The sequence below is a fragment of the Drosophila subobscura genome, chromosome J (assembly GCF_008121235.1).
Source record: "Drosophila subobscura isolate 14011-0131.10 chromosome J, UCBerk_Dsub_1.0, whole genome shotgun sequence".
Classification (NCBI taxonomy): domain Eukaryota; kingdom Metazoa; phylum Arthropoda; class Insecta; order Diptera; family Drosophilidae; genus Drosophila; species Drosophila subobscura.
This window is the reverse complement of record NC_048532.1, coordinates 8157979-8224516: the sequence shown is the minus strand read 5'-3', so window position 1 is coordinate 8224516 and position 66538 is coordinate 8157979. Positions and strand designations below refer to the sequence as shown.

General features: G+C 47.8%; 6 protein-coding genes across 7 annotated transcripts; 5 read left to right on the top strand and 1 right to left on the bottom strand.

The window, feature by feature from the left end:
- Positions 1-11790: 11790 nt before the first annotated feature.
- LOC117894173 lies at positions 11791-15278 on the top strand. The gene is made up of 8 exons (XM_034801077.1): positions 11791-11947; positions 11997-12388; positions 12438-12523; positions 12578-12679; positions 12729-13242; positions 13296-14590; positions 14647-14818; positions 14883-15278. The coding sequence occupies exons 1-8, from the start codon at positions 11824-11826 to the stop codon at positions 15261-15263; spliced, it is 3066 nt and encodes a 1021-aa protein (XP_034656968.1). The 5' UTR covers positions 11791-11823; the 3' UTR covers positions 15264-15278.
- Positions 15279-15554: 276 nt separating this feature from the next.
- Positions 15555-19256, top strand: LOC117894172. The gene is made up of 8 exons (XM_034801076.1): positions 15555-15751; positions 15809-16286; positions 16343-16444; positions 16497-17025; positions 17080-18392; positions 18449-18620; positions 18676-19020; positions 19076-19256. Exons 1-8 carry the CDS (start codon positions 15631-15633, stop codon positions 19205-19207), a joined length of 3192 nt encoding a protein of 1063 aa, XP_034656967.1. The 5' UTR covers positions 15555-15630; the 3' UTR covers positions 19208-19256.
- A 76-nt stretch (positions 19257-19332) lies between these two features.
- LOC117894175 lies at positions 19333-23449 on the top strand. The gene is given in 12 exon segments (XM_034801080.1): positions 19333-19536; positions 19538-19595; positions 19651-20042; positions 20095-20180; positions 20244-20345; positions 20401-20688; positions 20744-20966; positions 21022-22215; positions 22217-22623; positions 22675-22846; positions 22906-23250; positions 23306-23449. Coding segments are annotated over 12 exon segments (3504 nt in total). The 5' UTR covers positions 19333-19431; the 3' UTR covers positions 23438-23449.
- A 163-nt stretch (positions 23450-23612) lies between these two features.
- LOC117894174 (seminase-like) lies at positions 23613-24591 on the top strand. The gene is made up of 2 exons (XM_034801078.1): positions 23613-24223; positions 24281-24591. The coding sequence occupies exons 1-2, from the start codon at positions 23628-23630 to the stop codon at positions 24282-24284; spliced, it is 600 nt and encodes a 199-aa protein (XP_034656969.1). The 5' UTR covers positions 23613-23627; the 3' UTR covers positions 24285-24591.
- A 5415-nt stretch (positions 24592-30006) lies between these two features.
- LOC117894170 (fringe glycosyltransferase) lies at positions 30007-54605 on the top strand. 2 transcript variants are annotated; one of them, XM_034801072.1, is made up of 7 exons: positions 30007-30376; positions 35349-35786; positions 43356-43404; positions 44826-44928; positions 52523-52661; positions 53623-53797; positions 53866-54605. In XM_034801072.1, the coding sequence occupies exons 1-7, from the start codon at positions 30245-30247 to the stop codon at positions 54099-54101; spliced, it is 1272 nt and encodes a 423-aa protein (XP_034656963.1). In that variant the 5' UTR covers positions 30007-30244; the 3' UTR covers positions 54102-54605. The 2 variants fall into 2 exon arrangements, with proteins under 2 accessions (XP_034656963.1, XP_034656964.1); XM_034801073.1 differs by having other exon boundaries at positions 30008-30376; positions 35358-35786; positions 53866-54603.
- On the bottom strand, positions 51160-52455 carry LOC117894171. The gene is given in 2 exon segments (XM_034801074.1): positions 51160-52322; positions 52324-52455. Coding segments are annotated over 2 exon segments (1140 nt in total). The 5' UTR covers positions 52441-52455; the 3' UTR covers positions 51160-51299.
- Positions 54606-66538: the final 11933 nt, after the last annotated feature.

The window sequence follows — 66538 nt, the reverse complement described above, 5'->3', positions numbered from 1 at the left end:
GCAGCCGTTAATTTATCGACTCTGCGCGACACCCAAAGGAAGCTGCTGCCGATATGCAAAGTGTCGCCAGAGTCTCTGTGTCCCTCGGAATGTTATCTCCGCCCCAGCAAAGTGTCGCTGCGACGACAAGCGGCGACGTGGCAGCGACGTCGGCAAAGGCGCGCTGATAAGGAGAAGGCGTAGAAGGCAGCCAAAGCGAAAGCGAAGGCGAAGGCGAAGGCGTCAATGGGTTTGGTTCGAAGTAGCAGCAGCAGTCTGCTCCTTGCCAGCAACACCCACTTCGGAGTCCTTATCGCTGGTACGTACCACGGACTCTGTGTTCTGTCCCGCCTTGGGTAGGGGCAAACACATCTTTGGTGTAGGCGCTGAGAAGGAAAGGGAGTGAGAAAAAGGAGTTTCTGTTGAAGTCTGTTCGGCGCTTCTAAACATTTGTTGGCACGGTTTTTGCATTGAATTTTTGAATTCTGAAAGCGAATTTTGAACACTTTTCTTGGTTTTTGAAGCAGTTTTCAGTCCCAGAGCTCTACACAGCCGCTAAAAATTGACTTTGGGCAAGTTTTCTATGCAGAAATTGATTATTTTCCTAATTTTCAAAGCAGTTTTTAATGATAGAGCTCTCACAGCTCAAAAATATTGTCTTGTGCGAAGTTTTCGCTGCAGAAATTTCTTTGCCTTGCAGAACTGCAAATATTTTCCAACATTTTAAAGCATCCAGAGGGAATCTTTCTTAATAAAATCCACCAGCAAATGCTTAGCTAAATAGAAAATACCTTCAGCACAGTATTTAATTTAATTTCTTAACATGAGGTACCCTCTCTTGTGTAAACAAGTTCACTCCCTGACTTGGCAGAGTATCTCTGATTCTCGTGGACTCTTCGATGCCTTTTCGCATTGCGTTTTATTCAAATTTGAACATGTTGCTACACGCAAAGACCAGCCAAGTGGGAGGATGAGCAGCAGCAGCAGCAGCAGCAGCTGGAGGAGTAGTATCCCGAGAACGAACAGCAGCAGCAGGTGGAGTGGGCGGGGCGGCAGCCAAATCACGTAATGTGCGATGCAAACATTGTTAAAACACTTGTGGCCCCCAAAGTGAGTGTCGGAGTCGCCGCCCCCCCGCTGCCGCTACTCTCCACTCTTCATTTGCCCACACTTGATTTTATTTTAAGCGCGAATTTGCATTTTCAATGCTCGTTGCGTTCCTTGGGGGTAAAGCAAGAGGCAGAAAGTTGCTGCAGGCCAGAGCCAGAGCCAAAGCCAAAAGACTTTGCGTTTATTTAAATTTATTTTCCTAGAATACCACAAGTCGCCATCTCAGTCGCATCGATGTGCAATTTGTTTGTCGCCTGGCAAAAAAGACTTCCCAAAGTGCATCCGTTCCCGGAGTGAGTGGAGTTCCAGTCGCAGTCCCAGTGGCTGCCACTGACGCTCCATGCCTGCCTGAGTGCCTCCCTGTCTGTCTGCCGTGTGCCCCTGCCTCTGCAGTTCCTCCTGTCTGTCCGGCAGTAGCCTTCCAGATCTGCCATCCAACTGCGTCTGCGTATGAAAATTAATTGTTGCCACTCGTGACGACGTCGACGACAGCAGCAGGAGCAACAGCAACAGCAACAGCAAAGTCAGCTTGTGGCAGTGGCAACATTGCAAAACCCAAGTGGGCGGCCAGCCAGCCGGCAATGAGATGAAATGGGCGGCATATCGCTTAGATTTATGGACCGCTCGCTCTCTGGCCAGAGTCCCAGAGCCAGTACCCAGTCGCCAGGCCGTGTGTCGCGTGATAAGTCTATAAAATGTACGTTAACATTTGTACGTGCAAATGGCAGTGGGACGATTTGCATATTTGCGAAAGTTTTCACCGTCGCGTAGGACTTTCATTATGTGCCAAGAAAATTCCCCTTAAAACCAGCCACTCGAGGGCTCTGGTGAAAGGCAGCAGCAGCCAGCAGCTCCACTGGACAACCTGGAGACACTTTCTGGTTGCTGATTTGGGGAGTGGGCTGTCAGCCATGTGGGCTGGACCCATCGCCACATTAACTGTGTTAATTGTATGTCATATATGGCAATTGTCTGCTGTGCTCGAGGTCTCGGTTTGGGTTTGGGTCTTGCGGTGAAAGGCAAGAAAGTTGCCTGGGTCTGGGCCTGCAGGGACTGGCTAGGTCTTGTGGCAGTGGTCTGTGGGGTTTTAGCACTTGTACACACTAAACAGTATTGATTGATTCTGCATTCAATGGTAATCTGCTGCAACGACGGAGATTGATGGAGCAATCAATTGAGAAAACAGTGGGGCAAAAGAACGAGGCAGAGAGAAGGCAATTTTTAAAGTAACTTTCAGCTAGATTTTGGCTTTAAAAAGGGAACAGGAAGAATATCTGACTGTTAGAGTTACGATAACGTTGCAAATTTTGTGTAAATGTTGCAGCAGTTGGGCAAAGTTTTGCATTCTTAAATGTGATCCACAAATATTAATCAATTACTCCTATTGTCAGCTCTGTCTTTGGCCATATTTATCTTTGAACCTTTCTCTCTTGAAGGCAAGTGCATCTTCCATCTAGGCACAAATCTATTCAACAGATTGAAGCTGTGTGCCATGTCCCGTGTGCCCCTTTCGCTTCATTGTTCTTTGTGCCTTTGGTGTTTTTTTTAAGCGCTGCGCTTTGTTCAATCAATTTTTGCTTGATTTACAATTTCAAGTTGATGACATTTCACCAGCAGCAGTCGGAACAGAACCAGGAGCAGCCGTAGGAGCAGCTCCAGTTGCTTTTTGTCACACTCCAGACCAGAGGGAATCTAAGTGAGAGCTGTCAGCCAGGAGGCGGCTGCGGAGCAACCGAACCCGAGTGCTCCTCGTGACACATTGCTCCATTAATTTGATGGATTGTAAAGTTTTCTGCTTCACTGACTTTGAGCATAAGCGACCCAAAAAAAAAGCATACGAAACCGAAGGGAAAACTGCAAGAAAGACGAAAATTAAAGCATCATTCGGCACAGCCCCACAGATCAGAGGGGGGAAATGTAAATTTATGCCTGTGCCCAAGTTGTCGCTTCACTGAGTTTGTGTGTTAAATTGTCAGCCACACGGCCTCGGGACAGGGCCAGAGGGTAGCAGCAGCCAGCAGCCCAACGACAATGATGAGGCTACTGATGGAAATGAGATGGTGATGGAAACAGCTTCAGACCCCCAACAGCAGCACTGTGCACAAGTGGCACAGTGTACGGTCTACGCTCTACTCTCTACGGTGTATCGCTGAAAGGACCTCATTTGCATTGTGGACACGGCCAGTGAATTCTTACCACGCCTCAGTTCATCTGAAGTTTTTAACCAAATTGGAACAAGGGGTCTCTACTTTCTCCCTTTTTTTCGTTGTTTTTTTGTTTGCTTAAAGATAAATAAAGGGACACGGCGGTAGCATGCGAAAAGAGTGGGCTAAAAGAGGGTTTTTAATAGGCCAAAAGAAGAGTTTTGTGTCAATAAACATCTAGGAAGAGGGATAGCCATCAGTCTGGGATCATTTATTGAAGAGAGTGGTTCTAAATAGAAGATATTTCCAGCCTAAAAAATAAATTGTTGCTCATAGATTTTTCCCATTTTCACTTCTCAAATTTCCATGGATAATATCACCCAAAGGTCCCTCTTCTCAACCGCTTTAAAAGACTATTCCAATGCATATTTGCCCCCATAGTTCTTTCAGAAAATGTAAATTGCTTGCCCTTTTACAGGTTAAAAATTCGTTTTGCCCGCACACCGTCTGTATTTTTTTCTAGCGTTTAAAAACGCTTTAAATGCGAACATGCTGGCAAAGCAAAGCGTTTCCCCTGCGATTTAGCGGCGATTTGCAAGCGTTTATGGCGAGTGCTTTGTTCTGCCAACTAAATATGACAAGCGCTGGCTGCACCCCTCCACCACACTCCACCTCGCCCTGTGTTGGTCGGGTCCGGGGTCCGGTCTGTTCTGCTGGTCAAGTTGTGGCTCTGCTCTGCTCTGCCCACCCCCACCCTCAATCTAGTTTCGAGCTAGATCTGGCTGATAGGCAATGTTTTGCATAAAATGCAAAGCGACGCGGCGGCCATCGTCATCGTTGGCGGAAATGCGTTTAGAGGAGAGTCCTTTGAGGCAGCCTCCACTAACAACAGGCTGCGGAGTTCCATTGCGTTTGGTGTGGCACGTACAGAATAAGAGTTTATTGTGTTTAGAGTGGAGAGACACGAATACGCGTATGTGGCAGGCAGTAGAGGGAACACTGAACTAGAAACTGTTCCAAAATGTTATATATTTAAGTCTGAAATATGTTAGAACTTTGATCTGATGTTGCACATCCCTTAGCTGCAGTTTCTACCTTATATTTTCCTGCTATTATGAAGGGATTTATGCCTGATTTATTAGCAATCTTTGAGCTTTGATTGGGCTAGTATTATTTATATATAACTAAGGGATATCTGCCTAACCGTAACACCCATTGTAACCTTCAGTTCTTACTCTTTTTTGCAGTTTTTAGACAGTGCCCATTGTCTGCCTGCTTCCAGCTTCCCGCTGCTCCTACGGGAAAGGGGCTTTGTTTAATTGCGAGCTGCAGTTTGCCTGCCCGGCTTCCTTTTACGACTCTTCCAGCCTCTCCCTTGCGCTTCCTCTCCCCTGTCAGCTGCATGAATTGTCCCTCGAGGCATATGCACCACGCTGCAATTGAGAATCGGAGCACGCTTCATGCTTGGGCTTCGACTGGGCTTTGGGCCGGGGCTTACAAATTCCTATGCCCATGCCCATGTGCTGGCCATGTCCATGGCCAGTTCCTGTTGCCGGGCCACGCACAATGCGCGCATAATAATGAAGCGGTGGCAGGAGCAGCAGAGGCAGCAGCAGCGGCAGGAGCAGGCGATGAAGCGGCAGTAAACCGGCTTGACCTGTCTAACACCCCTCTTGGTGGCTCCTGCGCCTTCCCTCTGCTGAAACAATGCGGGCGCTTTTTCGATCCATTTCTTTTTGCATTGCATTTTGTCATATCAATGGGATTAATGGCTGATTTGTTCGCCAGTCCTTTGCAGCCGTTAGAAGGAATGTTAAAGCAAGGAAAAGGAAAAGTTTTGCCCTCCCCCGATGAAGTTCACCCTAGTCCGCTCTTTGAACGCCTCTCCAAGCGGTTTTGGGGGGCGCAACTTCTGCTCCAAGGCGTTTCTTTTTTTTTTTTGTTGACTGACCAAAAACTTTGTCCCAGTTTGCTGCCTTTCTCCAGCTACCGCTTGCCGCTTACCGCTACCCGCAAGTGTTGGGTAAACTCTTTTAACCACAACAAAGGCAGAGCCGAGCACCGGTACCAAAAGCCCTGGCAGGAGAAGTTCTTTAGAAAATCGCGCACGAGTGAGCAGAGGTAAAGCTGTCCGCTCTTAGCTCTTCCCCCTGTTGTTGGAGAGCTTGCACATGCACCTATTCAACGGTGGATTTGTGCCAGGGTATAAACAATGCAAGGTGTGTGCAGAGAGAGCAAACTCTTAAAGTCTACCTGCGTGACAAAAAGAACGCACCAAGAGCGCATAAAGAACGCACAAAAGAGAGAGCTGAAAAAAGGAGACTGCAGTTCCCTACCCACCCTAAAAGCACCTTGTGTTAGCCGCAGGCTTTTGGCTCTCTTTTTCTCTGACCGACCGCGCTTTCTTCGCGCTCACCTCTACGCCTTGTCGTCCCTCTCGCAGCTTTCGTGCGCTGCATTTCTATTGTTCTTAGCAAAAGAAGCGAAGGAGAGCGAGCAGCAGCAGGAGAGAGCGGCAGCGGCAGCAAAACTGCCAACGGGATAAAGAAATTACAAAAAGCAACAACAATGGGTCGGCCGCTGAGGAAGAGAAGGAAGTGGATGTGGATGTGGGATGTGAAAGAGAGAACAAAGGCATTGGTGGTGCACGGCACTCCTCGAAATCGTAACGAAGTCGCCGCTGTCGTCGCTGCCGTCGTCGTCGACTCGTTGTTTCTGCCACAAAATGAGCGCTTTATACCTACTTAGATCGCTATAAATTTGGCTTAAGGCAAGAAAAGTGTTGCCCGAGTTACAGTGGGCTAAGATAGAAGTAAAAGGGATATAAAATAGGGATTAGCGGCGGTCAAATTGGTAGAATATGGGAGTAAAGATCTGTAATTTCACACTTTAATGAATTTCGAACTGTAGACGCATGTTTTAGGGATCGATTGCTAGAGATTTCCTGCTCTAAGTATACAAATTTTCAGGTTATTCTTTTCCTACCAAGCCCACTGTGCGTTACCCGTTCCAGAGATACGATACGATAGTCTTAGCCTTCGTTGCCGTTAGTGCAGTTTAGACGCCGCCGCAAGTCCGCATGATTTATGCGATTATTCTTTGCGCAGCGCAGCGCAGAGCAGAGCAGCGCCCAGCTTTATTGTTTTATGTTTTTGTGGCCAGCGACGGTTGCTCTGTCGGTCGGTCGGTCGGCTCTGTCTTTTGGCTGCTCTGTCGCTGTGTCTGTCTTTTGGTGGGGGTCTGGCATTCTGGTGCTGCAACTGCTGCTGCTGCTGCTGCTGCACTCTCGTACTGGTACTGGTACTCGTACTCGTATCTTGTGGAATCGCCGTTGGCTCTGATTCCAGCTTCCCGCCTTGCAGCAGCTCTCGCATGTGTGGTGTGGTGTGGCCCCGCTGGACTGTGGGGCCTGGCAATTATTGGACCATGCAGCATATGCACTCCTGGATGCAGTGCAGCTGTGTGAGGCGCGGCGAGGCATGCGCCGAATCATTCAACTGCAATCCACTCTGCCCCACTCCACTCTACTCCGTTCCGTGCCGGGTTAATGTCTTGTTGGTTATTGCCACGTCTGTTTTGCACTTTGCTGCCATGAGCCCATTTGTAATTTGGCACTAACGGGTCTGTTGATCCCATAAATTGCATTGCCACTGGCCGCCACATGCGCCGGCGATTGGCCGCCGCCACTGCCGCTTGGCTTATCAATATCTACCGGACCCAGAGAGAGAGAGAGAGCACAGATGTGGGGCATGGGTCCTAGACAAGTTCATTACGGGCTTGCACATCCACATCCCACTGCTAATGGGATGCAGGTTATAATAACTGTCAGATCAGTGCAGAAACGGAAACGCATAAACCTGTAATTTTGATGGGCCACCACTGGAAGTGGCACTGCCACTCCGTATCTCCCGGGGCCTGTAATTAGAGGCGTCAACGGTTTTTGGGGCGTGCAACCAACCTTGGGCATGCGAAAATATCGCAAAACGCATTTCGATTTCGATTCCGTTTTCAATTTTCCAACTCGGCCCCGCCTAGTGTCGTAAATGTTCCAACTTTTGCTCGTATTCTATATCCCATTTATGTATGAGTAACTGGCGGCCTCATAACCACAGCAATTATCCTCAGTTGCACCGCAAAACCAGCCACTCATAATGTTTTTCCAACGTTTTTTTTTGTTCGTAGTGCAAAAAGCAATTGAAGTCGGTGTTTGGGCTCAGTTTTTGGTCTGGTCTTGCCTCTGGTCTGGTCTATTTTTGGTAACTTGTCCAAACAAGCGGTGGCTGCAACCGCTATTGTTGCTATTGTCGCTATTGGGCGTGTACCCGAGACAACAACAGCAAAAAAAGTGCATAAAAAACTATCAAAATCCATAACTGAACATGTGGCCAGGGGATTGGTCAATCAATCGATATTCGCGGTACCGTGGAAACGTGCAAGGGAGATAAATATGGGTCTACTATTAGTAGAGTAAATAGATTCTAACTAACTTCTCTATTTCTGGGTAGCTATCGAATAATTCTCGAAGTAAACTGCTGGCAGGATCACTTTGCCTTGCTTAGCTGATGAAAATGAATGGGTAAACCTCATAGCTGAGGTATTTGCTGGAAATTTATTGAACTGCTTGCAGCATAGATCTTAATTAAAGAGAAAAGTTCCCCCCCCAACTCTCTATCTTTGCCCCTTTATTGCTGCCCCTCTGGTCGTGCATACCCTACAATAATCGACTGCCTGGCTGGCCGTCTCAGTGACTTGCCTTCTATGTTGCAGCTGCATTAAAGCTAAAGTTGCTGCCGTGGCAGTTGCAATTTTGCTGTTGCATTTTGCTGTTGTTAATGTGAATTTGATTAAAGCGAACGGGTTGAACGGGGGGAGACCAAATGGGGGCGAAACAAACTCGCGCCTGCTCTGTTTTTTTTCGGGATCAAAGACCAGATATCCAAACCACTCACTTCCAGCGGCAGCGCCACAGCCAGCTGCAGCAACAGGCCACAGCTACAGATTCAGCGCCAATTCAATTGCTTATTTACAATGTGCTAAAATTGTGTGCCCCCCGACAATTGTTCATTAAAAACTCGGCACGAAGTGATATTGATTTTGGTATCCATTCGCTGCACCGCGGCTGCTGTCCGGTTTGTGGCATAATTAAATGTGGGCACAGTCGCAGAAAAACACACGCCAACTTATCGAAATAATAACATTTATTTTTAAGCCAATACGGCCACGTCATTGCCATAGTTATGCCCCGTCGACAACGGCATCGACATCGCCCACCCCACACACACCCAGTCCAGTTTTCTGTTTGAGTTTTTAGTTTGTGTTTCTGTTTCAGTTTCAGTTCCAGTTCGAGTTCCAGTTCAGGTTTCCAGCACCCGGCTGCACTTAAATTTGCATTTCATTCAGCAGGGGCCGAGTCCGTTGCAGCTGCAACTTCTGGTCTCAGCTTTTAGCTTCAGCTCAGCTCAACTGTGTGATGATGACCCACACCGTTCTCTGTTCTCTGTTGCTCATACGCCCCGTAAATCGAAAAAGTATCTCTTGTGGAGAGTGCTAAAAGTTTGCCAATTTGACTTCGGCCTGCAACTTGTTGCAACCTGGCAGCCCAGACCCAGGCGAGTGTCGCATTCGTAATGAGTTGCCCGATATCAGGAGTCCCTCTGTGTGTCTCTGCCAACTGCCCGACTCTCAACTGTCTGCTGTCCGTCGTTGCCTGTCAATTGATAAGACCAAGTCGAGTGCTGAGTATTTGGCCACCGACGTTGGCTATCCCAGCTGGGGTGTGGCAACTCGAGAAGTCAATTTCGTGACCCCAACTGGCACAGAGACCTACAAAAAATGTTTCATAATTAGATGCCGCTTTCCACGCTCACTTTCCTTTGTGGCAAACAGTAGCCCTGTTAGGGGGCCCTAACAATGCTCGCATTTTATGGAAATCTCTGCCCCAACCCGCTGCAGCAGCAATTAAGCAGCGAGCTTATAGAGGCAACAGCCAATCAAGCTAAACGAAGGAATTCCATTTGATTTGCATATCTAAAGCATTAACTAACTGAATTGGGGGGAACCGCTTTTGATGCTGCATCAAAGCTTTGCATAGATTTTCGGAGAACTGAAAATTCAAGTATTTATTTGGTGCATTGTTCAAAGATTCATCTACCGTTAAGAGCAAGGCAGCAAAGAGCTAGAAATATTTATGGCTGAATGCTTAGACGAATGGAAAATACTCTCAGAGAGGGGTGTAAATTTAAAGAGAATTTAGCTGCAGCTTTAAACTAAGAAGAATTATTTAGCTGCCTGCTGCCTGCTCCCTGCCTCCAGCCTCCGCCCTGTTCCCTGCTTGTTCCATGCTAATTAGAGACCCCTCCATTCACCAAAGGGTATATGTATTTCCCGTGCAGACAATGTAGTCTTTTGCAGCAGCTTGCTGAAAATTAATTAGACTCAATTTGTTGCTCAACCATCAAGACTCGACAACAATAGCTGAAGCACAGGCAGGCAGGCAGGCAGCCCAGCCAGCAACAGCAACAGCAACAAAATGCATCTTGTTTTTTTGCTGCTACTGCTGCCGGACAAATTCTATGCTCATATTGTGTTTGTTTTTTAGGAACAAACCTGAAAAAAAAACCCGAAATGTTTGCGCTTACAATTCTCATGTAAATGCCAAAAGTTTCCAAGTTTTCCACATTGTTTGAAACATTTCTATGGTGGCAGAGGCTACACAGAGGCCGAACGGTAAACATGTTGCTGTCAACATTTACATGCCAACATTGTGGCCAGCCAGCGATTAGAAAGCGCCGCCCGATAAGCGGGGACCAGCTGCAGGAGGAGGAGGAGACTGGCAACAAAAAGAAAATCAGGCAACACTCTCAGCGCCCAACGAGTGGTTGCTCCCAGCCCGATTTTGCTACAGTTTTTGGCGTAATTTATCAGAGCCTGAAAATGCAATCGCCAAAGCTGCAGGTGAAAAATGGACAGACAGGGGAGAAGACAGGCGACAGCCAGCAGCCAGCAGCCACCAGCCACCACTTGGGCACTTGTTATCCCCAGTAATGCAACTCCAGTCCACACTCTACTCCAAGGCAGCAAATCAAATACCCAACTTATACAGATGTCAATTATTTTTGCCTGAAGCTGGAAGAGCTGCTAGTCCGCTGCCAGTCCGCGCTGCCAGTTCGCGCTGCTCGTTCGCTCTTCCATTTCGATTTAGTTTGCTGGCTTGCAATTTTGGTTCGGTTTTGGATTGAATTGGATGCGATTGGAGGAGACGAAATTGCTGGCTGAACTCGTTAGCTGCAAGTTGCAAGTTGCAAGCAACAAACGAACGTCAGGCATCGTTCTGCACTGCACTCTGGCACTGTGGCAAGTCATCCAATTGCTATGGCTAGGAAAATTGTTATTATTTCTACCTTTATGCCATGGAGATTGCCTGGCTGTAGATCTCTCGCTTCTTGTTCATTGCTCGCCAAATTATAATTGAATGATTGCACGGACTGTGCTCCACTGCCAAGCGATTTGCTCGTCATTTTCCCTCGTTATGGCTGCAGATCAATTGATATTGATTGGGTTTGGGTCTCTGTTTAAAGTAGAAAAGGTGTCAAAACTATTGGCTACTAAATGGGGCTTAAGGCTTAAGGCTCAAGTCCATGCCACACCGATAGGTACAGCATTTTTCATTCGTTTGCTTGTCAAGTTCATTAAATTGTTGGAGCCTTGGGGGCCATTTGACTTATTACAGACTACTGGAAGAATGCCTGGCCAATGTCTGTAATGGCCATGCCATTGGGGATCAACGTTTGACAACAAATTTATTTAAAAGACAACTTGCAACAAATAAATTTCGCCAGAGAGAGAGAGGAATGCGGCAGAGCAGGAGACTGCTGCCTGCTGCTGCTGTGTAGGAGTCCAGAGTCCGGAGTCCCCGTCATTGTCCTTCTGGTTTGATGTCCAATAATGCGCTTGACTTGTTTGAAATTCATTCATCAATGTAATCGATCAGACATGGGGCCCAGAGCAGAGCTCTTGACATGCCACGTAACATGTCTTAGCTCTCAGTATGTAAATGGAGACACACGGACAGACAAACCGACAGCCGACAGACAATGCAACATAAAATTTAATCAATTTATTGGAAACGAGGTATTGTCTTTGGTCTGTTGCCTTTCAGCTTGCAGACTTGACTTCGAAAACTCAACTCGAATCATCGTCTCAGGCTTATCCCCAGCTTAGCATCTACACTTTCTCCTCCTCCGCTCCTCCACTCCTCCACTCAAGGGGAAGCATTTTCTTGGCACGAACGAAGGCGAGCAAAAGGCCAACATAAAGCCTGGGGCATACGTGCGGGTGGGGCATACACTGACAACCTGGATAACCGCACCCAACTACAGAGCTGCCTGCAGCCGAGATGTGGCCAAAGTTTGGCATTAGATTATGGCTTTTGCCAGCAAAGAAAAGGCTTAGAATTCGCTTCAATTTGGGGCAAATAATTGATATCTCGATTGATTTTGGGAAACTTCTTCATTGGAAAAGTCTTCAAATATATATTTAAAACATAATCTACCCCACAGCAAGCCAACCCACAGAAGTTTTAGAACAAAAAATGGTAAAGCAGAAGGAGCGGGAGGCTGTGTATGCGCTTATACCGGAGTCGGAAATGCTCGAGCGGCACAGGCAGCATCTCAGCCGTATGCATGATGTGGCCATAAGCAGGGAATTCATAAATCGTAAGATACCGAATCCAAATCTAATCTAAATTCATTTCTTTATTGGCAGAGGCGCTCCTTCAATTCGATAAACTGGAAAAGGAACGCACACGTCAGGCGCACTGGGATCATTATGTGAACTGCGATGAGCTGCCGCGACCCTTTGATCCGGCGGAAGTGCGCACTTTCCTAGCCAAGGAACGGCACTACGAGGACATTGCCACAGACAAATCCATAGACTGGACATTGTCGGTGAATGAGCGGAGTATCTTGACTCAAAACATTTACAGAACGGATCGTACAAGCCACACGCTGAAGCAGACTTTGGCCATCAATCCGGCGGAGTACATTGAAAGGGATGTGCAGCTGTGCCTGGAGACACTGAGGAAATTGGATGGATTGCTGGACAACGATGTGGAGCTGCAGCGCATGAATGTCAAGCGGTTGGAGGATATCTTGCTGGTGGGTTTTGGCAATTCAGAGATGAGGTTAATCCTTCTGGCTCTTGCAGGTACGCGGCGATGTGGAGCGAGAGATTGTCAGCCTGTTTGATCGTTTGGCATACCGCATTTTGGGCATGCAAGGAGCACACATGGAGTGAGTTTTGTGTTCGTTCGGAGCGTAAACAGTGTTGAGTAATGTCTTCTGCAGTTCAGTTGATGGCAGAGTGGCCACGTGGAGCTACAAATGTCAGCCTTGGGCCATGGATATTTGGGGTCTGCTGGTAGCGCCCGTGCGCTTTGATCAATTGGAGTAAGTCGAGCGGGCAATCGGTTCCCTTATACTTCATTCTACTACCCAGAATTCCTGCAATGTTGGCCGAACTCCGCCTCACGGGTGTCTCCGTGCAGATGCCACTGGGCGTGCTCAAGGATTGCCTCACCCTGCGCTGCATTCACACAAAATTCGATAGCTACTCGCAGCATGCCAAGAGCTATGACACCGTGGTTACCGAGTCCACCACGTACCCCACGGCGGGCATAGTGGATATCCAGGCATCGGCGCAGAACGAGTGGCTCCTCCAGCTGGACATACAGCAGGAGATCCTGGACGAGATGATACTCAAGCGACAGCAGTACGAAGAGCTAATGGAGCTTATCGAAGAAAAGAGCCAACAGGCGGCCAAGGAGGCAAAGGCGGGTAACGAAAAGGGCGCAAAGACGGTGGTGCCCAAGGCGCCCAGGGAGCCGCCCATGGTGCCGCCGGACATGGTGCCCGATATTTACGAAGAGTTTACCAGACGTGAGGACAGTCAGTATAAAGGTTTCCTGGAGGAAGTTTACCATCCCATGACACTAAATTTGACGGAAGATGAGGTGGGTAGATGACTGATACATAAATCAAGTTCCTACTTCTGCTATTCCCTCAGATAAATCTCCGTGAATGCCTTATGCTGGGCGGCATATATTCCATTATGTTTGTGGGTCGTCCAGCTCAGACACAATTTGAGAAATTCAACATTATTCTGCACGAGGATGGGCGAGTTTTACGCTCGATGCCGGAGCTGGTGGCCGTGCTGAAGGAACCTCAAGATGAGCTCCGAGCCTCGGCTCTATCTGCGGCCAGGGGCTCACGCTTTCGCTTGACCCTGGAGAATGTCAAAAATATGAAACTGGATGAGGATGAGTTGCCGTACTTTAATGTCGTGCTGCAACTGGCACCCGAGCTGTGCCTGTGGGGCGAGCCTGTGGTGTGTCAGTATCTGACGAGCCTGGAGCGCATGGCGCATCGAACATCGGTAACATCCTTGGCTCGAATTGCCACGGAGAAACACAAAAAGGCGGCACCAAAGCGACACACACACGAAGAAGACCAAGAGGAGGATATTCCCACTGCCAATATCTTTCGACCTTCGGTGAGATCGAGCATTAGGTACAGCAAGCGGACCTCAACACTCGCTGACAAGTCTGCGGGTCTGGCGAACTTCTCGCTGAATAGAAACATCGATCATCCGCAGCTGTGGAGCTTGGAGCGGCACATAATGCCGCGCCTGCTCTCCTCGTTCAAGTTTCCCAGCGAATTTATTGCGGAACTGAAAGAGGCCTTGGAAAGGAAAAAGCAAACGCAAAAGAGAGGTCTAATCCGGCGACACAGCATCGAGCAGAAGGAACAAATGGAGCTGCCAAATGTGGACTTTGATTTCGAGTCACAGCACAATCCGGAGCGACTATTTCCCGTCTTTGATTTGGTCGAAAGTGTTGCTTATCGGAAGGGCGCCGCCTTCAAGGATAGCAAAACATTTTACAGCTTGTTGGACACAATTCAAGGCATCAAAGAGAAGTATTTGGCGCGGCAACCGATTGTAGAGCCCGGCATAAAGTCTGTCAAAAAGTCAGAGTTTATTCCAGAGGAACCGCAGCCCATTACACGTCCACCAGCGAAAACCAAAGGCCACAGACACAAGTCAAGAGCTCAACATTCACGCATGAGCCTGGGCTCGAGTCCCTCGGGCGCATCAACGACACATGAGGAATCGATGGAAAGGATGGCACCCATGAGGGAAGTCCAGCACTGGACAACAAAACACATTGCCAAGACGACATTTGATAGGGCAAAGCACACTCTGACCATTATGACGGATCGCTTGGGTGTCTTTGGCTTGGCCTACAAGCGCTACGAGCACTTTCCCTTCGGCGATTGGTCGCTGCAGCCCAATGAGGAGAAGTGAGTGGAATTATTTACCAACTATCTGCTTATACACTTCCCTTTCTCCCACACAGTCCGGATGAAATCATTCTCCAGTTGGACACATTTCATGTGCGTATTTATTTGTACATCACTGCAAAGGGTGTGAGCGGTTTTGTCACAGACTTGAGCAAGGCTTACACCGCGAAACCCGTGAAACATATTGAAATTATAGAGCCTGTTGCTGATTTTCGTGATCTGCGAGAGGTAAGCGAGAGTCCCATCCTAATTGTATGTTTTACTCCTCTATTTATGCTTCCCCTTTTGGCAGATCTTTGTGGAGAGCAACATCAACATATTTGCGGAGAACGATGCCAGTTTCTATATCGAAAGGGATTACTTTTGCATCAAGCATGTGGCTGCCGAGCAGCACATCTACGATGTGATGGCTCTGCACTGCAAGCTAATGAAATTCTATCGTTCCAGCTGGAATCCCTTGGCCGCACGTCGTGACATTGTTCTGGGCATGAAGACTGCCAAAGATCAGTCCGAACTCTCGGAGGTTACAGTGCGCATAACACCGGAGAGGACAAGCTTTGTGGAGGTGAAAGAACTCTGCTCGGATGACATTGATGTGATCAAGTTGGAGTATGAAGAAACTTGGAGAAATATTAGCGTGGGTATGGGGAACCTTTACTTAAACCTCTATTAATCTGTGTGTATTTGCAGCACTGCACGGATCTGCATCAGGCTATTTGCTCCATGAATCCCCATGCCACGGAGGTGCGGACTAAAGATCCTTTACTTTTATATTATGTTAAGCGAATGCTGAGCGAGATTCGTTTGTTGAGTTTTTCATAGGATTGTTTGGAGTTCATCGCATTTTGAGAGTTCTTTTCCATGGCAGTTTTTATAGAAAAATATATTTTGTACTTGGAAAATGAGCTTCAAAGTCTAGAAATATTTCATAATTGTCATGGAATTAAGTGCCAAGAAAACACAGAAACATTTCCACATTCAAGCACACACATAGGAGAATTCTTTAGCTAGGTTCTTGTAGGAAATACAGCCTTAACAGAATGGCCAAGCACCAACGAGATGTCAACTATAATTTGATTACCGAAGCGGAAATGCTGGAGCAGCAGGAGCGTTATCTGAGTCGCTTGCAGGATGTGGCTGCCAGCTGTGAATACGTAAAGCGTACGATCAATTTATACTTGAGTCTTGAATTTGTTTCCAGTCTTAAACCTTTGCCAGGCGCCCTCAACGACTTCAATGAACTGGAGCTGGCACGCGCCAAGAAGGAGCATTGGCATCACTACGTGAGCTGCGATGAGCTGCCCCGCCCCTACGATCCCTGCGAGATGCGCACTTTTCTCGCCAAACGGCGTCACTTTGAGGACATTGAAACGGATAAATCCATCGACTGGGCATTGTCGGTGGACGAGCGCAGTGTCCTCAATCAGAACATTTACAGAGAGGATCGCACGCGTGCAACGCTGGAGCAGAAATTGGGCATCAGTCCGGGCGTGGCATTCGACAGGGATGTGCAAATGTGCCTCGACACTCTGAAGAACATCGAACTGATGCTGGACAATCAGGCGGAGGTGGAGCGCATGAGTCTGCAGACGCAGCTGGAGGTGTTTGAGGTGCGCGGGGACATCGAAGGGGAGATTGACAGTCTGTTCGATCGTCTTACCTATCGGATACTGGGCATGCTGGCGGTGTACATGAAGTGAGTGTTAGAATTGGTTGGAAATTTGTTAATTAAAACTCGAAATTTCGTGCCAGAACCGTGGATGCCAGGGAGGCCACTTGGAGCTACAAGTGCAAGCCTTGGACCATGGATATTTGGGGACTGCTCAATGCACCCGTGCGCTTCGATCAATTTGAGTAAGTTTACCGGATGGAAAATCCACTCCTTATCTTAATTGTTCCCCCCCAGCATTCCCGCCATGCTGGCTGACATGCGTGCCACGGGTGTCATGGTGCAGATGCCGCTGAGTGTGCTCAAGGAATGCCTCACCCTGCGCTGCATTCACACGAACTTCGATAGCTACTCGCAAAAGGCCAAGAGCTATGAGCCAGTGATGCCCGAGAATGTTAGCTACCCCAACGCTGGCATTGTGGACATTGAGGCGTCGCTGGTGAGCGAGTGGCACATGCAGGTGGAAATCCAAGAGCAGGCGCTGGCAGCCATGCTGCAAAGACGAGAGCAGTACCTGGAACTGCTAGAGTTAATCCAAGAGCGCACAGAAATGGCAACCAAACGGGGGAAGGAGCAAACCCAGAGCCAGAGCAAAGGCAAACAGCCAAAGATTGTGGTGCCAAAGACACCAAAAGAGGCGCCCGAGGTGCTGCCGGGCATGTATCCCGACACGCATGAAACCTTTCTGCAGCAGGAGGAGAATCAGTACAAGGAATATCTCGATGAGGTCTATCATCCACACAAGCTGGACATGACAGCGGATGAGGTGGGTGGACGCAGCCTCTATTTCTACCTCTACTTCTGTGTTTCCTCTCTGCAGATCAATCTCAGGCAGCACATAATGCTGGGCGGCATCTATTCCATCATGTTTGTGCGTCGGCCCAGCCAAGTGCAGTTCCAAAAATTAAATTTGATTCTGCATGAGGATGGACGAGTGCTCCAAACATTGCCGGAAGTGGTGGCCGAAATGGGGCGCGGCGCGCGCTCCATGATGCCCGAGTTTCGGCGCACACAAATCACGGAGAGTCGCAGGCAGACGCCGGCCACGTCGCGCATGCGCCTGACCACAGCGTTGGATGCGCGAATGAGCAGCATTCGGCTGCAGGACAGCGAACTGCCGTACTTCAATGTCACGCTGCAGCTGCCCGTGGAGCTGTGCAGGTGGAGTGAGCCGCGGGTGTGTCAGTATGTCACGGAAATGGTGCCCATTGTGGAGGTGCCTGCCTTTGAAGTGCCGGAGGATCGGAAATCCAAGGCTCCAAGTCGATTTACAGCCATGGATAATCGTAACACAAAAGCTGAAGGTGAGACATCCAATATCTTTCGTCCCTCCCAGCTGTCCGTGCTGCGGCAAAGCAAACTTGAACGCATCTCCACGATCTACGCTCCGTTGGCCAACTTTAGCTTGGAGCGAACTTTAACACTCACTGAAATGAGGAACCTGCAGAAATACTCCCTTCCACGCATCATTTCCTCGTTCGAGCTGCCCTGGGACATGATGGACGAAGACCTGGAGCTGGAGGAGCAACAGAAATCCAAGGGAAAGGGCTTGAAAATCGCACGAAGATCCTTTGAACACGAAGCTACGGCGCGGCCCATACGGGAATTTGAATACAAAACGCAGCACAAGCCGGAGCGCATTTATCCCTTGTTCGAGAATGCTCAGCGTTTCATGTGCACGGAGGGAAAGCCCAACGATAAGACACTCCACGGGTTCCTCAACACTTTAGAGGACATCAAAACTCAATACCTGAGACGGCCACACGATCTGATGCTGCAGTGTGGAGTGCCCAAGGAGGAAGCAAAGAAAACTTCACTTGCTGCGCGATCCACAAAGCAAATGTATCGTCGAGGGACAGTAAACCAAGCAAAGAAAAGTAAAACAGCCAGCAGGGCGGAGGACATGGACTTGGGCGAGGATAGCGACAGCTCAGACAGCCTCGAAACGAAGCCAGAGGTGCCCATGAAGGAGCTGACACACTGGACTACAAAGCACATAATCAAAACCATATTCGATCGAGTGGCCAATACAATTACGTTTAGAACGGATCGCTTGGGCGTCTTTGGATTGGCATTCAAGCGCTACGAACATTTTCCCTTTCGCGATTGGTCGCTGCAGCCCAATGAGGAGAAGTAGGTGGAAATATCTACCAACTATCAGCTAATCCTTTTGCCATTTTATCCATTAGTTCCGATGAAATCATGCTCCAGCTGGACACCTACCATGTGCGAGTTTTTCTCTACATTTCAGCGCGGGGCGTGCGTGGCTATGTGACCGATTTGGGCAGCGCTTACACGGCCCATCCCGTCAAGTATCTAGAGATCGTAGAACCCATCGCCGATATGCGTGACTTACGCAAGGTAAGGCATAGCAAACCTTTAACTCTTACCTATTTATGGTTCTCTTTTTGGGCAGATATTTGTGGAGAAAAACATCAATATATTTGCGGAGAACGATGCCAGTTTCTATATCGAAAAGGGCTACTTTTGCATCAAGCATGTGGCCGCCGAGCAGCACATCTACGATGTGATGGCTCTGCACTGCAAGCTAATGAAATTCTATCGTTCCAACTGGAATCGATTGGCCAGTCGACGCGACATCATTGTGGGCATGAAGACTGCCAAGGATCAGTCCGAACTCTCGGAAGTAACGATGCGCATCACCCCAGACAGTGCGACATTTGTAAAGATTTCAGAGCTCTGTTCGGATGATATAAATGTTATTAAATTGGAGTATGAGAATACCTGGAGGAATGTGCACGTAAGTGGAGTGGCTTTTACCCTTAGAAGTAGATTAATTTGTGTACTTTTGTCAGCACTTTACGGACTTGCATCAGGCGATTTGCTCAATGAACCCCAATGCCTTGGATATGTGCAATAAGGATACGCTACTGCTGTACTACATACGTCGCATATTGGGTGAAATTCGTGTCTTGAGTTATTCCTAGTTTGAGGTACGTTTAATGAAGGTTTTAGCTTGATTGGTTATAGCACAAAGTGTGCCAAAAAACACAAAAATAAAAGAGAATTTATTTGTAGAAAAATGTTTGTCAGTTGATTAAATCACAACACAAACGACACGGGGGACAAGACACAGAAAACTAATACAAAAAATAAATAAAAGAAAACAAAAAAAACTCTAAGAAGGCTAGAGGTTGGTGGGGGCAAAGCCATGGCTAAGCGTGGCTCAAGAAGATCCAGATCCTCAAGTGGCAGCAGAACAAAGGATGAATTGCCCACGGCAGAGCTCATCTCCGAGGAGGAGTGGCTGGCGCGAGGAGCATTCCTACGTGCAGCGTTTGCAGGATATTAAAATATGCGTTGGCTTTGTACGGGGTAAGTGTGATCCCAATTGTTGCTCTTTTTGGAACAGTTTTGTTTGCCTTTGCAGACTCCATTGAGGACTACAATGAGCTGTTGCGGCAACAACTGAAAGACGAACATTGGGCACGATTTTTGGCCTGTGATGGCCTGCCACGACCCCATGGGCCCGATGAAATCCGCCGCTTTGTCTTTCAAATGCGCTGCGAGGAGGCGCAGGCCGAGCAAAATCTCATCAATTGGACGCTGTCGGTGGATGAGCGCAGCATACTCACGCAGGACATATTTCAGGAGGATCGCACACGCAAAAAGATGGAACAGGAACTACGACCGGACATTGGGAAGTTGTACGATGTGAATATTGAGCGCATTTTGGCGACCATAAAGCGGATTGATCGTGTGCAGCGCAGCGAACTGGAGTTGGCATTTCTAACGCCAGCACAAACCATCGAATTGGGCAAGGTACAGATCTTCCCTTTGTACATTTCTTTCTTTAACGTTCCTGCCCTTACAGATCCAGCACGAACTTCTGAGTGAAATTGGTTCATTTCTGGACAAGCTTACTTATCGCATTATAACCGCACCCGAAGCTTTTATGACGTGAGATTTGATTGGTTAAAATATAAATATATTCTCTCTTTATCAATGTGTTTCTGTTCACAGCAATTTGGGTTGCCATTTGGCCAGCTATTGCTATCAAAGCAGCAATTACAACTATCAGCTGTGGTGTCTGCGGGATGTGCCCATTCGCTTTCAGTTTTTGGAGTAAGTTTTTGGGCACAAAACTGCCAACAGAAACCCATCTATGGAATCTCCCTAGTCTGCCTTTGATGTCTGCCAATTTGGACTGTGTTGGCCTCAACATTCAACTGCCCTTCAGCGTGCTCTCTGACAATATGTGTGTCAGGTGTGTCCACACCCACTTTGATGCCTACTCGGAGCGTGCCAAGAGCTTTGAGATTGTGATTGACAGCGAAACGCTGCCGCATTGTGGCCTGCTGGACATAGATGATTGCATCATCGATGAATGGCTCACACAGGTGGACATACAGGAGGAGATAATCACCAAAATGGAGTCCAAAATGCAGCAATACGTGAATGTCATGGAGTGAGTTTAGACAAAGGAAAGAGTAGAGTAATTTCTAGTGGCATCTACTTGGCAGCACCATCGAAGCCAATCAGGCACCGCGTAGATCCAAGAAAAGTGAACAGAGAAATGAGCAAACCCAAGCTAAAGCAATGAAGGCGCCAAAGGAGCCGCAGAGTCTGCCCGAGGGCATGTTTCCCGATCCGTACAACATTTTTCTCGAACGCGAACACGAGGAGTACATCAAGTTCCTGGATGAAGCGTACAATCCAGCCAATAATCCAGCGATACCAGGGGAGGTGAGTGGCAGTTTCTGTTACCCCTCATTCTCCCCTCATTAAACTTTTCTTTCAGATCAACCTGCGTCGCTTTATCCTCATTGGCGGCATCTTCGCTGTGGATTTTGTGCGCAAACCCAAACACACGGCCTACGAGAAGCTGAACATTACACTCCACGAGGATGGACGCGTGCTGTATGTGGAGCAAGATAAGCTCGTGGATGAGGACTGTGAGTTGGGTTTGCTCAGCTCCAGGTCTCGTCGCGGCACCATGCGGGAGGCGCCATCCCGGCTGAGTGTTGCCCCCAGTCGCCACGAAATGCAGCGTCTGTCCGCTGCGGAAACAGCCAACGATGGAACGTTGCTGTACTTGGGCAGGCACGAGCTGCCGTATTTCTTTCTCACCTTCAAGCTGCCCAAACATCTGTGTCGCTGGGGACAGCCCAAAGTTTGCATCTTCATCGAAGAGGAGGTGGAGGAACCCGAAGAGGAATTGATATACGAGCCCGAGCCAGAGCTGAGGGGCAAGAAGAAACAAAAGGGAAACAGGCAGCATCAAAATATGAGCATAGCCAAAGCCTCCATTGATGGACGGGCGATAAATGTGGTCCAGAAATTCGATAAGGCCGGCAATCCCATCGAAGCTGTGCCGGTGGCTTATCAGCGGCCCAACCCGACGTGCATCACGCGGCAACGCCACGAATCGAACAACATTTACCGCCCCTCGCACTTTGAGTGGCTGCGCCGCAGCGCCTTTGATTTGCTGTCCGGCAGCATTGGCAGTTTCCAGCCAGCCACAGATAACTTTGAACTGTCCGGGAAGAGCCTTAACAAATTGGAGTTACACTTGGTACGACAGCAGTGTGTGCCGCGCATTATATCCTCCTTCAAGTTTCCACTGGAATTCAAGGAGGAGCGGGACAAGGCATTGGAAATCAAAAAGGCAGCTGGCAACAAGCTGCTGCGACGACACAATGAAACCGATCAGCTGGGAGCACTCGATGAGCAGCAGCCTTATCCGTTGTTCAACTACGAGGATCAATACGGTCCGGAGCGTGTCTATCCGCATTTTGACGATCCAGAGCCGTTCTACCACGAGCCACCCGACAGAGCCACAGCAGAGCAGAGAGAGGATGTGGGAAAGTCTCAAAAACATTTTGTAACGAGGCAAATAACTGCCCTGAAGGAGCCATCGCTGTACGGTTTGCTGGCCACACTGGACGACATTCAGGGCAAAGTACACGAGCAGCTTCAAGCGTACCATTCCGGAGATTAAGCAGACACGCCGCACCCACAAGGAACGCATGTCAGCGCGCAGGAGCAAGGGAACAATGAAGCAGTCGGTGGCCCACAGTCAATCTACCTTCAAGGAGGACGAATCTGAAACCAACGACGATGAGGTTTCAGTTATAAGAAAAACGGAAACGCTGAGAAAGTCACGCAAACCCGACAGCCTCGTGGCCTCCAAGGATATTCTCCCAGCACCAAAAACCCCAGAGCCTGTGGCACGCCGCAAGGTGCTCCACTGGACCACCAATCACATTTTGCACTCGAAATTTGATGTTGGAATGAGAACAATAACCATCAAAACGGATCGTTTGGGTGTGTTTGGCTTTGCCTACAATCGCTATGCGCACTTTCCCTTTCGCCATTGGTGCCTGGAGCCAAATGAGGAGAAGTATGAGGAATGCCCATAGAATTTCCCATCTGTTTACCTTCCTTTTTGCAGTCACGATGAGGTGATCTTCACGCTGGACACCTACTATGTGCGCGTGGTGCTGCACATCAGCAATGAGGGCGTTCGTGGCTATGTCATTGATCTGCCCAGGGAGTATCAGGCCAGGCCAGAGAAGTTTCTCAACATTGCGCAGCCCATCAATGATTTTGTTGAGCTGCGAAAGGTAATCCAACGACTGATCCCTAAGGAAACTCTACTGAAACTCTCTACCATATTTCCTAGCGTTTTCAAGACATGAACATCAATATATTCGCAGAGCCCGATGCCTGTTTTTACATAGAGAATGGTTACTTCTCGCAGAAACATTTAGCCGCCGAGCTGCATGTCTACAACGCCATGTCCGTGCACTGCAAATTGATGAAATTCACGCGCTCCGACTGGAATCGTTTGGCCACACGCAGGGACATTGTGCTGGGCCTGCGCAACCCAAAGGATATGGCTGAGGGTGCAGATGTGACAGCCAGGGTGACACCCGAAAGCGCCACCTTTGTGGAGATCAAAGAGCTGTGCTCGGATGATTTGAATGTATTCAAACTCGACTATCAGCAGACTTGGCGGAACGTAGGGGTGAGGCCTGCCAGAATTGCTCTTGAAGAACTTTCATTAACTCTTTTCCCTGCAGCACTATTCCGACTTGCATCAGCTCATCAACTCCATGTATCCACATGCCACAGAGCTGCGCAATCGAGATGCCAAATTGATGTATTACATACGCAAGCTGATGCAGGAGATACGACCCTTGAGCTTCGGCTAGGAGCCCCCCAACTGCACAAATGAACAAAAAATGCATAAACTTTTTAATTAGCAACAATTAAACTCAATTGACATGCAACAGTAGCTGGAGTTTGTCACACTTAACCCGCTTGGCCACGGCTGCTGTGGGGCATCAGGGTTCCCCCTAGCTCTAGGCTCTTTTAGCTACTGATTTCCCTTCCAGCTGTGCAATGCAACGTTTCCTCTTGCTGCTGGTCGCTCTGTTTCTTGTTGTCCGCGCGCAGGATAACCAAACCATCGATAGGGATGAGCTGAATAAGCTGATCTTCCCCGCATCGCAGCACTCGCGCGTCATTGGTGGCGAGTACACGACCATCGAGAAGCTCGGTGGCTATCTGGTGGCCATGCGTTACCGCAACGACTTCATTTGCGGTGGCACTCTGCTCGCCAGTCGCATAGTCCTCACCGCTGCCCACTGCTTTCTGGGACGTGAGGTTGTGCAACGTTGGGAGGTGCAGGCGGGCATCACGGCCCTCTCGGAGCACGGCCAGCGTGTGTTATTGGATGAGTTCATTACGCCCAGCAATTTCCGTGAGACGGACATGCACATGGATGTGTCCCTGGCGCGCCTGGCCCGCCCCGTTTGGGGCAAGAATATACAACACTTGAAGCTCTGTTCGACCAAAGCTCTCAATGGGCCTCATGCTAACCGTCGCGGGTTGGGGTCTAATCAATCCCAGGAGCACGGCACATCAGACACTGCTGCGAAAGGTCAATGTGCCGGTGCTAAGCAGAAAGCGTTGTCTGGAGACCTACAGATCAACAGGTGAGCTTTAAGTCTTTTCTGTTACTATTTCTAATAGAGAATTGATTTGCTTTGCAGTTAATCTAACAAACAGCATGTTTTGCGCGGGTGTTTTGGGCAAAAAGGATGCCTGCACCTTCGATTCGGGCGGTCCTTTGGTCTACAAGAAGCAAGTCTGCGGCATTGTCTCATTTGGCATTAGCTGCGCCAGTCCCAAGTATCCCGGTGTCTACACAGATGTGGGCTTTGTGCGTCCGTTTATTGAGAGGACAATGCAAACGATGATGAAGAAGTAGACTAAGATTTGCAGTCGAAATTTGCTATAAATCGCCAATATATACACCGCAGGCATATGCATCTTTGCTGTTAATTAAGACGGTGACACGCTCGAGGCATCGTTTACTTTCTATTCGTGTGTTGGCCTTAATGATGGGACAACTACTGCTGCTGCTGCTGCTGCCCCTTTTCGCAACACGCAATGCCACAGAAGACAACATTTTGGGGCGTTAATTGTTGTCATTATTTGCATCTTTCTGCAACTTTCGCGCCCTTCTGCTGCGGGGCCCGTTGCCTTTGCCGTTGCGTGCATGGCGGCAGCTCCTTGCTGATCATTGACTGATTCCATAATTGATTGGAAGACCTGAAATATTGGAAGTTGTGCGGGTCCTGGGCTGGCGCGCTGCTGCGCTGCTTTTGGCCCTTGGGGCACAATTTTAGAAACGACGCTGGACGCTTTTACTTTTGGCCTGTCTGCCATCAAAATGTAAATTAGCAGGCAGGCCATCGCATGACTGACGGCCTTTCGTCTGACCAGCACAGGGAACCAGTAGATGGAGATGGACTTGGAGCTGTAGCTGTACCCGGGTTTGTGCTGAATTAGTTTAATAATACAATTAATTGTTATTTATAGCTTCCTTTTGCGCATCGCAAATGCTGCATTTATCATCGCTGGGATCGTTTCGAAAGCCTTTTGCAGCCAGACGCTAGTTTGTGGCACGCAAGTTAAATTTTTTGGGGCAGACAGGTAGAAGTGGCCAAGCGCTGCTTAACGGTTCAACTAATGATAGAGCAGCGGCAGTCGCTGATATCGTGGGTGAGGTTTAGGCAGCAGCAAAAGAGGATATATCTGGAGGAGAGAGAGGCCTACGCATTGTCCAACATAAATATACCCGAAATGACAGTTTGCTGCCAGCCTACAGAAACCTGGTCCCTTCCCGTGGTGCGGATTCGCATTAAGTTTATTTATTTGCTTTTAAATGGCATTTTCACTTGCATATAATTCTCATTCGCGTGTAATGCGCAACAGAAACAAAGGCAAAACATAATGTAACAGCCGACCCATAACAACATGGCCAAGAGGCAGAAGCAAACAGATACAAAGATACACTTGGAGAGTCGCTTCCAGCAGCAGCAACCACACGGCGGCTCCCTGACTGCCATTTACCACTACTATTTTTAGTAGTGTCATAAATTTATGGCACATTGTGGAGACTAGCAGAGAGTCTACTCCTGCCTTGGAGCGGCTTGGCTTGGCTCGACTCACGTGGTGAACGCCAGTCTGGAGTAGCTGCAGGAAGACACTCCAGGATAGGCAGCAGGACAGCAGGACAGCAGGAGGTGGAAAATATTGGGGCCAACATGCAAAATAACATGCACACTGGCACCTACTTTAGCAATTCCAGAAAGAGATGATCATGGCAGATCGGACTGGAGTGGAACTCGAACTGGAACTGAGAGTTTTTGCCAATCAAACAAATCAAATAGGTAGAGCGGATTCGGGTTACAACACTTTTATGGTTACCATTTCGGAATTGTTAATTAAAAGATACACAGGGAGGAGGGAGGAGAGAGCGCTGAGCATTTTGGGGAATTTTCTATAGAATGCGCTCGACTTCTGTCTCGCTCTCTCTCTCTCTTTGCTGGCAAATGTTTGCCTTGAACAAACACTTGATCAATAGCGGCACACTGTCCGTGTGTGTGTGAGAGCTACACTTGTACATTTTTATGATGTTTCCCCCCTGCCCCGTGTGAGAGCATCTCGAGTGTGTGTTGTTTGCATGGCTTAAAAGCCAATAAAATTGTTGTTAATTGTTTTGGTAAATTGAAAATTAGGTTTTTGGGAAAAATCATCACAAAAGTATGCGTAGCGCGCCGCTGCTGGCTGTCCGCCACTGTCCGCTGTCCGTTGTCCGTTGTCCGCTGCCCTCTATCGCTGCCTCACGGGAAACGAGTTCGAGTTTTATGTCTTTGCTCAACGTATTAACTGTCTCCTCCCGTTCGGTGCCAGTGCCTTAATGAACTTTCTGTGTGCCGCCAGTCCAACATTCGATCGACATTAGCCCTCATTCCCTCAGCCAAAACGAGACAAATCGAATCGTTGTTGGTTTTCTTCTTATTTTGCGCTGAACTTTAATCAGCTTAAATGTAATTTAACTTATTTCTATGATTCTCTCTCTTTTTGTAACCCTCTGCCCGGTAAATCGGTTAATTAAAGTTCAACCAAAGTTTCAAAACCGATTTCATGCCGCGTTGAATCAACAAATTGTAAACTTTTCAAACTATTCATTGCTTGCCTCCCCAGGGCAGGGTACACCTCTCCTTTTTGCTCCACAAGCGGGGGGCTACCATCATTTGTACTTACTTATTGTATAGTGTAGGCAAGTAAGTGCTTGATCATGCTGATATCATCACCTGGCAAACTTTCCTTTGTGGCCCTTCAATGCAATTAGCGTGGTCCGCCAGACGCCAGGTGGTCTCCCTCTGTCTACCAATTCTCCCCCACAGTGTGACCCGCAATCTTAAATCGAAAGAAACTCACCAAGAATCTGTAAAGAAATAAAAAGACAAGAAAAATTTGTTGTATTACATTTGGGGTGCATCCGATAAAAAGAGAGTCAAAGACTTAAAACGATTTTGGCAATGCTCTTTCCCTTCCCTTATGATGCCTTTTGATTATCTTTGGGTTTATTTTGATGATGGATTTTAGTGCAACAATTCGACAGGCAAAATTATGAGCACTGGAGCGCACTTTTACTTAAAGATTTATATTTTATTGGTGCTATTTTTTGGTTTAAAATAAATCCTCTTTAAGCTGATGTACCTTTTTTTTGGGACAGTGTAGCGCAGACAAAAATCGAACTGTGTCGCTGTGTCGACAGTTATTGATCGATGATATCGCAAACACAATGTTGAAATTAATTTTCATGCGGCTCTTTCCATCGACAATCTTGTTTGTACCTTTCAATTGTACAAACTCATTGTGTTGACTTGTAATTGCCTTTTATTTTGACTACAGTCGGGAAGTCGGGACTAATGGGTAAAAGGTAAGCTTAAGCCCAGATCCCCCTGCATGCGGCATGCAGCATTCAGGGAGAGAGAGCGTTCGCTTCAGCTCAACGTTCCAATAAGTGACACTGACTAATTCGTAGCCATTAATCTTTGAGTGCTTAGCGTCAGACATGCTGGCCGGGCAGCCATCAATACGCATCAAAATCGAATGCGAATTGTGTATGTCGGGGGGTGCATGTGGGGCTCTATGCATCCACAGATTCCACTCAACTCCATGCCTCCTGCCTTGACGTATGAGGCAACTGCTGCGTCTCGGTTGGGTGTCGGTCGGTGTCTCTGATTTGCCTTCAATCCCAATACCAAACTTAACCCATGCCCATTCCCCAGTCTCCCAGTCTCCTCCAGCCTCATTCCTGTTCTCATTTCCGTGGACGTGAACGTCAATGTGGCTGTGTGGCTCTGACTGTTGCTCTCACTGTGGACGTGGTACAAGGCGTGCAATCAAGCCGTGTGTCTGGCCAGTCAACTAGTCACTCACTTCGGTTTTCTTCTGCCAGTTCCTGGCACTGCGTCAGTCCGTCAGTCAAATGCTCGCTTTAATTTCGCTCTACCCCAGACCCCTGCCTGCCCAGCCCTGCCCTGCTCTGGCATGACTACCGGGCATAATTTTTAAGCCAAACCAAAACGAAAATATGGACCCCAAAGTGGGGACTCTGAAAATGAACACATTGCCAGCTTGGCGGCTGCGCACGCGCACAGTTGTTGGCCAGAGTTGTGGCTCCACCTTCCACGATCCACGGAACGATTCAGCAAATGTTTATGCTTCATGCCAGCCAGTACCCCTTTGCTCCTTCATTCTTCATAGCGCTCTTTGGTTCGCTTTGGCCTGGCGACACTCCTAACCGCAGGGCGACTGTGCTGGGGCCCCGTTTTTCGATTAACGATGAACGAGGACGGAGGCAACTTGAGCGTGTGCCAGAGCCCAAGCCACTAGAGCTAGAGCTGCTCTGCACACAGAGAAATAGTTGAGTGCTTTCAGGAGAGTTTTTAGAGATCGAAAGATCACTTTGCTCTGCGTTTGTGCTCTACGTTTTTCGGCCAGTGCCAAGTCCGAGTGCCTGGCAACGCCTTCGGTTTACATTTTACAATCCTAACAAGGTTAGGTCGCCCGATAAACGGAGCTGCCTGGACTGGGACTGTGGCCGAAGTTGTGGCCGTGGCACATGCCTAACATGCAGCACAGAGCTATGCAAACACACACTGTGATGCCTTCCATGGCTACGAGCTGTACATACAAAATTGCATATTAAAAATGAGGAATGAGGAGCAAGCGGCAGCAGCAGGAGGAGCAGGAGAGAAGTTGGAATCGAGTCGACCGATGTCTTTTTCTGTGGCAGAACAAGGTTGCTTTTGGGGTTTGGGGTTTGGGGTATGGTCCTGCCTCTGCTGAGTCTCTGGTTAATGCAATTCAGGCGAAAGGCGCACAAAGGGACGGCGAACAAGATGCCGAGTGGCTGATTGTGCGAGCAGCGATGCCAACGTCAGCTGAGGCAGAGCCTGCCACAAACATGGAATATGACAAGCGAGAGAACCAGACACAAGCGGCAGGCGGCAAGAGGCAGCAGGAGCATGCAAAGCATTGTCAAGTGAGGAAAAGACCAAGTGCCGCAAAAATCCAAGCGACAAAAAAGGCAAAAGGGAGGAGTAGCAGCGGCAGGAGCTGGAGTTACGGTGAAGCACGTGAGGAGTTGTGGCAAGGCTTGAATGTGTGGGCAGAGAGAGCGAGTGGCAGAGGCAGAGGCAGCGGCAGAGGCCGAGACAATGGCGACAATAAAAATGCGATCGCACAACATGCTCCACAGATAAGTTAACGCAAAGTGACAACGTACAACTTTTAATGGAATTGTCGTCGCAATGGAGGAGCGGAGCAGCCAAGCTGCCTGGAAGAGGAGTTGGTCTCCCAATTGGGAAGCCCTGCCAACTTGGGTAAGGAATGGCAAACAGATTGTATAAGGACATGCCGCCAAGGGCCCAGAGACAGGACCGAGACAGCGACCAAAAGAGAGAGAAAGACCTTCAAAGGTTGGTCCAGAACGGGCAAGCGGACGCCCACGAGTTGCACCGTCGAGGCTTGGGGAGTAGAGGCGATCGCCTTCGGCAGCTACTGTGGCACATGCCGAGGCGGAACCAACCAGTCAACGATCGCCGAACGATCAGCACACAGAGAGAGCGGGAGAGAGCGCGGAGGAACACGATCAAGAACGAGCGCAGGCGCACACGAAGAGAGCGCACAGAGCCAGAGAGAGCCCCGATTTGCTCCGATTGGAAAACTGCAGTTGCAACAGCTGCAGCAGCTGCTGCCGCTCTCTCTTCCAATTGGAGCACTGAGAGCGGAGCGCGAGTGGTTCGCTCTCTGCTGCCGCCGCTGCTGCTGCTCTCTGCTTGTTTTCTGGTCTTTCTGGTTTCTGTTTTGTTTACGATTTTCGCTGGAACGCCGCAAGTCTCGTCAGTTTCGCCCCAAACTTGCAACAAGCAAGACGTACCACGCGCGCGCCAACACAAAAGTTAAAGCTATAAAAAAGCTACAGCAAAATATTTGCGAGAATTTCCAGTACACAGTGCACTGATATTGAGAGAGAGAGAGAGATTGAGAGACAGTAGTGATTGGTGATTGACAACAAGTACTCTCGCCTCGCCTCGCCACGTTCGACAGAGATCGAATCCGATGTTCGCGTAGTGCGGTGTGTTCGACATATGATGAGCCTGACTGTGCTCTCGCTGCCGCAACGTTTTAAGCGCCTCCTGCAAGCCATGTCACTCGCCGTTGCCGTCGTCTATATGACGCTTATGCTCTACCAGAGCGCCTACGGATATCCGGGCATCCAAGTGAGTGAAGATCAAGAATCCCCATCCCATCCCCCATAGAGGACTGCCTCTGCGCATGTGCGTGGGATCTGCTGCTCTGTGGCATTTGTCATACGCAGAGTGCGAGAGATATTTGCACTCTAAAAATTTGCATGATTCCAACCCGAGTTCTCCACTGCCTCCCTGCCGATCGTGCACTTTCATAAATCAACGCCCCGGCGACGTTTTGCAGCTGCGCGCATGCGTCCCACAGGTCTGACGTCCGGCTCCGGCCGTTAAAACCTTTTTACGCCCTTGTGCCTGCGTCTTCAGAGCTGGAAATGGAGTTGGAGCTTGGAGCTTGGAGCTGTAGCTCGGAGTCTCTCTCTGCCCCTCTTTGGACTTCTTTTGCCTTGCATATAAAACAGTTTCGGTTGTGTTTTTTTGTTTCTTTCGCTCAGATGCCGTCGGCAGAGCGTCGCCAAAGCTTTCAGATATCCTCCCTCCCTCCCCACCCGTTCCGTTGCGTTCTGTTCTGTTCTGTCAGGTTCTGAGGCACAGGCCTGTCCCTCTGTCCCTGTCCCTGTCCTGTCCCACCATTTATTATTGTTGTTCTTGATTTGTTTTGCCGCTTTTGCATAAATTTTTGTGTAATAAAATATTGTGTGCTAATATTACCCCAGCCACCGGCAGGCAGGCAGGAAGGAGTGCAGCAAAGAGGAAGGAGAAGTCGTAGGAAGAGTCGCGTCAGCCATATCCACAGATAACGAATAGCAGAGGCACGTGGGAATTGCCTTACAGCGCGGGGACTCTTGTTGCATCCACAAATAGTCAACATTTTGTGTAATTTTGGGAAGTGCAAAAATTATGGTAGAGGAATGCCACTGGGAGAGTGATGGAGAACCCTCTTGAGTGTATTTTTAATAAAGGTTTAAACAACAACAATTTTTGATAGATTTTATGATAGGATTTTGGAATCAATAGAGTCTTGGATGGGTGAGGATTCTGGATTTTTGTTACTTTCAAATTCTCTTTTATCTATGTATATTTAAAAGAATTTTAAACTAATTTCATGGACAGCCATTTTTTGAGAATTTAAAACAAAGTTAAATTCAATAGAAATATTTTCCAGCCAACTTCATTAAATTCCTATTCCATTTTTCGAATTTTTTTATAGTTTTGGATTGCTTTAAACATTTTTAAATGATTTTTTAGATCAGTACAACGCTGTACAAATTGCAAAGAATTAATATATTTACACAACATTTAAATAAATTCTTAAGAACCTTAATGCTAGTCCCCCTCTTAATGAGCAATACCCCCTGAATTAGTCACTCCATAAACTGCCTCATGAGCAGCATTCCCTCTTTTGCAAACATCCAACACATCGATGCCTCATATAAGTAAACATGCATCATTCCAATTATGATGGAAGCCATTCTGCCTGAAAAATATCCATACATGTAATTTACAGCCCCTGTTCTGTGGCCTGCACTTGACACTCTCCCCGGCCCCTGCCTCCTGCCTCACCAATTTGCAACTCAATTGCCCAACTTTTGGCTCATCTTTGCCCGTGCGGTCTACACTCTGCGGCTGGCAAACCGGCAAACCGGCAAACTCTGGTACCTCTCTGGTCTCCTCCGCTGTAATTCGGCCTCTAGTATAATTAAAAACTTTATGTTTATGTTGTTTTAATTTGGACAACGTGGCTGGATGTTGTTCGGTTGCGCTGCTTGTGAGGGATCTTACAGCTGTTTGTAGTTGTTGCTTTTTCCATGTACAAAGTTATTGTTTTGGTGTGTGGTGTGTGGAGTGTGGAGTGGTGTGGTGTGGGCTAACCGGAAACCAGACAGAAATGACCAGTGCTACATATACGTACATATATCTGAGGAGTGCTACTAAATGCTTAACCGGATTCAAAAACTGTTGACAACTGCCTGCCCGTTGCTGCTGTTGTAGCACTTTTCAATTGAAGTTCTTTTTCCAGAGAGCCAGAGCGCCTCCTCCTCCTCCTTCTGCTCCTTCTCTTCCATCAGAGGTCTGTGACTTGTCCCAATTAATTGTTGTAGTTGTTGTTGCTGCTGCTGGCGACCACAAAACTGCATGCAACGTACAATTTGTTTAATTTTGTTCGTTGCGCAAAAAATAAGAGAAGGAAATAAGTACACAGAAAAATACTGCTGTGTGTTGACTCGTTTCGGATTCCTCGAAAAAGCTGGACAACGCCACTAAACTGTGTCTCAGTTCTCGCGTGGGGTTTGGGTTGGGCTCTGGGCTTCGGCTGATAAAGCAAATAATTTTTGATACTAGGTGTGTGTGTTGTAGGGGGGGGGCCCCATGTCACGTCTACAATCGCGTGTGACTGACGCATAAATCATAAACGAAACAAATAATAATCGTCAAACGAATTTGTTTAAAGTGGCGCACAGAATTGGCCGACTGAGACAGAGAGAGAGAGAGAGATTGATTCGAGGTATGAGTCGTGGCACGTTGTGGCCCTGGTAAATACATAATGACAACAGCAGTCAGGGCCTCTTGAAGGCACTCAAAGTTGAGGTGCATGCAAATCAAGCGAAGACAGAGGCCCAGTCATGAGATTCCTGTTTTATGCCACCAAAAAAGCAGGTGCCCCCCGAGTCGAGTCGAATCGAGACGAGTCCCATGCATCGCGCGCAGTCTTTTCCCATGGCAAAACCAGCTGCAGCAGCAGCAGCAGCAGCAGCATCTCCTCATTCTGCTACTCCTTTTGGCTCTGGTGAGAGCCCCCAAAAAGCTGACGACATTAAGCTGCAGCAAGCGCTTGTAGGCGCCTGATAAAGGCGCGCAATGTATCTGTATCTTCAGCGGGAGCAGCAGCAGCAGCAGCAGCAGAGTCTTTTGGTGGTCGCTTAATTGAGCCGACTGCCTGCCTGTGTGCCTCTGCCTGTGTGCATCTTATCTTAGATTTGTATCTTACGGATAATATTGTTAAACAGCATTTAATGAAGATTTTTCCGCTGCTTGATCGCTCTTTCTCTTCCTCTGTCTGTCTGTCTGTCTTTGTGTTTTGTCTTTCACTCTGCCGCCCAGCTGGATGGCTTAGAAATTCTTTTGATTTGTTCGCTGATTTATGTTTTCCGTTATATAAAAATCGTAAGAGAATTTACTCATTAATCTTCTCGGGTAGAGCGCAGATTTGGCGCCCTTTTATACACACCTCTCTCCAGCATCTGTGGTCATAGCCCTACCCCTGCCCCCTGCTACAGCCACAATCTCGTTATTAATTGACATGGAAATGTTTATAAACATATTAATCACTTGGCTAATGAAGCATTAGTCACTGGAGTGGGCGTGGAAGGGGGATAGACTGGTTACCCCCGAGAGCGTTTTTTAAATTTGTTCGCCTTTTGATTTGCTCTTTTCTCTTTTTGTATCTATTGGATTGTACTTGTACTTGTATCTGCTGTGTGCAGGCGTGCAGCATATATGGGCACACGTTCCGCAGCTGTATCTGAGTATCTGTGTATCCGTATCTGTTGCTTGTTAGTTTCCTCACGTTCCAGTAATTCGCTGCTCGAGCAAAAGTGTCGCAAAGTTGTTTTCTGGCTGCTGCGGTTCTCCCTCTGGCTCTCTGATTTGCATATTATTCTGCCTGCATTGCCGCGACACATTCTAATCCATGCATCCATGAACCTTGAATGTACATACACACTCGTACATAAATGTATGTGCACATGTGTGGAGCTGATTGAATGAGGCGTGTCCTCGGCTTTCACTGTCGCTCCCTGCTCACGACTTTTGCCGCTTACAACTTGTATCTTTACCGTTCAGTAAGATCTTTATTGGAGCCTGCCATTTCTGTTGCCAAATTAATATTTCAGCTTTTTAATTGCTTCGAAAAATAACAGCAGCAGCAGCAGCCCATCATCGACTTCGTCTCAGCTTTCCAATTCCCAGCGGCAGCCCAGCAGCAGCCGTTTACACCTGTGTCATATCTCTCTCTCTCTCTCAGGCAGCTTCTGCCGCTGAAAACCCACTCGATGATTGTCGATTTGGGGAGCTCTATTATTATATATTGGAACGGCAACGCCGTTTTGTTCATCCGTCTGTCGATCGTGCGGCCATAAAATTCTATGCGAGAGCCACCAACTTTTGTGTCTGTCTGCTGTCCGCTATCAATGCTGGAATATCGTGTGAAGTAGTTCCCCAAAAGGGCAGAAGAAAGAGTGGGAAAGAGTGAAGAAAGAGTGGGAAAGAGAGCTTCTTCCACTCGTTAATTTGTGAATGAATTTATGACGGAAGTTTTCTTCGGATTTGCATAGCCCAACGGAAATTCAAATGGGAGAAATCCAAAGGGAAAAATTTCAATGTGGAAGTAAAAGTAAATCTCCAATTTCTAGGGTACTTCCAAGTCGAGGTGTCTCATCAGCGTACGAGTGTGCTGCCACTTATCAGCACTCTTCAATCAGAATTGCCTCAAAGCAAAGAGTGCCACAACCACCAGCACCACTCCCCACCTGTACCCATTTCCTTGGGGCCATTAAACAGACGGCGAAGGAGATCTGGAAAGAGCAATTGAAGAGCCGCCGCCGACGATGAGCATTCAACAAAAGCAAATGAACCTGTTATCAGTGGAAATTAATCAAGCAACAAGGCAGGGAGAACTCTCGGTGCAGGGGGAACTCTGCCGATTCCGATTCCGATCCCCGTTTTTGGGTTTTTCTCTCTCGGCCTCTCTGTGTGTTTGCTCTTACTCAGCATTTATGAGAGGGGTTCGGCTGTGGCACTGTTCTTTCTGTTTGTTCTGCCTCTGCCCCTGCCCCTGTCTCTCATTTGTTTGCCATTGTTGTTTGCCATTGAAGTTCGCCTTTTGTTTGCCAGGTGAAAATGCCTCAAACGCCTGCGGAGGAGTTGATGGGTCCGCTGTTGCGTCTCTGGTTCTGTCTTCATATTTTTTATTATTGTTCTACGTGCGATTTACACAACAAATTTACATTAAACCTGCCCTCCCTCACGCTCTCTTTTTATCTTTCTGTCCCCTCAGTTGCCGCACAACCAGGTGGATGGCAATGCAAATGCCAATGCCAATGAACCTGTGACCACACATCGCGACCAGCTGCTGCAGGACTATGCCCTACACTCGTCCAGCTCCACGCCCACACAGCCGGCGGCTGCAGCTGCCGCCGCTGCCTCACCCACCACCGTCATCATACGCAAGGACATACGCAGCTTCAATTTCAGCGACATTGAGGTCAGCGAGCGGCCAACGGCCACGCTGCTCACCGAGCTGGCACGTCGCAGTCGGAACGGGGAGCTGCTCCACGATCTGTCACAGCGAGCGGTGACAGCGACGCCACAGCCGCCCATCACCGAACTGGATGACATTTTCATCAGTGTGAAGACAACGAAGAACTATCACGATACCCGACTGGCGCTGATCATCAAGACTTGGTTCCAATTGGCCCGCGATCAGGTGAGAGACTCCACGAGAGACTCGACTTCAGCTTTGAAGATCGAAGATTATTTTGGCAGCTAATTTCCCGACTCGTTCCGTGTGGGTGGCCAACAATTTGTGTGGGGCTAAGTGGGGTCTAAAGAGAGCGCCAAAGGTTGCACACAGATTTCGAACGAAAGATTTGCCAGTCCCCGAAAAGAAACCAAAAACCAAAAACCAATTTGCATAATGAGTTTTTAAGCTGTCGGGAATTGATTCGATTTTTGCTGCCTTTTTTTGTGTGTCTCATTTTGGCTATTTATGATTTCTGTGGCCGTCGCTTAATTGGCCATAAAAATGTCTTCATTCATTTTGTGAACTTAAATCGCAGAATATATTTATGTATATCTGAATATATATTTATGATATCTGCTGTTTAATGGCTGACTAATAGAGTGTCCGTCTTTGGCTTCTTAGAATGGATAAACTGCTTTTGTTTCCCATTTCGTTTAATCGAATTTCAGTCTGTCGCTTTCAATGGGATTTTTCTGTGCGGAGTGAAAGGAGAATTGTGGCCCCGACTCCTCTCTGTCTGTGTCTCTCTGTCTGTGTGCCAACTTATGCAAAATCACGCGTCACAAATGTGTTTCGTTATTGTTTACACAAAACTGCACTCTACACTCCGGTATGCCCCTCCATTGACGATGCCGTTGCATGCAACAACAATAACAACAACAGTGACTGAAAAAACAAAACATCTCAACAACACACACAAATAAATAACCCCAGAGGGACATGTACTTGCATGCTCCCCGTGTGTGTGTGTGTTTTTGTACCTTTTTGAAAATTGTAAAAATGCTTGACTAGCACGTTTCCTACAGGCCTCCATATTGCAGTTCCCCCGCCGCCCAAAAGCTGCAGGGGAAATGCTGCAGGGCCTGTAACACTCTTTTATAGTTTACCCCGTAAATGGCAGAGTACAGCAAAACAAATGTTATGTGAGGGAGGGTTTTATGACAGGAAAAAGCATAAAATAATTTGTATGCTTCGGAAAACTTAATAGATCGTAGGATGGTGTAGAGCTAGTCCCACTGGGAGAGAGCTAGCGGTGAAGATATATAAAGAAAGAGAGCGAGAGAGCGCTGGTACCTAATCCACCCTTAACTGCTGCTAAGCCACACTGGGAAACAAAGAGCGAAGGTTCGCAAGTACGAGGTATCCTCCAGCTGCAACTATCGTTTGCTGCTCATAATTTTCGCTCTCAGTCATATTTGCCTACCACAGCAGGGCACTCCAGGGAACTGCAGGGCCAGCAGGGAACACATAAGCAGAGTGTGAGCGGAGTCAGAGCCAGCTTTTAGCTGTAAACGGCTATCGTTATCGATTGTTCGCTACCACATCGATTGTTAATTTTCTCACTAAAAACGGTATGGGCATCCCCATACATGCCACAGCGACAAGCAAGCATCAATTTCTCTCTCTTTCTCTCTCTCTCTTTGCCAAGCAAACAACAATTGATCGCAGCGCTGCTTTTGGCCAATTATTTTGATGGAAACGCTGTAGACTGTGGCTCGCTGTCGATGTTGTTGGCCTGTCGTTGATGCTCCTTGTGTGTGTGTTTGTGTCGACTGTTGGCCCGTCATTTGCCGTGTGGTTAACAACAATGTGGAGCAGCGCGACAGGCAACAACAGGCAGCAACAACTTGAATGTTGCGTTCGCATTTGATTGGCTGTGGCTCTGGCTCTGGCTGTGGCTGTGGCTGTGCGCCTGCCGCATTTGAAACAATTTGTTGTAATTGCTGTTGCTGTTGTTGTTGTGTTGTTGCTGCTGCTGTTGATTAATGTTTCGTTGTCGTTTCACGTAGCCAGCGCCCCATAAAAGGCCAGCGGGCCACAAACCAGATCCATGTGGATCTGTCATCAAAGTGATGCCCAAGTGATAGTCCAAGGCAAAACGCACAAGGAGAAGGTATGCCACTGATGTACAGAGAGGGAGCTGCAGCTCCTAAGAGACAATCTCTTCTCTAAGAAATAAGCAGAAGAATTCTTGGAGTTTACCCTACATTGATTGCTTTCAGATGAACCCAAGAACTGATCACCTAAGAGAGAGATTAACACTTGCTGATCATGCTTTAGTTAAGGGTTGTTTTCGTTATCTAAGGGTTGTTTTGGCACTCCTCTGTGTAGCTCTTTCCCCTGCTAAAACCCCCACAGATCAAACTCGATCTCTGCCATGCCGCTCCCTCCTGCCAGTCTGTCCATTCGTGCCGAGTCTTTGATGAATGATTCAAATTTTTCATGCTTACAAATGAGCATAAATTACTGTAAACAGTTTTGGCCAAAACTGGCAAGGCCCAAACGTTGTACGCTGCACTTTGATTGAATGCCCAAATGCTGCGGAAAATCGCTTTGCATTTGAATTTTTCCAACTAAGACCCGGGAACCCCTGCACTGACTTTTTCGGGCTACCGTCTGTGGCGGATTTGCATGCCCCCTTGAGAGTCTGTTTGTGGCTGCTGCTGTGGCTCTTGGGGTCTCCACAGACACAGACACAGCCACCGCACAAACGCATGTCAAATGTCAGGCAGTCGCTGGATTTGTAGATAGATCGGGGAACACCGACTGACAGCTGTCCGTGGAGTGTTTCCTAGAGAGGGTAGTCGAGGGGATGTCGAGGGCTTCCTGTGGGTGGCTGTCTGTGTCTCGATTTGCTTGTCTTGATTTACCATTTACCATTTATTTTTTTTAATGAAGTGTATCCCATGGCTGCCTGACTTATTGTTTGATTGATTCACAGAGCTCTAACTGTGTAAAACAGAGCCAGACTTTAGCTTTAGGAATTTTATGAGCTCTGTGGAAAACTTGATCGTAAAATGTTGCGCTTAACCGCTGGCTTGGTTGCTTCTCTCTCCACAATGCTCCATGCGTCACCAAGTGAAGTCTCATTAACCCTTCGACTACTTCTACTCTGTGTAGTTTTTGTTCGCTTTAATGTGGCTGCCACAAGTTTCAGCACGTAGCCAGTAGTCGCCGCCAAATCTGCGCAAAAGCGTCGCCTGGCATGTTGACAGACAGACAGAGAGACAGTCAGAGCGGGTCCCAGTCAAGGCCCCTGTGATGAATCACTAGACACGGTAGGAACGGACCATGTCATCTGCTCATAAATAAGGAAACAGAAACGCGCATATGACAGCCAGAGCTGCAGCCTGTCGCTGGTTGCCGTTCCTCTGCCATTGTTCGAGAATTTTGAGCCGGTCCGGTGGCTGCTTTGATTTGCCTTCTCCTCGACTAGTTGCTGCTCAGTTGCCAATTAAAGCTCAATTAATGGACATAGTCGCTGCCAAAAGTGTGCCGCACATACAGTGCGTTTCATTGGAATAAGTTTGAACAAACAAACGAGCTTGGCAGCGCATCTGTTGGGGTTTTTCTCTAAGTTTTATTGTTGAAAATTCCCTTTTGTTGTTCCATAATGTTATGTCTTGCACTGTCGCCAGTTATTTGATATATCATATAGTAACAGCCCGTGCCGGAACCTCTTCTCGTGCTCTCATTCTGCTGCTGTTGCGCTCTCTCTCGCTCTTCCACCCACTCAATGCTCTTCAATTGAATTCAATTTCGCATTAAATTGAAATTTCAATTGTTGACTTTTGTTTGTTGTATTTTGGCGGCGACACAGATCCAGCTGCCGCCGCTGCCCCCACCCGCATAGTGGAACTTCCTCCTTAATGTGGAACAATCTCTCTGTGTGTTTTTTTATCCCGAAATAAATTCACATTTTCTCTCTGTGTCTCTTATTTATGACTCTCTCACTTTTCCATCACATTAATTGAATGTCTTTGAGTGAATACGAATACATTTGCTGCACAACAAATCACGCAAATAATTGATTCATTTGCCTTGTTTTCAGCCCATTTTCTCTGCTGTATTTAACACTCTTGTGCGGGGCATGCCCCGAGGCTGCACAGCACAGGTGCAGACAGCGTTGCCCCTCCGAAGCCTATAATTAAGAACCTTTTTTTTGTTGGCTTGGGCTCATCTCTCGTAGCTGAGAAAGATTACGCAAAATGTGAAACGCCCCTCACGGGGGCTCGGTTCTTGTGGTTTAGTTTTGGAGCTTCTTGAATTGAATCTGCCCGGGGAAATGTCTGCTGCTGTTGCTGAGGGTTCTAGGATTTTGTGTTTTTGTTTAATAAACTACCAAAAAGGAGTTTTGATTTTTCCTTTCCCCTAGTTTTCATTTGAAATTTAAATTGCTCACTGAACTTGGGGCGTAACGAGTACTCCTTCTTGGCATTAACCAAATTAGTCACATCCCAGGCGGCCACAGCCTGACTTATTCATTTGGAAACTTTCACTCGAGAGTTGGGCCCAAGTGGAGCTGCAGCTTGGGCTTCAGCTTGGGCTTGGTCTTGGCTTTTGGAAAGCATATCCTATGCATTTGCCTAGGCTCTACGCCCCTTGTGCATAGATTATAATTTTTCGGCCACTTTTCTGTTTTGGGGCTGGCCAATGCACAAAAATGTTGCCAGGCCTGAAACGTGGACGTGGCCTGGACCTGGAACTTAAAGCTGTGGGCAGCGAGCTAAGGCAGCGGGTGGACAGGAACAGGGGCTGTAGCTGGTCCAGTTGTAAGGCTGCTGCCTGGGTCCAGCTGCAAAATAAAAACCGCAGACGGAAAATGCGCGCAGCGGCTGCCGGCCTCGAGGTGCATGCAGCAAACGGCGGCGGCTGACCGCACCCCACGTGCTTTCAGGTGGGAGCAGAGCAGAGCACGGCAGAGTGGAGTGTGGAGTGTGGGGGGCATTAAATTTTAGCGCGACCGAGAGCGAAAAACAAAGCGAACAACGTGGAGGAAAAACGCCAAAAGCCAAAAATGCTTCGATGGTTTGTCCAAATGGTTGGCCACAGCCGGCCCGTTGCCCGGTGCCTTTGGGGCAAACTGCCGCAGCTGCAGTTAGAGGAGACGCAGACGCCATTGAAAATGCATTCATTGTTGGCTGCGAGAGTCAGTTAGCCAAGTGGCAGAGTTGGCTAGGAGTTTGGGCTGTTGCTGGCTGCTGCTGCTGCTGCTCTTTGGGCGCCGAAAACATAACGAATTGTTGTGGCAATCGCTTCGTTCCAATTGAATGCCCCGGCCACGCCATGAAAATTTCAAAGCCTAAAACTTGGTGAGCGCTCTCACTCGCTCTGCTCTCTCTCTCGCTCTCTATACTCTTCCTTGGCCCAACATTTTGAGCAAACTTCTAGCCATGAGCCACTGCCAAGCGCTTAGATTTGTTTGTCAATGTCTCTGGGCTTGAGTTTCCTTTTCCTGATTTTCAATTAACTTTGGCCCAATCGATGCCGTGCACTCTCTCTGTCTCTCCCTCTCTTAAGAACTGTATTTATGGGACAGCTCCATCAGTGGCGCAGTCCGCGTCGAGCCATAAATTTGCGAGACACGTTGTAATGCTGTTTGTCAACGGTTTGAACAGTCACATAAATTAAAAGCTACTCAAGTGCGGACTGCCCTGGCAACTGCTGTTGCCGCTGCCACTGCTGCAGCAACAATAGGAGCAACTGCAACAACAAGCCGGCAAAGCTGCAACTGCAACAGCAACGGCTACAGCAACAGCAACATGGTGTTAACATTTGCGCCCCTAAGGCAAAGGAGGGGAAGAAGCGCCAGAGTCAGCCTCCGCCGTCGCCAAAAGAAAAAGTAGAAAAAGTAAACTGCAAAAATCTCGTAAAAATCCATGAAAATTCAGCAGACGACGATGAAAACTTTTAGCAGCGAAGTTGTTGTTGCTGTTGCTGTTGCTGTTGCAAGTGGTGTTGCTGTGTGGCAGTTGTGTATAAAGAACTCCAAATGGAAGAAGGCGCACTGGTACTGTGCAGCCGACACTGGTACAAAAAGTTGACTTTCTAACTGTTGCAGCAAGTCGTTGCTCAAAATGCTTGCGGAGCGGGCGTATTGTTTGCCCAAGTTGTACCCCAACCTCCTCCTCCGCCAAGAGACAGCAACATGGCTAACAACAACAACAACAACAACAACAACAACAGAACGACTGCAAACAGGGCCAACAACAAGCTGTTCGTGTAGTTGTCAAAGCTTTAAAACGATTTTCGCCTGATTTGACACAAAGGCAAAAAATAAAACCAAAAGCAAGAGGCTAAACATCAACAACACTACTCACGCCAACACGCTCCTTTAGCTCGCCACCCTCCCCTATAGACACACACTGCAGAGTCGCGGCAGAGTCAGCGGCAGAGGAAGCGGCAGAGGCAGCGGCAGAGGCAGAGGCAGAGGCAGTGACGTGTCAGGGGCCAGGCCATAAACAGCGCGAAGCAGAGTGTGAATGCTGCGGGACGGGGTGGGTTTGGCTACTGCAAATTAATTTCTTCATTGTGGCTATAATAATGATCCAATCGTATCCCAATTTGGTGATCTGATAGATATGGTCATTCCCTACGGAATGGCGTTTTTAGTTTTCTGCTATCTTCAAAATTGTAGATTTGGGAGGTTTTCGCCCTTTGCGGAGGCGGAAGGGGCGTGGCTCATTTTGAAATACACTTGTAACAGTGTGAGCATACAGAAGTCTGGATGCAAAATTTGGTGGCTCTAGCTCTTATAGTCTCTGAGTACTAGGCGCTCATCAGGACGGACAGACGGACAGACGGACAGACGGACAGACGGACAGACAGACAGACAGACAGAGACTCGGCTATTGATGCTGATCAAGAATATATATACTTTATGGGGTCGGAAACGTTTCCTTCTGTGCGTTACATACAACCGTTATGTGCACAAATACAATATACCCTATTTACTCTTCGAGTACCGGGTATAAAAAGGTTATTAAGGGAAAATCCAGGCACAGGCAGAGACACAGACTCAGGCCAAGCAATTGAGTTGTTGGGTTAACAAATTTATTACGAGAAAAATCAGAGAGAAAAATAACGAAAAAAAAGATAAATGCAAAATAGCTAAAGGGGAATGAATGTCACACGGCAAATAGATTAAAGAGCCAAGGTGGAAAGAGAGAGAGAGAGGCAACTGAGCCGACCACTAATGAGGAGCTGGGTTCCCCTATAAGAAACCAAGGAAGAACTTAGAACAGAGAACAAGGAACAGAATGGGGAACAAGCCCTACCGCAGGCAGCGATGCATGGCAAAGGCCCAAATGGGAGGGAGCCACACCGCCAAAGTTGACTGATTTCTGTGGGCCACTTCTGCTTTTTTCTTTACCATTTTCTTCTACTGGCTTTTTGCTTGAGTTACGAGTGTTCTTTTTTTCTTGAGACGCAACCCAGAAGGGTGTGTGTTGTGTGTGTGTGTGGTGTGGGAATTTTCTTATCTGATTGCCGGACGCGAATGCTTGTAGGCCGTTGCTCGTTTTTGGTCTCTTCGAATAATTAAGTTCAAGTTCTAGTTCTAGGCTGGGGCTGTGGCTGTGGCTGTAAAAATCAGAAGTGGTTTTCCCAGGCCTGCCTTGCCGGTTTCTTTTATTTTTTCTCTCTTGTAATTTACATGATTCATATGCAAATGTCGAAGCCTCTAACTTTGGTTTCAGTTTTTATTTTGATCTCTTTTTTTGCTAAGTTTTGTTTCTTTTTCTTTTTTTGCAGACTTGGTTCTTTACGGACACGGATGATCACTACTACCAGGAGAAGACAAGTGAGTATAGAAAGAGAGAAAGAGGAAGTCATAAGTTATACCCCGCAGCACCCCTGCACCCGCGCTTTCTATCCTTTATCTTTCTTTATTTTATTTTTAAAATGAAAAAAAAAAAAAATTTATCACAAAACAACTGCTTTATACCTGGGTTAGCCCGACGACCTCTTACCTTTTGGGATCCAAAATGCGATCCGTTCAGGCTCTGGCTCTGGCCTGTTCTCAATTTAGTTTCACATCAGCCAAAGGGACACGCCCACAGCACCGCCTAATATTGGCCACTGTCTGTTGGGCAGCCAGGCAGCAACAAACAAACCGAAAACCGATTAAAGTTTATAAATTCCATCATCTACATAGATAGAGGGAGGAAGGGAGAAAGGGAGAGAGTGTGGAGAAGAGCAGGGGGAACTTCATCACTCACCCGCATTTTAATTGAATTGCAGGCAACGCAGACTGCAGACTGCGCTTCGATTTTTCAGACTTGAATCAAAAATGCGCCACGGCAGAGCCAAGCAAAGCAGTGCGAAGGGAAGCAGTGCAGAACAGAGCGAAGGGAAGCAGCGCAGAGCGGAGAGCAAAGTTTAATTATAAAGAAAAAAGTTCAAATTTCAATTTTTGCTTAAAACCTAAAAAATTATATTCCAATTTTTGCATACACTCCGGCAGACACAAAACAACAAAAACAACAAGAGGAGACAACAGAAAATATACAAGAAAATATTCCGAAAAGAGCAGAGAGAAGAGGCTGAGGCTGAGAGGCTGCGACGATCTCAGGTTTCACGCAGACTAACAGACAGGGAGAGGGACACGCAGGGACTCTACTTGTCTCCCCTTTTGTGCTGTGTGTGTTTTTGGTATTTTGATTAGGCCAAAAGCTGGCCGAAAGGATTCTGCTAAACACGCTCGGGGATTTTGAGTTATGTGTGTGCGCCCCGCCGACTGCACAAAGGATAAGTTCTCCCGCTCTCCCTGTGTCCGAGTGTGTTCTTAAGTATTTCAACAATTTTCATCCAATTAAGGCGCAAAATGTTTTTGTTGTGCTCTGCTTTCAGTGGCTGCCCCTGCCCCTGGCCCTGCCCCCCCATGCCCCATGCCCTTTCTTGCATCTTTATCGGCAGCGGCGGCGGCGGCTGTCAAACGATACAAAATGTATCCGCTGGATATGAGCGGCATTCTCAACTAACAAGCTACTGTTCGAGCTGTGTTCCCCTCCGCCTGTGTCTGCTGTCTTGTGTCTCCTCGTTTTTGGGGCGATATGAACTTGGCCTTTTAGTTAATTAACATAGAAGTGGCGAGCCACTGGCAATGCCACTGCCATCGACTCTGGCTCCTTCTGTTTTCCTGTTCCCTCTGCTTAATTACGAATCTTTATCAAAATGTTTATACCTCTCCAACCCTTTTCCCTTCTCTTTCTCTGTTTCCAGAGGGCCACCTCATCAACACCAAGTGCTCCCAGGGCCATTTTCGCAAGGCGCTCTGCTGCAAGATGTCCGCCGAACTGGATGTCTTTCTGGAGAGCGGCAAAAAGTGAGTATTCTGCAGATTGCAACAAATAAATATCTACATATTGATTGGGGGTATTGCCATATGAGAGAACTCGTACACTCGTACGTGATGTGCTTTGTACGACTTCAATTTCATGCAGAATTACAGCATTAGCTCGGGGAGCAGCAGAAGGCAACCAGCAAGAGGTCATGTTGCAGCTGTAGGGTATGCCTGCCAGCCTGTAGGGGCCTCCTAAAATGTTGTCATATTTGCCAGCTTAATGTTCATTCGATGCATTTCTGCTTAACAACTTGCAGAGCAACGCCGAGAGCAATGACTCCTTGGTTGTGGCTGCCGTTGCTGCTCCTGTAATAATAGACTTTAATGCTTTTAATAAGCGACCGCAGAGAGCGAAGACCCAACCACTGGCAATCTATCCATGGGCAAATGGCAAACACAAAACACCCAGTTCTCGGGCTACTCTTGGGCTCCTCTCGGGCTGCTCTCTGTGCTGCAGCTGCCATGCGTTCTAATTTGCGCAATTAAGACGCTGCAAAACAGCAGCAACAGTGAACGCCCCAGCCCCCACCTCGAACAGCAATCCACTCAAAACTTGTCCAGCTCGACCGCAGCTCAGAGGAGCACAAAAGGAGAGCGGACCAGCAAAAAGACACTTCAAACTAGCGCCCAAAGGAGCAGCAGCCTAGAGACATTCTACTCGTATTTTGAGTTACTCTAACCGCAAGGAAGGGTATAAGGATTTTCTCCATAGCTATAGCCAACAAATCTACAAGCCATCTGGCAGTGCATCAAAAGTCTCGCCATACAAAAAGCTTGCTCGATTTTCTGGTTTTTCTTTTTGTTGTTGCCTCCCTTTTCGCTTATTTGTAATTACACAGAGAGGAGCAAGAGGAGCAGCAGCAGCAGCACACACAACATCATCCAGAAATCTAGAACAACTTGGACATGCTTGGACTCTAGATGATGGAGAATGGCGATGACGACTGGATGGCTAGATGGGGGCCATATTCTGCTGCTGCTCTGCTGTTGCTTTCATCTTAAGTTGACTTGCCGTTTTGGCTTAGAACTTGAAACTGTCATTATACGAGCGCGGAGCATGCAATCAATAGCTGCAGCAACAGCAAGCAGTAACAACAGTAACAAAAGCAAGCAGTAGCAAGCAGCAGAAACAACTGCAAGCAGCAAGCAACAATTTGTGTTGCTGTTGTACAAAAGTGAAATAAAATAAATGACCGGCAATGAAAATGTGCAGTTATGAGCCAGCCAGATGAGGCACTGCTGGTGGCTGCTACTTGAGTACCGAAATGATATCAGGTGGCCACAGGAAACCGAGTGGCGGCATCCTTCCATGGCCTGATTGGCAACGTTTAAAATGTTGGCTCATGTTGCTACGAGATGGAGCAACATATTGAGTATCCCTCGTTGCTCATCTGTATACCAAAAGCAGATATCCAGGCGAAACATGAAAAAGAGGTTAATTAACGTGCATTCGAACTGGCAATTATGCCACGCTGTGTTGCAGCCCCACAGCCCCACAGCCCAACCAAGCTACAGCTGCAGTTACAGCTACAGCACTCCCCTTTATAGCAGCATGTTGCTGTTGTTGCTGCTGCTACTGCTTGCTGTTGCTGTGCGTACAGCAGCAACATGTTGCTTGGAATTGGCTGGCTGGTTGGCTGGCAACCGTGGGGCGTCTACTTCTCCCATCCACTCAAAAGCAGCTCTATTAAATGCAAATCTGAGCGGCTCCTTTTTAATTGCGTAATGCCCAAATTTATTTGCCATAAAACATGAATTATTTGCCCCACTGTGCGAACAGGGTAATGAGAAAATGAGAAAATGAAACGAATGCGCCTTTCGTCGTCTTGCATTTGCCTTGAATGGCTAATTGCAGTGGCAGCAGACAACAGCAGCCATGTTGTTGTCGGTGTTGGGTATCCATTATAATGTTGAACAATTAGTTCAATTTAATTAAAGTTACAACAGCAGCCAGCAGCGGCAACTGCAAGTCATAGAAGAGAGACAGACGATGACCTGGCACGTCACTCTTCTATCTTTAATCTCCTTTTCCCCGGGCCAACTCCTACTCCAAATCAACCGACAGCCAGTCATCAATTAAAGTCCCCCGACTCGGACTCGGACCGCGTTCATAAAGAAATTCCATCACATTTTGGGGCGCCGCCAGTAGGTGTTTACGGGAAATTCTGTGTGCGTCCCACTGTGCGCGCGACAGTGGAGCAGCAGCCTTGGCTCCACGATTTATTAATTAGTTTTGTGTGTTTTTTCGACTCTAAATTCCTTTCTCGAAGCTCGAAACGGACTGCCCAGCCCCAGCCCCTGCCTAATCGGATTCGATTTATTCGTTTCAAGTTCTAATTTATTTATCTTTTGTTTCTGCTGGGCTTTGGCTTTGGGTGTGTGTGTTTGTGCCACACCTAACCTTATGTATCCAGAACGTATGGCTGGGCAAAAACTTGTCAGGCAATTGTATAAACAGCCGCCACTTATCTGATTGCAATCCGAGGTTGCTGAATCCGAGTCCGAGGCGGGTACGGCGCTGCTCTCCCTTTCGAATGACGCCTCCCATGGATGCCCGACACGTTTCGTAATCAACATTTTGACATAATAACGACGGCATTCCGTGCCCTCCTCTTGGGGTAATTACAACACGTAATATGCGTAATGTTCACAGCATAAAATGTAAATGGAACACAGAGCTGGGCGACGCATGCAGATGGAGGGCCACAAGGATGGGCCCGGCCCCATCAGCGGCTTTGGCATCAATCAGGGCAAAGTCAAAGAGCGGCAGAGGGGAACCCAGAGCTGCAGAGGGGAACCCAAAGCCGAGAGGAGTAACCAAAACTGAGGCCAAAGCCTGTCTGAATATGTCTGATAATAATGTTACATGCTACTTAAAACATTTCGGCCCTGTCTGTCAGTGCCCTCTACACGCCTCCTCCTGCTGCCTGGTGCCTGCTTTTGTGGGTGCGTGGGAATCGAATGATTCGCTTCGCTCCAGTCTGCACATCAATGAAATTTCCCAGGCTGCAATGGGCGCCCTTTCTCCACCCTTTCTTCGGCGCATGATTGCCACTGAGAGTGCAACTTGTTGCACTGCGCTAATCCCCACACAGAGCCGCAATAATAGACGAAAGACAAAAACAAACAGCAAAGCCGCAGACAGACAGACAGAGAGACACGGAGACAGTCAGTCACACACTCCAATATCCATCTAAGGCTGCGACATTTTTAATCGCTGCTCGTAATGCACTCAACTGTACTGCATATGGAGTGCAGGGGGGAGAGACATGAGCATTCCGTGGCATACTCGTATGTGGAAAGCCTTCCCCAGCAGATGTTGTGGCAATGTGTGAGAAAATTTTCATTCTTTCCACGGGAGTTTTGCTTTTTTGCGGCCAGGGGCAGCTATTTATAGAGAGAGTGAGAGGCAGAGAGAGAGAGAGCGACAGAGAGAGAGAGCGCGACAGAGAGATGCGTGTGAAGTGTGGAGACTTTTCCTTTTAGGGGAAAAATGAACCACCAAGCCCGGGGCGACACTCTACCGAGGGGGAACCCTCACAGTCATTTTAGAGAAACGCATCAATTTCATTTATTTGCCACTTGTGGCAAGGCAACGGCGCAGCAACAACCGCAAGTGCAACTGCGACTGCAACGATCCCCCATTATCCAATTGAGGCGTTGTGGGAGAGAGATGAGATGAGAGGATGAGCATGAGCGCAGCCCACAAACGTTGACAAAAAACAAAAAAAAAAGAGAGCTAAAACTCTTTGTACAGAATTGTGGCAGCGGAAGCAGACAATTTGCAGCATTTGCATGCGGAGTTTTAGATTAGGAAATGCAATTGCAACTCCAGTCAGCACATCCGGGAAGTTCGCAGGCGAAACTCTGACTCTCCGCATTGCTCCACATTTCAATTAGCGCCTCACCCACCCACGAACAGCGTGTAATCCGCGACAATTGCCTTCAATTTGCAGGCTTGTTGGCAGCCACAAGACATTGTGTATTCAATTTACACTTGGAGCCATAGCCACTGCCACTGCCTAAATTAATGATTTGCTTTTGTCGGAGACCAGTGGAGCGCATTTGTCAAATGCATTTCAATTGTTCTGCTTTGGTGGTGCGCAGGCGTGCAGCTTCTCCGCACATAAAACTCTGACTCATGGTCGGGCGAGTGGCACTTAAAGATGAAAGCATCGTCCATCGAAAAACTGCATTAAAATGAGAAGATTAATTTCCCTTTCGCTGTTGTCTCTGTCTCCGTCTCCCGTTTGTTGTTGTTTCTGTTAATGAGGCGCACAACGGACAGCGGACAACGGACAACGGACAGCGCACATTCTGACTGTCAGACAGACTCCTGCTTAATGTAAATATCTTGTTGTCTGCTTGTCCCTTCCCCTGCACTTCACATTGATTTGTATCAATCCGCGAAACTGGCAACCGAAAGATGGGGATACTTATAAAGCAAAACTCGCACACTGCTTGCCAGATGACAGCTGACTTATTGCTAATTGCAAGAGGCTCACCAAAGGATAGAGGGAGAGTGGCAGAGTGGCAGAACCCAAACGAAATCAGTTCGTCATCGTCAGCCAATGGACACTGTGCACTGTGGAGTTTTTCGGCGATCGCTTATCTCTCTCGGCCTGCTGTCAAAATACTTTTAGCGCTGACTGTGTGGCAGGGGCAACTTAGTTGCCGCTCTCTCTGTGCAACGGCTCTCTCTCTCTCTCTCTCTCTGTTAATGCGAAATCTATTAAGACCCCGGTGGACTTGGTTTCTCCTTCTTTTGCTCTCGAGTTGAAGTGCCCCGTCAATCATTTTTTATTGTGGCTCCAGACATAAACTCATTTCGCCTGCTGTATGTGGCACACGGACTTGGGAGCGGGAACGGGAATTGGGTATGGAATGGAGGCAGCCGCCAACGCCCCGGGAGCGGGCTGCCGGCAGCTGGCTGACTGACTGGTTGCTGATCGAAATCTGCCATCAGAGCAGCGCAAATAATTGGAAAAAAAACGCACAGCTATGGAAATAAACTTTAACTGAAAGTTTTTGCACTCGATTTGTATATCAATGGGCTACACGAGCAGCGAGTTCTTCTGCATTCAACGATCCCAATGATGCCCGAACCGATAACCCAAAGAACTTCCAAATGAAAACATTTTCATAAATGCCACAAAGACAGCCAGGGGGAAGGGGCACTACGAGCGTTAATTAAACGACAACGAACATAAAATAGCGGCTAGATTTCAATTTGGAAAAGCAGAGAAAACAGCAGCAGCAGGGGGAAAACGAAGAGAGAAGACGGAGGGAGGGTTATGCTCTGCGCATAATTAAGCAAATTAAACGCGCATTTTTATGCGTCACGAAGCGACGAGGGGAAAGAGACACTGCCGCAGAGCAAAGAGAGAGGGAGAAAGAAGCGGCTGCCGTTTTCGCACAGGTATCGCATGTGGCAGCCACAAACAGCAACAGTCGCGGCAGCAGCAGCGGCAGCATAGACAGACACAACATCGAAACAGCAGGCAATTTATGAATGCCAGGCTTAAGAGTAGCTAGCTAGATATCTATGTATCTATCTACCCCACACACACCGCCAGCAAGAGTCGCGGCTTATGCAATAAAAATTATATTAAATTACCCAACGAGCGATAGGAGACGCCGCGGACAAGGCAAGACAAGACAAGGCATTGCCAATCCTCCGCGATTCGATTCGATTTTATTGAATACTTATGGGCTCAACGAAAGTTTGCAAAAAAAGGTGGAAGAGAAAAACACAACGAAGTTGGGAATACACTGACAATAAATACTCCTAAAACTAGCCAAAAAGTTGCTTCCCTCCACGCAGTTTCCGCTCCCTTCCTGGCTTACCCTTTTTCCTTCAAAGATTTTCTGTTTCCCCCCCAAAGTCATTCCAATTTCTTCTGGCAAAATTCCTGCGCTGCCCAAGATCAGTGCAAAAGTTGAGCTTCCCCTTGAGTACCTGGAGAGCACCCTGGAGCTGCAGCCTGGCCAGCGGCGACCTTTCAGCTGCCGCGCTTAATGCCATCATTAGTCCAACGGCTGGCTACCGGATATGGCTGATCGTTTGTCACTATAAAAACTGCAAACTGCAAGCTGCAGCTGCAGCAAGCAGTAGGGGGAAACGGCGATCTCTATCTCTGCATTGACTTGGACTTGGACTGGCAGCTCCCCTCCAACTCTGTTTCTGCCTGCGGTAATTGCAATCTAAATTAGTGCACTTTTTTTTTGCCTCCGCCTAGCGGAAACAGCCTTGACTTGGGTTGGCTCTTATGTTTTATTGCTTAAACGAAACGATTTGGATTGGGGCACAAACATATGACAGGGGGTACAGGGGCGGGAACAGTACTCCCTAGCTAACCAGAAAAACAGGAATTACGCACACCATAGATGGTGTCATTGGCTTCGGGCAGCTTGCATATCTTCCCGTAGGCGGGTCGGTTGAGTCGTGAGGCGAGTATGTCCAGATCGAGATTCTTTACGCGCACCATCAGCGTGGGCTCCTTCTCGATGGAGCGACACACGAGACTCTTTTGGCAATTGGTGGGCGTTGCCGTAATGGGTGGCAGCCCGCGGGTGGGTGCATCGGGCAGCAGGGCCATGGCCTGTGGGCCAACATCAGCGCCAACGCGTGTGCTGCCACAGGACAGGCAACAAATGCCCGAATTGATGAATCCCGCGGCACGGGGGCAACTCTCCTTATCCTCAATGAGGCGCAGACGCGTGTCAATGTCATCGAAGCGATCGCGAATATATTTCTTGAGCGCCGGCATGTGCACCTTGTCCAACTTGCTGTCCAGCATATCCTGCAGCTCCTCCATCGTACCGATAAATGTGATGTTGTACTCTTGGACCAGACCACGTAAATTCTCAATCTCCACGACGCACTGCTTGACCAGTTCGAGGCGCTGGAAGAGCGCTTCGGTCTGCCGCAGGAACTCCTTGAGCGTCTCATAGAACTTCGACAGCCGCTTGCTGACATCCTCCATCTGCAGCAGAATTGGGCCAGCAATTTGTCGCATCAATTTCTTCATAAAGTCCACATTGGCCAGCAGGCTGCAGGCGATCTTGTTGTCCTCGTCGCAAGTGGTGCAAAGATCCTCGCAGGGCGAGGCATACTTCTCCCACATCTTGGACTGAAACTTCTTGCCCTTGGCCCGGTTGCAGACGCGTATTTGCTTAAAGTGACACTCCAGTTGACATTCCAGCTCTGCGATGCGCTTCTCCAGCTGCTCCACTTTGCTGAGTTGCTCAGAGATGGGCACAATTGAAGCCACATCAAAGGGCAGGGGCGAGAACTTGGATTGCTCCAAGATGCGCTCCAAGCACTTGCCCTCGAAGCCACCAATGCTCACCAGATCATCCTTGCAGTTGAGTTTCCTTTAGCAGCACATTAAGGAGACTGTGCAACACGGCCACATTCACGTGTGTCAGCTCGGGCACACCGACAGCAATTCGCACCAGCTGCTCCAGCGTTAGTTCCACGTGGGAGGGCATCTCTTTTCTATCTTTAACTTTTACTACGTGTTCCTTTCGTTGTGAATTTTATGACTAAATATTCTGTTTCTCCCTTTTCCAGATGGTTCTGTCACTTTGACGATGACAACTATGTCAATGTGCCGCGTCTGGTCAAACTGCTGGACGAGTATAGTCCCAGTGTGGATTGGTATTTGGGCAAGCCGAGCATTTCCTCACCGCTGGAGATCCACTTGGACAGCGTAAGTGCAAATCCCTGTTATTTCTGCCCATTTTCCCAATACATAATTACAAGTTTATGCCACGCTGCGATCGCCTTTCTCTCCATGCTGCCTGCTCCTCCTTCGTTGCCACGAAACAGGCTTGCCTGGGCCTGGTGCCTGGTGCCTGGTGCCTGGTGCCTGGTCTGCGCCTTGGTTATTTATGTGGCCGCTTGGGCCATTTGTCTATGCCGCCATTTGGCTTCCAGCTGCCAGCGCAGGCTATCATTAATAACCGATATGATCTGGCGCGGCAATAACAACAGCAATAGCAAAGCCAAAAAGCCAGAGCATCAGCCTCAGCCTGAGCCTGTGCCTGAATCTGAATCTCAATCCATGCCTGAACCCGTTCCCATTTCGAAGCATTTGAAAAATATCGCCACAGCTGATCCCGCAGCAAATGAATGTGCCTGCCACAGTTTTGTCGGCTTAAGCACAAAAAACCAGTTGCCAGGGTTGGAGCAGGCGAACCGAAGAGAAATTTAGAGCAAGATCTTTCGAGTTTTAACTCTTTCATTTGAGTGGGGAAACAGAGTCCAGTCCAGCCCTAATTAAAAATAAAACCCCAAACTTTACGCTTGATTTGCGCGCACCAAAAAGGCAAGGAACAGGAGAGGAAGAGCTGGAAAGCGGGGAGATCCTGTGCCCAAGTCTCGTCTTACCCTCAGACCCAATGTCGTATTAAGTTTCCAGCTCGCACATGTCCATTTACATGGTCAATTAATCATATACGAGAGAGAGAGATGCATGGGCCCAGTATTTCGGGGCAATTTTCTCCCTGGGCCAATGCCAAAAAATCGAAAAATAAAAAATCCCCAAAATAAAAATGGATTTTTAACCGAGTTTATCCTTTGCGCTGCTCATCCTACCGTTCACCATTCATAAGCCAGTTCTTCCGTTAACCTTTACACCTCTCTCTCCACCTCTCTTTCCCCCCTTGCAGAAGAACACGACAACGAACAAGAAGATAACCTTCTGGTTTGCAACTGGCGGCGCTGGCTTCTGTCTGAGCCGTGCCCTGACGCTCAAGATGCGACCCATAGCAGGTGGCGGCAGATTCACCAGCATCGGCGACAAGATACGCTTTCCGGATGATGTCACAATGGGTTTCATTATAGGTGAGTGCAAAACACACGAAGAACAAAGGGAGAGGCAGTGGCTAACTGTTGTTCTTCCCTCTCTGCAGAACATCTCCTCAAAGTGCCCCTCACTGTCGTGGACAACTTCCACTCGCACTTGGAGCCCATGGAGTTCATACGCGCCGATACGTTCCACGATCAGGTGTCCTTCAGCTACGCACACATGAAGAACCAATGGAATGTGATCAAAGTGGATGGCTTCGATCTCAAGACAGATCCCAAGCGCTTCTACTCGCTGCACTGCCAACTCTTTCCCTACTTTAGCTTCTGTCCGCCCAGATGAGTACCGGGGATGAGCCACCCCAGTGGGATCCTCCATTTGGCTGTTTTGCAGGCACTCACCTGCCCCTCAAGCGGTTCAGAATCGTTTTGGGCAGGCGTCGAAAAAACCAATCTCGCCACTGTGATTTAATATTTAAGTTGTGAAAAGTGTAAAGTAAACTAAATGAACGACGGATGATGGTTCTGTATATACTATCTATAATTATAAATGAAAGTTGTGCTTCCTAATGGTTTAAGGTTTACTTGTAACACAAATCTGCAGATCTGGCAGATCTTTTGCAATTCCAACACACTTCCAAGTGCTTCCCTATAGCCTGTAGGATTCTTCCAATCAACTTAGCTTTTAGTTCAATTAATTGTCTAGTCTAGGTTTATGGTTTATCCTTTTTTGCTTCCAAAACACAGACCCACAACCCCCGCCCTGTCTGTGTAATACTGTAATGCAGTCTAATAAACGCCTAAACTAACTAGAAATATAAATAATAATTGTGAGTGTACATAGAGTGCTCGATTAAGCCTTGTCTAAGAAATGTTTAAACTATTTTTGTTAATTTTTAGTTTGCTTGAATAAAATGATATTTAATATGTGCAAAAATATATGTTTGAGTGGTTTTATTGTGTACTTACATTCCAGTGACTTTATGTGAAGCTGTCGATGAGCATAAAGACTGCAAAGAAGGAGGAAAATATACGTTAGATATTTTTGGAAATTATTAAAAAGTATTTATGGGGTGTTTGGGTAAAGGATAAGTAAAAGGAAGACTGCCCAATGAGCTGTTTATCGTTGTTTTCTTGACTATTAAAATATATATTTAAAAATTAATTGCATAAAGGATAAGGAGCAGGAAAAGTGACTCTTCCCCTGGAGCTTTTTTCGTTATATTCCTAACCCGAAAAAAATATATTAATTAAAAACTTCTGAAGATATTTGAGATGATATTTCAATCTTTACGTTCAACCAATTCTCTCGCATTCTGCCAAACTTTTTCTTATACATTTTATGCCACAAAAATTCTTTATTTTCCTGCCTTTTAAATGTTCTGTGGCCCTGCCCATAAATTGCTTAATTTGCCCAGACTTTAAAAGTAATTAAAAATAGAAATATTCAATGAAATTGTTTTTGCTTATTTTTAAGTCAAGTTTTTCCATATTGAATGTTACATGAGCGCCTCGAAAAAATATTCCCCCGCACAAGCAGCATTTGAAAGTGGGAAATGTCCAGGCGAGGGTCCTGCTCCTGCAATGTCGTTGTCGAAGTCATTTTTTGTCGACTTTTCGGCGTATCCCCCCATGTAGCTGTGGGTGCTCCCGGCTGGAGCTTATCGGCTGCCGTGTCAGTTAACATTCTGTCTACTTGTTGGTTGGGTTCGACCGACCAACAGACCGACCATTTCCTGCTCTCTGTGGCTGCACATTTTGCATTTTTCGAAAATTCGTTGTTAATTAACGCTAAAAGCCATGTTTAAGCCGCTAAAGCGTTAACTTTTAACGATATGGATCAGAGTTGGTAGTCGCCAGGCAACAGAGACAGCGACAGCGACAGCGAGCAAGAGAGATAGACATTGACATGTCCACGTCGATGCCGTTGTCCCGTGTACCGTGTCCCATGTCCGTGTCCGTGTCCTGCGCAGTCAAAGTTGCCCCAGACAATGAGAGAGCGCGGGGTGACTCCAAGAGTTGGGGGTGACTCGGTGGCTCTCCAGCCTCATCGACTTCAATGACATGTTGCGAATTTTTATAAAAGACTCACTCGACTGGGAGGCAGGCAGCTCCAGCTCCAGCTCCAGCTCCGCCAGCTCCAGCTTCTCCTCCTCTCGTGATATGTTAAACAGTTCTGGGCAATTATTTTTTCCTTTTCGCTGATGCTGCCTGCCTGCTGGCGATGCTCTGTGGAGACTTGCTTTGCTGGTATCCAGTTTTTAGTTGGCTTATATGCAGATAATCAGTTTTTAGTCCATGTCGAGGCTGGGTTTGGGCTGCGCTTTAATGAATGAAAGCTGCCCGCCAGCCAGCCCCAGCCTGCCAGGAGATGCCCAGTCGTCTGGCTGTCTCCTGGCCAGGAGTACAGATGATAGGTAGATGGCTATGCAGATGGGACTGGGACTGGGACTGAGACTGAGTCTCGGGACTGCGGCTACGTCCGAGTGTTGTTCTGGCTTATCCGCTCACTTGTGGCTGTGGCAATTTTTGTGTCTTGTTCGTTTTAATTGCAAGTGAAATCCTTGTCAGCGTTGTCATCCCGCTGTCTGTCTCTCGGTCCACCCGCCTCTGCCGCTGTCCCAGCATCGATAATGAATTAATTATCATATTTTAAAAGTCAGTTTGCAGCAGCAGTCGCCCTCGCCCTCGCCCCCAGATAATCTCTGCTCGCTGGGGCACGCCTTTGCATATTTTACGGATCTCAGAATTTAATGAACTCCAAAGACGAAAACTCCACAGACAGAGCTCCCAACTTAATCCGTGAGTGTGTGTGGGGGGGGCTTCATCCATTTATTTTTCGTGTTCATTTAGTTTTCTGGCACACGCACTTCTTGCGCTTCCCTTCCCTTTCCTTCCATGGGATTTTCATTCATCATTTCTAACCACAAAGATCGTCGGTGGTCGTTGGTCGAGGGGGGAGAGGTGCGCGGGGCCAGGTAGCAGCGTACAGTGGGCCATAAAAGATAAAGCCATAACCCGAAAAATCCAGTGGCAATAACAAAGGCCTCTCAGCATTTTTCACTTTGACTTTGGGGCGCCGCCCACGAATCGGAGAGCGGAGCTCTGGGGGCTGAGATTTTTGGTTTCTTTTGTGGACTCTGCTCTGAAGTCCATTTAATTTGTGGTTTGTGCCTGCCTGCCTGCCAAGCGTTTCATTAGATACAAATTGTGGCAGCTCGGACGCTAAGGCGTTCTCATGCTCCTCCACACAATTTATGCAAAATCATAATTTTAATTGAATTTCTTGTACTCGGGCAAAGTAAAGGATTTGTGGCGACTGTTACAGCGCGAGATACGAGTAAGGAAAAGTGTCTTACAGCAGCATCAAAATCCCTCTAAGTCTTTGTATTTTTAAGGCACTTTCTGGGGCATTCTGATTGAAATGGAGTGACGTCTGGCAGGCTGCTGGCTCATTTGTATGCAGAGCAGTGCGGCCGAGGCGCAAATTACACAAGAAAATGTCCGAAACCAGCTGATCGAGCGATAAGGGAAGGCAAAGTATCTCTGAGTCGAGTCCAGGGCATGTTCCGCAGCTCGTCAATGCGTAGCCCGAATGTATCCGTGTATCTGCTGCACGATGCTTATCGTCACACACAGCCTTGTCAACTGCCTTGCCGGCCCAGAAGCTTTGCATTCAATTTTGGCGGCCAGCGAAATGCCTGCGCATCGCTTTGCTGAATCGGTAGCAGCCAAAAAAGGTTGAAGGAGGCGGAGGAGACTCCAACTCCAACTCTCGGACAGGCAAGCAAATAATTTGTCCGTCTCTGCCGTCGGGCTGTCCCGGGCAGCCTGTCAGTCACTCGACTAGTCTGCAAACTATAAATTAGTGCAGCAGCAGCAGCAGCAGCAGCAGGAGAGACTCCAGCCAGCAGGCAGCTTGAGCTGAGCACCGGACCCAACACCCAAGTGTGCCGCGCATTGAAAATTTATGTTGTGCATGCCAACGATCGGGGCGTGGATGTGGAATGGAGTTTGCTAGTCCCCCCACAGCAAGAGTGCTCCAGCTACAGCCACAGCATCCAGCAACAGGTGAAACGGCCATCAGACTAGATCAACTGCCAGTGAGGAGTGAAGAGTGTTGTACCCTCTGTAACCATGAGGATTGATGGGCACATTGAGCGGGAAGATTGCTGCCACTTGCAAGGCAAACCCAGACATAGTTTTAAGTGTTTCCAGGGTACCTCTTGTGTCTTTATCCACGGTTCTCCCTGCTGAAATATGCTTCCCTGTCTATAATTGGAAATGTGTGGCAGCAAAATGAACTCAGCTGCAGCGTTGCAGTTGCCTGTTGCCAACCCGCTCATAATTTAAAGCTGCCGTTGCAGTTTATGGCCTCAACTCGGCTAAATTATGTTCTGCTCTGGCAGGGGGGCGGAGGAGCTGGAGCAACGGTGGAGAAATCTGCGCCTATCCATTTTCGATCCAGTGTAGATCTCTCTCCACAGAAAGCTGCAGAGCCACAGCTGCAGGCTATTAGCGTTTTGGCAACGATACTTAACGGTTGTGGCATGCCACAAGCTCATACAACTTTATTAGGGCTGCTGCTCCCGATCAACGCTGCAATCTCCCGTCCGCAGGTTCGCGGACAGCATCCAAAGTTGCCGGACAGTTGTCAAAGTTGCCGCTGGGCATTGTGTGGCATTGTTGACGATGCGTTAAAAGCCTTTTTTCCCTGCCGATCTTTATCTCCCTCTGCCGCTCGCTCTGGTTTTATGTGGGGTAATTGTTTTCGAACGTGGCTGGGAGGTAGAAGCGGCAACAACTGGCAAAAACATTGCTCATGTTTCACTCAAAATGCGATAAAGATAAAGAAACAAAAACAATGTCGGGGCGTATGACCTGGAAAATGTGCGCTCTCCGCTCTCTGATATGTGCTCTCTGCAGTGTGTGCGCCTGCGCAACGTTTTCAACCTACACAAAAGCAAATAAAGCGCTTATCAGTTCAAATTAATCAGGCGTTGCCTTCAGCCACTGCCCCTGCCCCTTGCTGCTTGGCACGCACTCGAAACAAGCCCCAAAACCTGACAAAACAAATCCACACACACGAAAGAAAGGAAAAAGAATCAGAGACACACTGAGAGCGGGAGATTGAGCGGCAGAGAGACACCTTTCAGCGCCAGTTGTGTGTCTTTTTGTGTCTCATTTCTCATTTCAATTGTTTGCTCTGTCAAAAATTTACATCACCTGGAGTGGCACTCGCTTCAAAGAAGACACAGAAGAAGGGGCAAGGGGCAAGGGGCAAGGGGTATGTGGCAAGTAACTACTAAAAGCGTTTTCTGTTGTTTCTGTTTCTGGTTCTTATCAGCGGCTTTTGACCCATCTGAAGTGCGGAGAGCCCCTCCTCTCACCGCGTAGTTAGTCATTCTCAGTGGTTCGCTCTGTCGCTTCGTAATTCATTTGCCGTTTTCATGTTTCACTGGAAATCAACAGAAAAACACAGAGGCCGCGCGGTACTTAAAATTGTGTACAAAAAAGCAAGAGGTTTGGGGGTTCTGACTTTGGTCTACTATCTACCAGTTTCCATCTGGATTTCAAGAGGTGTCCAGAGGTTCTTCTGCTGCTCAACCCCCGTGGGCGTGTTGGCGTTGGTGTGGCCAGCGACCAGCGGCGTTTATTGCCAACTCATTTTCGTAGCTGCTCCCACAGAGAACACCAGAAAGCGAGAGAGAGAGAGAGAGAGAGAGGGTGGAGGCTGTGGCACACGCCCACTTCGGAAGCCACACACAAACACGCACACACAAAGTCGCTCTTGAGCAGCGCCTATAATTATCAAGCATAGTGCAAACATGTGCAAAAATAAGGACAGAAACAAGGCACAAGGGTGTACAGACAATGGAGATACCCTTTGGGCATTTGCAGAGAGAAGTGTGACCAAATGGGAAGTGAAAATTGCAGCGTAAAGAAGTTGCATCCCTTACAAAGTGTGGGATTTATATACTTAAGTTTGCAGATAGACAGAAAGACATAGTAAAGTTGCTGGAAATAATTAAAAGCTTGCCAAAAAGCATCTAAAATATCTCTTTACAAGTCCAGCCTACTCTTTCCTCTTCTCTTATTTAGAGGGCATCTGAAAACATCGCTAAAACACGAACACTGCGAGCTTTTGAAGCGGCTGCCACTTGGGTCACGGCCAAGTCCATTTCAAGTGTTTAATTGCGGAATGCTGCTGAAAATAGCGCCCCCAGGCTATATACAGAAGAAGCTCGCTCCTCCTGCTTCTCCCTCTACAGCCTCTCTCTTGCTGCTGTTGCCTTGCCTCTATCCACATCTTTGTTTGGGGCCCCTCTCGATAATTACAATGTTTTGTTGGATCACTTTGTTAATGAGTTCGGCGTAGATCTGCTGCTGCTGTTGCTCCTCTCGGATTATTATTGTATCCAAACAAACGCGGAATTGATGTCTTTTTTATGGGGCGGACACTTGAAACAATTCCAGATGTCTGTCTATCTGTCTGTCTGTCTGTCTGTCTGTGTGTTTGTTTATAAAGAGCTGTTGCCGTTGCCACTGCCACTGGCACTGCCCCTTGCCCCATCCTCTTGCCCTTGGGTAGTTCATAAACTTCACACATTTTAGACAGAAGTCTGAATCGCATCGCTCACATAATCATCCATTTTATAACACTCGAGTCCCCGCCTATGCCCTTGCCTCTGTCTCTGTTCCTGCCTCTGTTGCTGCCTCATTCCCTGTCTCTATACTTCTGAAGTTGGTGTCATTATTATGGGCATAAAAATATAATATATTTCATTTCATTCGTTTCGTTTCGTTTTCGTTTTCATTTTTCCTTCCTTTTTATTCAACAACTTTTTGGGGTTCATTCTCGAGGCTGTCTGCGTCTCGTCTCGTGTCTGCCACATGTGTGGTGTGGTATGGTGTGGTGTGGCTTGGTGTGGTACTCGCTCGGTCTTTTGTATTCCTTGTAGCTCATAAATTTTTGCAAAATGTCGTTGTTTTGATCTAACCGAACGAGCCGCTGCCTGCCATTTGAAAAGTGAATACTCTCGACAGTCTCTTGGGCTCCCTGCCTGCACCAATATTTGGACAGCCTGACAAAAGGATGCCAAGGATGCTGGTATCTGCATAAACTTCAGTACATAATATTCCTCGTACTACTCAGCATGTTTTTTCGCTTCCAGAACACACACACACAAAATTGTTCTGCAACTATGCATGAAACGGCAAAACATTCGGGACGAGGACGCAGAATGTTTCGATTACTAGCGAAAATAGTTTTGGGTGGCCAAAAAGTTTTAGAGCGAGTCATGTGCAAGTTGAGTGGCTATCAAGGATGATAGTTTGGGTTCTCCCACACCCTCCCACATGTGTTTGACTTTAGTCAAGTCTAGTACAGGGCGTGGCAGCTACTGTTGCTGATCTGCCTTCATGCCTCATTGACTGCCACGTACGAGCATTTCAATGACAAAATAATCAACAAATAATCGCTGCCGCTTGTCGCTGTCGCTGTCACTGTTTGGGGGCACAAGTCGCCGGATTGCTGGCCGTTAATTAAACGAAATTTGCTCGCAAATTTAAATGCAATTGCAGTACAATAAATGCACAGAGGGTCAGGCACAAATGTGGAGCGGGCTGCTGCCGCTGCCGCTGCCGCTGATTGTCACGCGCCATAAAATCAAGCAGGCGGCAAAAAGAGCAAAAAGCCGCACAGCAAAATGCATCTTTTGTCTGCCCAATGTGGGTGGAGGTACGAGGAGGGGCCGAGGGGCACAGCTGTAGCTGCATGACATGTGTCGTTCGTGCTGCTGCTTGCCACATCGGAAGCAGTTTGCGTTACATTCTTGTGACTAATTGAAATAAATTAACTAAAACTTGTATGAAACGAAGAAATATGTTTGGAAAATGTGAACCAGAGAGCAGAGGGAGAGGTTACGGGGAGCATGGTCCAGGAGTGACCACAACAAGGCACCAAATTTGCCAGACCCTTCAACCGCAACGCTTTTGCCTCACTTTTCCACTGCCTTTACCCAGTTTCAGGCGCTGCCTTCACCCCACTTTCCGGCCCTACCTTTACCCCAGTTTTGGGCCACAACTTTTCCTGGTTTCAGTTGAGTTTCAGTTTCAGTTTACGAATAAAAGTCACCACAGGGACACGGCAGTTTACGGTGCAGAACTGTTCTGGTTTGAGTCCTTTACAGCTGTTGCTAGGCAGGCGGCAGCAGCCGCAGGGAAACAGAGTGAAACTCGTGGAATTAGTGTAAATATTGACAGCAGTTCGATGCCAGCACAGAGTAGGGTTCTGATAGTGGACAAGGCTCTGGGAGGTTCCCATTTGATTTCATGGAAAGTGGGGCAGAACCAGGCCTAATGGCATTGCGGTCAGAGATTGTAGTTCCTCTCGAATTCCAATTAAAAATAAGGTTGACAAAACCCACTGAAAACTGCCATGTGTAGTGGGTGGCATGGCGCAATCAATTGCAGAGAGGGGGTGCGGGGTTGCTGGGTAATAAACGCAAATGGGGAATACACGAGAAACGAACATTAAATCGAAATTGAAAATGTTTTAATTTTGGGAACGAAAGAAAGAAAGAGTTGAGCAGCTGCTGATTGATGTCACAACATTAAGTTGAAGGCAGCCAATTAAGCGAGATATCTATTAAAAGAAGGGAGAAACAAAGGAGAAGCAGAGAGAGAGAGAGAAAAAGAGAGAAAAGAGAGACAGTTGTAGAATGTTCTCCTACTGCGTGTGGCAGCAACCAAAAGAAGAAAAACAACCAAAAACAGATTCGTTTTTATTCGAATTGATAAATGACACTTTTATGGCCCAAATACCACTAAACCTTCGACTCTCTCTCTACCCCTCTATCCCTCTTCCCCTCATTCTCTCCCCCTTCTATCTGTTGGCTATCCTGTTCGATCTCGTGGCCTACGGGGTCCCCAGTCCGCACAGTTCGCAGCTTAAATGCTCGCCTCTGATTAATCAGCCGCAATCATCTGATGTTTTAAGCAGCTTAAAGCAGGCCCCAAAAAGTGGCCCTCGGACCTGCACTAGGGGAAGGGGATGTGTTCGGGAGGGGGGAGTTGAGTCGTATCTGACAGCGGTTTCGAGTGCAAATGAATTTTGATGGGGCGGCAATACTTGACGTTCATTTCATGGGATTTTGAGTTCATTAAATTGCCATTTAAGATTCTTTATTTCCTTTGTTTGTGTTTGTCAGTGAGTGAGGGGCGGGGGGGATACACACTCCTAAGGGGTGCACGAGTGTAGCTAATAAACAACACATAAAACTCGTTAAACATTTTCGAAATGCAGCAATTTTTATGTAAATTCCAGAAATTGTTCGTATTTGTTGGGGCGCCGCCGCACAGCTAATAAAGGATCAAGGATTGCCCAGTGCCCAGGCCTCTCATCTCTCCTTTATTGTTTGCCCTTCCCTTTTGGGTTTGCTTCTCTCTCTCTCTCACTTTTTTGTTCGTTTTTAATTTAAAATCGAATAAATTTTCATGAAATTCCAGTTAAAAATGTCAAAAGCTGATTGATAGCTGGCAGACAGAAACGAAGAGCGAAGGGAAAACGTAGAGAAGAGAAGAGAATATCAGTGGAGAGTGGAGAGGAGATTGGAGTGCTGCGTGGAGTATTACCAACCTGAGGCCAGAGCCGTATCCTGTTTCGCTCCTAACTCGTTGCTGCGTGCTGGCACCTGTGTAACCCTCTCCCTATCGCTGTCTTCCTCTGTCTCTGTTCATATCTGCCCCTCCTAGTAGGCAATCTCCTCAACAATATCAAAAATTAATCACTTTTCCCTTTGCATTTTACAGCTACGCACAGGACAGAATCGGGATGGGGAATGAAGGAAAAAAAGCGCAAGAAATGGAAGTGGAAGTGTGTGCTGGGTGAGGGAAGCAGACTGTGTGGGGAACTGGCTCCACACTTACTTCGGTAGTTTCTTTGGGGCGTTGTGCTGGGGCGTGGCACAATTTGATGTGCAACGAAATTGGATTTCTGCCTCTGTTCTGTTCTGTTCTGTTCTCTTCTCTCTTTTATGCGCTACAATTCTCCCAGCTCGCAGCTTTATCTTTCTGCCCACTGATAATCTCTCTGATCTCGGTGTGTTTGGATAATTAGCAAGTTTTTCGGGCTGCCGCCAGCTATTCGTGGGCGTTAAATTGTTTACTTTCCCCTTTTGCGCAGCGCATGACCTAGTGGCCGTCTCTCTGGGTCACTCCTGGCATGATTAATGTCCCGGCAACTAATGAGCAATTGTGGCAGAGTGGACAAAGGAGACGCAGACAGGGACAGGGAACGCCGATAGGAACATGGACACAGCCACGACCAGCGACTGTGGGCAGAATCGGTAACATCAATAAATTATAAATTAAAGAAATCCATTTTTGCCTTCTTTTTTTTGCGCTGTACTTGGATCGCCTGTGGACCAAAAGTCGGCTTAAGAATTCCTTGTGGAAGTCATTAAGCTGCAGCCAAGCAAAGGGGGGAGCAAGCAGTGGCAAGCAGTGGAGATCAGGGGCAAGCAGTGGCATGATCAGGGGCTGGGGCCAAACAAGAGCTGATGACTTTTGGAATTTTGATTAGGAGCACAGACATGTTCAAAAGGATTTTTGTTAACGCGCTTCGGACTTTGAAAAATGCCATGGGGTGGAGGGGCCATTGTATTGATGAGCCTCGGCTGCGGGGCCCCATCTGTGTTGTTGTTGTTGTTGCTTTTGGGCACCAAATATCCAAGCAATTCGATGCCAATTAAGCGAAAAACAGAACAGAAACAGAACCCAAATCGAAACTGGAGAGAGATTGCAGGCAGAAAGTGGTCTGGAAGCTTCTAACAGGAGGCTGAAGCTACGGTTTCCATCATCTCATTGCCATTTTACATATTTCAGTGGACTTGCAGGCGGGTGGCTCCAATTTGATTGGACAGTTTGGGTCCAGTTCAAACTTGATTCATAGAACGTGTCTCTCGCTCTCGCTATACGTACGATATGTTGCGCATTTTTATGGCAGTTTGCAATTAGCGCAGCTGTCAAGGGGCCACGTACAGTGCCCGGAACGTCACCTAACCCCCAGCTGGCCAGCTGCCCCGTCTGTCCTGTTCCCATTTTCAACACCTCAAATGGCGGCGTGGCCAGTGCCGCTGCCCATTTCTAATGCCATTTTTCCAGCCAGAACCATTTCCGCTATTTTGCATTTCGCATTTCCCCCAGTGTCTGGCGGAATGGTCATAAAACTTTCAGGCTGCGGCTGCCACAGAAGTTTACGAGCATTTCCAGCAGAGGAGCGTCGCCGGTACAGGCCTCAGCTCCAAAAGTAAGCAAAAAGGAACGACGGCAGTGAAACGAGTTCAAGTTTATGGCTGGGGCGTCGGGCAGACACAGCACTGGAGGCCTACAAGCAGGCTGCGAATTTAGCTCCTAGCTCCCCAGAGTCGTCAAACGTCAATTATCGGGGCAGCCAAAAAACTGGCTGCAAGTGGGCTGTGGCTGTGGCTGTGGCAGTGGCTGTGCACCCCATTCGTCACGGAAGAACTAATTAAATTTACGTTAGTCATGGACATTTATTTTGCAACTACTTTTAGTTGCAGCCAGCAGCAGGATGGGAGAACAGTTGGAGCAGACTAGAATTTGGAGTTGTGTTTTGGTGTTTTTTATTTGAATTTGTGTTCTCCTTTTTTATGTTATTTGTAGATAAATGCTTTGTAAGATGAGTTTAGAATAGATATACAAAAGTATCTTTGTTTGTGTTTGCTCGTAGCTTTGGTTTCTGTTTGAAATGGGAGAATTTTGTGTAAATGTTTGGATGCCAGAGCACAGCTGCGATGTGCCATGGAACACCCAAGAAGCTTGTTCCATATTTGAAGACCATTCTTCGAGGCAAAACTCTATTTAGATACTATATTTTTGAAGCCAATTTTAGCTTGTCTCTTGGATATTATTATTCAAAAGAAATGAGAAAATGAGGAAATATTCAGATGGAACTTTAGGCTAACGTCCACTCAGGCTACACCCAAAAATGTTCGATTTCTGCCATCAAAAATAATTAATAAATGAAAACAAAAAGCTGCCACTTCCATTTCCCTTCCATCTTTGATCGATCTCTCATTCGTCATGCAACTCTCAAATATGCAGCTACATTTATCTATCTTTAATGCCGCTTCCAGGCCAACTGTAATCCTAATCTTGCAACTGTTGCAACATTCTGCCATGCCATGCGGCATGTGGACACTCATCAGTCGTAAGTGCCTGAGCAAAGAGCTTAGAGCATGGATTGGAAGAAGAATCTCTTTTTGCTGCCATTTCCTGAATTATGCAGACTTTTCCGCTGACTCGCAGCTTCCTTTTCTAGTCGAAGCAGCCCCTGTCCCTGCCCCCGCACCAACTCGCACCACGACAGGCGTTTTGTGGCCTGTTTCGGTGCAAGTACGAGTGTTCAGTGTGCAGTCCAGTCCGTTGGTAGTCGCATTCACTCATACGGCCGATATGCAGAGCAGTTACCAGTCGCCAGTTGCCAGTGGCTGGCCGTGCGTGTTGGTGGCCACCGCAACAGCCACTGTAACAGCCGCTGCAACAACAACTTGCCATATCTGTGGTCTGAATCTAGTCCAGGAGCTAGGAGCTGCTGGCAGCGTCCGGTGTGGCGCGCTAATTTGATTTCCTACTGGCAACACTTGCGGTCCGGTCCAGTCGCCTTGCCCCGCCACCAACCATCGCTGAAGCTGTCCAACGGGTGGGTCCAATGTGGGGCCTACGCTGGCGGAGCTACGTGGCTGCAGCTGCATG

What these genes read in the sequence shown, in the direction of transcription:
- LOC117894170 (XM_034801072.1), top strand. Translation starts at nt 30,245, where the DNA reads ATGATGAGCCTGACTGTGCTCTCGCTGCCGCAACGTTTTAAGCGCCTC. An exon ending in TCCAATTGGCCCGCGATCAG is followed by an intron (nt 35,787 to 43,355) that starts GTGAGAGACTCC and finishes CTTTTTTTGCAG; the next exon opens with ACTTGGTTCTTTACGGACAC. An exon ending in TTTCTGGAGAGCGGCAAAAA is followed by an intron (nt 44,929 to 52,522) that starts GTGAGTATTCTG and finishes TCCCTTTTCCAG; the next exon opens with ATGGTTCTGTCACTTTGACG.
- LOC117894172 (XM_034801076.1), top strand. Translation starts at nt 15,631, where the DNA reads ATGGCCAAGCACCAACGAGATGTCAACTATAATTTGATTACCGAAGCG. An exon ending in CAGCTGTGAATACGTAAAGC is followed by an intron (nt 15,752 to 15,808) that starts GTACGATCAATT and finishes AACCTTTGCCAG; the next exon opens with GCGCCCTCAACGACTTCAAT. An exon ending in CTGCAGCCCAATGAGGAGAA is followed by an intron (nt 18,393 to 18,448) that starts GTAGGTGGAAAT and finishes TTTATCCATTAG; the next exon opens with TTCCGATGAAATCATGCTCC.
- LOC117894173 (XM_034801077.1), top strand. Translation starts at nt 11,824, where the DNA reads ATGGTAAAGCAGAAGGAGCGGGAGGCTGTGTATGCGCTTATACCGGAG. An exon ending in AAGCAGGGAATTCATAAATC is followed by an intron (nt 11,948 to 11,996) that starts GTAAGATACCGA and finishes CTTTATTGGCAG; the next exon opens with AGGCGCTCCTTCAATTCGAT. An exon ending in TAAATTTGACGGAAGATGAG is followed by an intron (nt 13,243 to 13,295) that starts GTGGGTAGATGA and finishes CTATTCCCTCAG; the next exon opens with ATAAATCTCCGTGAATGCCT.
- LOC117894174 (XM_034801078.1), top strand. Translation starts at nt 23,628, where the DNA reads ATGCAACGTTTCCTCTTGCTGCTGGTCGCTCTGTTTCTTGTTGTCCGC.